This window comes from Saccostrea echinata, unplaced genomic scaffold (genome assembly GCF_033153115.1).
Source record: "Saccostrea echinata isolate AGI-Se365-2 ecotype Australia unplaced genomic scaffold, CSIRO_AGI_Sech_v1 ptg000007l, whole genome shotgun sequence".
In the NCBI taxonomy this organism is placed as follows: Eukaryota; Metazoa; Mollusca; class Bivalvia; order Ostreida; family Ostreidae; genus Saccostrea; species Saccostrea echinata.
In genome coordinates, this window is record NW_026889756.1 from 1,573,510 (window position 1) to 1,645,598 (window position 72,089).

At 32.6% G+C, this 72,089-nt stretch overlaps 4 protein-coding genes across 4 annotated transcripts in view; 2 read left to right on the plus strand and 2 right to left on the minus strand.

The window, feature by feature from the left end:
- Window positions 1–21,138: 21,138 nt before the first annotated feature.
- LOC133180825 (oncoprotein-induced transcript 3 protein-like) lies at window positions 21,139–23,570 on the plus strand. The gene is made up of 7 exons (XM_061315283.1): window positions 21,139–21,194; window positions 21,277–21,306; window positions 22,045–22,230; window positions 22,326–22,490; window positions 22,637–22,711; window positions 22,995–23,091; window positions 23,226–23,570. The coding sequence occupies exons 1-7, from the start codon at window positions 21,146–21,148 to the stop codon at window positions 23,380–23,382; spliced, it is 759 nt and encodes a 252-aa protein (XP_061171267.1). The 5' UTR covers window positions 21,139–21,145; the 3' UTR covers window positions 23,383–23,570.
- A 15,543-nt stretch (window positions 23,571–39,113) lies between these two features.
- On the plus strand, window positions 39,114–51,146 carry LOC133180597 (von Willebrand factor D and EGF domain-containing protein-like). Its single transcript, XM_061315074.1, has 19 exons — window positions 39,114–39,240; window positions 42,686–42,847; window positions 43,039–43,053; window positions 45,145–45,422; window positions 45,506–45,592; window positions 45,695–46,096; window positions 46,788–46,873; window positions 47,023–47,101; window positions 47,409–47,585; window positions 47,729–47,964; window positions 48,130–48,397; window positions 48,528–48,674; window positions 48,787–48,955; window positions 49,061–49,251; window positions 49,394–49,633; window positions 49,712–49,820; window positions 49,970–50,535; window positions 50,628–50,722; window positions 50,897–51,146. Exons 1-19 carry the CDS (start codon window positions 39,114–39,116, stop codon window positions 51,141–51,143), a joined length of 3,681 nt encoding a protein of 1,226 aa, XP_061171058.1. The 3' UTR covers window positions 51,144–51,146.
- A 16,536-nt stretch (window positions 51,147–67,682) lies between these two features.
- On the minus strand, window positions 67,683–70,235 carry LOC133180826 (mucin-2-like). The gene is made up of 4 exons (XM_061315284.1): window positions 70,053–70,235; window positions 68,807–68,838; window positions 68,205–68,722; window positions 67,683–68,031 (listed from the first exon to the last, which is right to left on the minus strand). The coding sequence occupies exons 1-4, from the start codon at window positions 70,099–70,101 to the stop codon at window positions 67,962–67,964; spliced, it is 669 nt and encodes a 222-aa protein (XP_061171268.1). The 5' UTR covers window positions 70,102–70,235; the 3' UTR covers window positions 67,683–67,961.
- A 296-nt stretch (window positions 70,236–70,531) lies between these two features.
- Window positions 70,532–72,089, minus strand: part of LOC133180714 (von Willebrand factor D and EGF domain-containing protein-like) — an 8,547-nt gene continuing 6,989 nt past the window's right edge. Inside the window, exons 13-16 of the mRNA XM_061315185.1 lie at window positions 71,984–72,089; window positions 71,621–71,789; window positions 71,033–71,223; window positions 70,532–70,846 (exon numbers count right to left, since the gene is read on the minus strand). The exon at window positions 71,984–72,089 is cut by the window's right edge and continues 44 nt beyond it. Of these exons, the coding sequence (XP_061171169.1) occupies window positions 70,550–70,846; window positions 71,033–71,223; window positions 71,621–71,789; window positions 71,984–72,089 (763 nt within the window). The 3' untranslated portion in view covers window positions 70,532–70,549. The remainder of the gene's footprint in view (window positions 70,847–71,032; window positions 71,224–71,620; window positions 71,790–71,983) is intronic.

A 72,089-nucleotide genomic window follows, 5' to 3' on the forward strand; every position in this document is an offset into this window, starting at 1 on the left:
TTTGGGTTCGCTCTGGTGTTAGGTTGTGTTCGGTCGGTACTGTACGTCTTACTGTTTACGAAATGAAGAAAATGTTTGTTTTCATCCACACACCCAGAAGAAAATTCCTCGCTTGTCAATCAAATACCAGGAAGTCGATGTTTCAAATGAATGCACTGCGTTGGGGTTTAATAAACATTTAAATTATTCATGCAAGCTCTCGGTAAACCGATTTTTGTTTACCCGATGTCTTCACATGAATGCTTGAATAAATATATAAACATTTGTTGTTCATTGTTATTGAGAATTGTTTTTATTTTATTTTTTTTTTAAATATGGGTGTATGGTTAGGCTCAATCCACGCAAATTTTATCATAAAATTAAGTGTCCGATTTCTTCGTTAATTAGATGAATATTTTTTTTTTTATCTTCCCTTATCTCCAAGAGACGATTTAAAGGACAACAAAGAATGATTTCCATCTGTCTGTCCATCTAAGCTGGAGTTCCATAATTATTATGCATTTGATGATTATTATTTTGACTAGTCAAACACTGAATTCCCATATAACATGCAGCACGCTAATCTGAAGTTTTATCTTACCGATTACAAATGTGTCACTAAATCCCATTTTGGGATTTTATATCGATTATTAAGGAGGCTTACATGTAACATGTAAAGTTATTCTTAACAAGGCCCAGTCTAGCTGGAAATTACGAAAACGGACCGGCAAATATTTTTGAGTTTTAGATATATATTTGTATGTAAAATGCTTAGAAAAATAAGATTGAAATTTTATAACATTGCCTTGATTGTAGTGGAATGGGGGCAATTCGCAATAGTGGAAAATATAGAATGTACGAAAGATAACTCAGCCATACATAATTGTAATAACATACACAAGGCAAGTATTTAATGAATTGTCTTCCATAACATACCCATTACATGAAATTATTAAAGAAAATGGTAAAAGATATTTACTGTGGAATCATTTTAACTCTGTGCTCAGTTAACGGCAACGACTTTCGTAAAATGGGTCAATCAACATGAAACACGAATTTAACAATTGACAATCGAACTCGATTTTATACTCATGAATATAAAGACACACATCAAATCTGTTCATTGTCTACAGGCACAGAAAGGGTCCGGGGGACAAATAATTTACATAACACACAAAAAGGAGTAACACTATATGCCGAGGTCTTTTAATACGGTGGCATAAAAACACTGACATAAAAAAAGAAGTCTGTGTTATTTGTGCAGTACAAAATCTTTAACAATTTATATTCACATATATGAACATTGTTGATCCTTACTTACGATCAGGACAATATAAATTTCCTTAAGATATTCTGTAAAATCTCTTCTTTTCGAGGGTTTAATTTCAGTGGGTTGAAGAAGAATTTCTAGTTGACGGGTTTTTTGATATCGTGGTTTAAGGAGAAACATCCTAAAGCAATATGAAATTTGACTATATTTTGTTGGTGATATGAATTGGTCAATTCATACCTTCAAAACAACGAAAATTAAACCCTCACGAAAAATTCTGATTTTATAGAATTTGAAGTTTTAAGACAACTTGAAGGTAAGAAGGAAATAGAGTTAGTGAATAATCTCCACTTTAGTCAATCATGGAAATTAAAGAAAGAACGTGAGCAGCGTGAAAAAAATATGTAGATTTTTCTTAAAGGGGAGGGAAAAATTTATGAATTTCTCAATTCTCAATTCCGACCGGGTGAGAAGAAATAAAAATAAACATAATCAAATATGTTTCAACAGTGATGTTAATTGGTCAAAACATGTTTTAAATAGTTGTCTATTTCCTATGAAATTCATCAAAATTGATATAGATAAAGGCAATAAAATGGTCTGGAAAATGTGTCCGAAACGTTAAATCTCCAGCATTATATATATACATCATTTAGATCATCAATCTTCACAGCTCTGTTAAGGCTGCATAAAGGGGGCGGGGCCTAATTTATACGGGAAAAGTTTACTGTGACATCACACAAATATAGCAATTCCTCACAATAACAGAAAATGAAATAATTTGCGAATATAAACTGCATAAGAGTAATGAACTACATCAAAACTTACCACTGCATTCATTTTTGTCGCTAGTTAAATCCCACACAGCAAGATATAAACAAGTCACTGATCGCAATGCACTTGTCGACATGACGTCATCATGGTAAAGCTTGACGCATTTTATGTGCAGTGAGAGGCGGATCAAGTAATTTTTTCACAGTGAAAAATGCATTTTATTATTAAACTGAATATTATTTGCAAATCTTAGGTAGACCATTAATACAAATCTGAAATGTTTGTTTAGTGCCATTATTTAAAAAATATCGATAAAATGTATTGAATTAATTCTACCGTGTTTTTGTCTACGGGGTGTGCATGTTTCACGCCGAGGTGCCTCATTAAATCGCCTTTTCGCAAGGGCATACACTTAATAGATCTTGACCATTTTTTTAAATACACATAACGGACGTATTCCTTAACTTGAAAAGTGCTGCTGCTTTCCTGAAATCGATAGCATGATTTAATAAATACATAAAATACTTGGTAAAGGTCACACATATTTCAACATTAACCAGATAACTTGAAATTTAAACTAATATAATGCGAATTCTATTTAAAGCAGCAGCACTTTCCATAAACTACAAGTTATGTAGAAACAATCTATTACTTTAATTTTTAATTTTAACTAGGGTATGCCCTTGCGATATTGAAATTTGTTTGTGACCTACATACAGTACACATTACATGCATATATCACGTGACTATCAAATAACGTGACCAAACCAAATTCAGTACAGAGCGGGGTATACAATGTTATTTCAAAGAATGTTAAAGTCATAAGATAATATAGTACCTTTACAAAAATAAATTCAGTTTAAAAAGGTATGTATTTATGCACGTTTATATTCTGTTGATTTCTTTGAAGTACGCCTTAACAGTGCTGCGTTTCACAAACGAAATGATCCTTAGATGTATGGCAATATTCATCATCCCACGAGTAGCCGACATTCCTAGACAGGACCAGACAATAATCACTAACATCAGAGTCCGGCTTGTTAGGACCCCAGTCAGTATACTTGAGTGACTGAAATGTGGTTGACCATATCCATCTGCTTGGTATGATTGCTTCTGTTCCTCCAATAGATACAAATCCTTTGAAATTAAAAAAAGAACAAATCATTTTTGTGAAGTTTTTTGTAATATTACAGTTTATAAGTTACCTGAAAGAGAAAAATAACTTAAAATGTTTGAAAAATTTTCCTTAATAGTTATTACTCATTTTTTATATACAATATGGCACATATTCAAGCAACGTATAAAAATATGACATTCTATTTCAAGGATAGACTATTGTTAATGTTGCACATGTACTTCCCTTCCCGTAACAATCCGGGTTGCGCATACTCAATATTTGGAACTCGAACATCACTACATAAATCTAGATCTGAAACGCAATTTTCTCTTTTGTATTTACCCCTTTGTATATTAATAGCACAAAATTCTTTTCGTCTTGCTTTTATCTCAATACAATTTCTTTTAGAGACAAATTCTTGAAATGTAGATCAAGGTCGTAGGAACCGGAAGGCACGGGGGGGGGGGGGGGCCTTCCCCCCAATAATTTTGCCGATATATAGAATACTATAGAAAACATAGCTATATGCATAAACTATATGCTTGTCCCCCCTCTATAAAAACGTCCGATGACCTTTTTTTTTTTTTTGGTTCAAGAGATTTTTGATAGTTGAAAACTGAAAATGTATGGCTGTGCCCCACCCCAACCCCCCAAACTGAAATTGCTTCCTATGGGCCTGTAGATTCAATTAATTCTTTGATTTATGCTAGCATTGATCCAGCAGATTTCAAAATTAAGTAAAAAAAATACACTTTAAATGAGGCCAAAAAATACATTTTGGCAAGTGTGTTACCCTTACGAAATTTTGAGGCAGAATAGGCACAGCTTGGGCACGGTTAAGGCACGGAATCCGCACGGGTTTTGAAAAAAAAAAACGTACGGGTTCTGCATGCTCAGGACACGGACACAGAATCTGATTCTGAGAGTAAGGTATCCTCGCATACAAAAACCCGTGTGGAGGCACGGAATCCGTGTCCAGGGAGACGGTTTTTAAGGAGGCATTTTTTGATGACGTAGTACACAGAAAAATAAACTTCCATTGTTTCATTCGTTTTTTCCTGGGGACGAATTGTACAGGTTTGCATTGCTGATGATCTAAATCTTTAAAACGCTCTAAGAATAGACAACATGAGATGTCTGTTGTAAACAATGAGAACAAGGTAACCGATTCATTGTAAATCACAAACGAAGAAGAGTTTTTTTTTAAGTATAGACCAAAGAGAATGACAGTCAAATCTTCGCTACCCAAGTTTTGTACAATGTTATAGCGAAAGCCGCAAGTTCTACCACTGACAACATGTACGTATAGAGGAAATTCAAGTTGAAATCTACAACCTCCTTGCAATAAATTGTACTTTGATTTGCGCTTTTAGAGTACTGTACTGTTGTTGATTGGTGTGCTTTGTTGTGCTTGTCTATTTCTTTGAAAAATGTATATTTATTCTAGAAATTTTAGTCTTATTCTGAATCTGAATCAAATATGTTTTGAGTCAGGGGGATTTAGGAAAGATAACTCTTGCAAGTGGACTTTTTATTCCAATTATTTTTTTTCTTTAATTGGAATTTTCATTCCCTTGAAACATTTTTCATTCAATTTGTCACTTTTTATTCATAAATATACATTCATTGTCTATTTAAAACTGATTTTCCAAATTATTCATGCAAAGATTAAGAAGAAAATCACATTCTTTTTAGGAGAAATTTTTTTTTTTCATATATGGAAAATGACACGGGTCTACGAATCCGTAAGTCCATATAAGTAGACTAGCAAGGCTTTTTGACACGGATTTTGTTAAACATACTTTAAATAGGAGCACCATATTGTTACTTTACAAATGAAGAAGCCTTTGACTGACTTTCACGGATTTTAAGGTCGGCCTGGGCTGAAATTTTGTCATAGTCCCTAATAGATAAGCCCGATTTAGTTTTCCAGTAAGAAAAACCATTATGCGTTTGACCAGAATTAGTTTGTTTATTTCATGTTCCCCAATTTCATAAATGTGGTTCAAAATGATTATGTTGGTCAGTCAAATTCCTCCGTGGGTAATGAATCACTTTATTCAGACAATTTTATTTTTAAAGAAATGGAGACATAACTCATTGCCAATTGCAAATTATAGTTTTAACTTCGGAAACAGAGACAATAAAACTGCAAATTCAAAAGATGAATCGTAGAAATTTCTCAAATCTTAGAGTATCATATTCAAAGAAGAAAAGTCATATTAGCATCCCTTCAGATCATAGTAAGGCAAAATAATTTCTTTCGCAATGCCATTCCGGGTACCCATGCATTTACCAGGTATTAGCATTTCTTTATTGTTAAGATCATTACCACTACAAATTTAATCATGTTTTGCTAATGTTGCTGAAATCTCCAGTAAACTACTGTGGGGTTTTATATTTCTTAGATGCTGACTGGAGCTCTTATGAAACCTCTTAGTTCTTCTATACAGCTATATAATGCATTGGACCTGATTTATGAGGATATAAGCTTCTTTTGTAGAGAGCGGTACAATTAGCGTATTTCCTGATACCGAAAAAATATCATGCAGCTTTCAGAAATGGAATAATTGTAAATTAAAAAAAAAAGTTTTAAAGTGAACAGGTTTTTATTTGCTATGGCGAAATCTGTGATATTTTGATTTACTTGGTTAATCTTAGTTTACAATGGTTAATTATAGTATTATTTCGTTAAGGGTATTTAAAATACTACTTTTGGTAGATAGCTGACATAAAAGAAAATGTGGTATATACAACACTATAAAAAAAAATAACGTGTTCTTTGACTTTTCTGTCCCTGTTGGTGGCATGGATGAAAATATTACTTTGTTGCAAATATTTACCAGCTTTTCTTTGACTTGCTATGTTCTTAAGAAAGGTGTTTTCCTCCTCCGTTTCTATTTCTGCTAATTTCGCACCAACTTCGTGGCATTCAATCTGAAAGTGTTGTTTTTTCTCTCTTAATACATAGGAACATGCTTTAGTTTCGTACTTCTTTGTAAACCTCTCTTGTCTTGCATATTTATTTGTCTTTAAATTTACTCCTTGCGAAAACAAAGGAAATTTCACTATCAATGTATATCTGGGTAAATTTTAAAGGAAGTTTAACTAAGATCAACCTATCATTAAATGTGATCAGTTTCATTATATTTCTCAATTTTCTCAAAAGAAAATTAATACAGCCTTTAGTCAGTAGTCGACTTTTACATCTCATTTCCTGAATTTTCAAATAGACATAAATAACATGAAGAGCAATATTTATATTCTGAATAGTATGCAATTATTTTTTTTTATATAAAGATCTAAGAATAAATATTGATGATATGCACTTTGTAGTTACGTTTACCTGAGCGTCCAGCCATGTCACCGATCTTTTAATAAACAAGTACTCTGAGTTCCCAAAGACAACCCAATCGGAAGATACTGCAAGGCAATAATAATTAATTCAAGATGTAAAATAGAGAAAATTCTATTGCTTGTTATAAAGAAATTGGTTCTTTGGTGAATGTACTTCACAAAATATAAATACAACATTTACACTACGGTAGCAATCAATATTGATAACAAAATAGTGTTTTGAAACATGTTTCTTGATTCCGATATACAGTCTCTTCCTCTCTCTCTCTCTCTCTCTCTCTCTCTCTCTCTCTGGATTAAAGATACTGACATTGGCATCAGAAACTCGGAATCCGATTCCTCTTTGAATTTATAAGCACCCTTATAAATATTTCTCTATGATCTGTTGAATAGATATTGGAAAAAAGGAAGATAAAATCGCAGAATGCATATTTCATTCTATGGATTGATGATGGTTTTTTTTTTTTTTTTTAAATATCAATATACTTCTTTGGCTTAACTTCATAGCGACAATTGTCAATTTTTTTTCTCTTGCATGTCACTACAGTATTATATATTCCTTGAATTCTACTTATACCATGATATCAGTTAATATATAGTTGCATATAATTTATAATCACCGAATGAAAAAGGATATTTACAGATTTTTGTATTACCCATAGACGAGAGACGATAAGTTTGGGATGCGTTGAAGTTGATTTTTGCGGATGTTTGAATAGACATTGGGCTTTTCCTATTTTGTCATGTACAGACGTTTTTTGGTACACTGTATTAAATTTCTGATTGCCAGTTTCATTATTTCATATCTTACAATCGCATAACAAGTATTTAGTTTAGTTTTCTACAGTTTTAGCCATCATATCACATTCAAAGAAAATACGTTCATGACGTTGAATTTAGTTCCAATATACTTTAAATACGTATGCTTCAGGATACATAAGTCTTAAACGTGACAAAAAATATTAAACATATTAATGTATTTAAAAAATACTAACCTGTAGTAGAAAAATGAATGTATCCAAGGTTGGGTTGAAGTGTACCCTGGCTAATAGAGCTTGTACACACACATATCTTCGATCCAGAATTATAGAAAAAAGAAGAACAGTTGGCGCGTTTTCTGCAGATAGCACTGCAGCTGGACAAACTGAAGACTTGAAGAATTTCTGAGAGGATATTTGTAGTCGTCAATTTATTGTCATTAGCATATACGCGGGAAAATTCGGCAAATTGTTTTATAGAAAATATACCAAAAGGAAAGTGTAAAGGAATAACAAAAACACGTAATGAAACACTCATTGTGATTTGCGTTTAAGTATGTAGTCAACCAAATTACACATTCAAAATGGTAACTAAGATCAATATCGATAGAAAAGTGCATTCATATATTAGTTATGACGTAATAGGCTCTATAGATTGTATTGAAGTAAAAAATAGAGCAAAAAATAATTATGATTCTACATACAAGTACTTTGAGGTTGATATTAAAATGATGATGGTGTTCGTCATAGATAAAATCTATGTAGTTTTCTGAGACGAGGTTCTCCAACAATCTGTTGGAAATCCGATGGGCGCTAATTATGCTCCTTTTTAAGCCGACCTGTTTTATTTTTTTTATAAAACAGAATTAATTGTAAAACTGCTAAAAGAGAAATATAACACACTGGTTGTAGCCATCAATTCGACATCTAGATATATCGACAAATATTCATAAATTTACAATTATACATGTAGTTACATGTACTTTCATTCACATGTTCGACTCGATATAAAAGACAGAGTATGCAAAATCTATTTCATACTTAATTAAATGTTTTGCTGAAGACGTTAAAGGAAACTAACAATTAAACCAAATGAGAAACAGATTGACTTCAGCTTTTCCATCCTCAACTAAACCCCCCCCCCCTCTTTCTCCATAATTTACGTTTCTCAAAGCGTGTTTCAGACTCTTCAAATACACATTAAAAAAATCCAAGCTTAACAATATCTTTCGCTTCTAAAATGTTATTTACATCATTATATTTTATCACAAACTCAAAACTTTACAGTGCATTTCAATGTAGATGTATAGGCAAATTCTGAAATTTCAAGCCCCCCCCTTTCGGCCCCTCTCCTTTCTTCTTTCAAACGCAGGCCATACGAGCTTGATGAAACATCTGTTACATCTCCATATATTTTAAGTCTATTGAGCCCTTCATGTACAAATTCGTTCATTCATCTGTACAGATTATATATTTACTACTTATAGTCATTTTTGTATTCAGAAAAATTCATTTTCTAAGGATTTTATGTCCATTGCCCTGTTTACAGTCCATATACGTATACATTTTTCCATATCTGTATACTAGTATGAATTCAACTTGCGTTAATTTTTTTTTTTTAAGTAAGCGCACAGTAGTGTATGTACAACTCTCCTCTGCTGTTAATGGATTATATGGATAGTTTCTTAATTATTTCAAACAAGACAAGTGGTGTATCCCCCTCTCCTCCCGATATTACATGCCTTCTTTTGTTTCTTCTATAAATAAAATGGAAATGTCGTTTTTGTTCATATTAATTTCAATGTATCAATCTGTAAATTCTTCAAAACATATATTTCATAATTAATCATGTGCTTGAACAATCATGCACAGTAGGTATCAAGCGTTTAGAAGAAAGAGATGGACCGTCAACACTTGTCAAAATCTTCCTGTAATAGATATAAATTGATATCATTGTCGTTTCTATTACTGATGCATCAAATATCCCCAACAAAATAGTGTCTCATTTGCATGTTTGTTAAGCGGTTTTTTTTTTTCATTGACATTCAAAGAATTATTTATATATTTTTACGATTGTCCCAGAAATCGCGCGAGATTTGTACTTTTTCTGACTTTTTCACAAAAGAGTGCACGAAGAACTATAACCCTTCCATGGCGGAAATAGAGAGTTTTAAGATGACCATATATTTTTTTTAAAAGTAAGATTGTGCACAAACATGAATGAACTGAACGCTAGTGGAAAAACAAAATGTTTGGTTATTTAAATTCAGAGATTTTCTTCCGGATTTTGGATTTGTGTGATATTCAGGGCTGTGAATAGGCAGTATGTACTCTGAATTGTGATATTTATACTCCCGAGGGGTTAAATCACGGGCAAAAATATCGTATTTCTCCATCACGAATCCTGCCAATGTTCATAATTAAATGAAAGTTGGATTACCTCTAAAAAAATGAACAAATGTTTATCAGTACATAAAACGTGATTTAGATAATGATATTTGTTAAGGTTAACTAGAAAAGCAATTATTAAATAAATATCAAAATGCAGACCCTACAAAGTTAGATAAATAAAACGGAGGAAATTTTGAATTTAAAATGAACAGCAGACGCTACTTTAAGGTCAGTCAGCGTAATGCCAGCGTGAATATATAATTTATTGAAACAACAAACAATGTATTTAAACATGCAAAAATTGACATATTGTAAACCTATTGGGTTTAGAACGAACATTCAATTTAAATATTTTTAACTTGGAAAATATTCAAAACAGAATCATTATTGTTATTTATAGTGAACCTATTAGTGACAGTAAAATAAAAATGAAAGTTTATATAACAAGCATGGATTGATTGATTGATTGTATATTGTTTTACGTCCCATTCGAGAATTTTTCACTCATATAGAGACGTCACCATATACCGGTGAAGGGCTTCAAATTTTGACCTTTACTCGGCACTCAGGGCCATTGAGCAGTGAGGGATCTTTATCGTGCCAACGCCTACCGTGACACGGGGCCTCGGTTTTTAAGGTCTCATCCGAAGGACCCGCAACTTTCACTTCAAAGTGCCGAGCGCATGGCGAAGGAACAGTTGCTACCTATTTTTTATCGACTTAGGTCTGTCGCGGCCGAGATTCGTACTTACGACCTCCCGATCACGAAGCATGGAAAAAGATTCGATGTTTTGTGTTTTGTTGAGCCAGGACTTATGATTCTGATAAAATAAACGTTCCAAGATATTCTACTTTTCTTAAAAACAGAAGTAAACTAAAACACGATCAGGTGGGATAGGGCTTCTAGTTAGGGACACATATATGTAAAATACATAAATATTAAAATAACAGATTGTAAATATACGTTCTTTGGTTTAAAATGAGTAAGTTGTTAATTAATTCTAATGAAGATGTCTACTTTGGAATTGTGTATATAGTACGCGAAAACAGCAAATATTCGTCTCCTGATTGTTTTTTTTTTTTGTTTTTTTTTTTTTTGTTTTTTTTTTTTTTTTGCATGAAATAACTAAAGATAGCATTTATGTTTGTTTATTAGGAGATTTTCATGCCAGGGTTGGAGAACTAAAAGACTTTGTTATAAATGACGATTGTTTAGCAAATGTCCAGAACTGTAATAATGTTACTCAGTATTTGTAAATAAAGATGTTAATTTATTAGAAACTTTTGGTATTCCACTGGTCAGAACAGTCAAAGATGTACGCAGCACAGTTAAGGCTGCAGTAAGGAGGCGGGGCCTAATTTTTACGGGAAATGCTTACTATGACATCACACAAATGTACATGTTCTTCAAATTACCACAAAATGAAATGATTTGCCATTTTAAACTGTTGGATAGCTTTAAACTACATCAATACTTACTATTGCATGTATTTTTGTCGTTGGTTTAATCCCACAGAGCAATATATAAACAATTCACTGATCGCAATGCACTTGTCGATGTGACGTTATATCGCAAAATTTGACGCAGTTTGTATGCAGTGAGAGGCGGATCAAGTTATATTTTATACAATGAAAAATGTATTTTGTAAGTAAATCAAATATATTTGCAGATATATAAGAGGCCATTAACTTGGATGCCATGTATATTTTATGATTTTAATCATATACATTCCGTACATTTCCTAGACAAGCGATACTGCCGTATATTTGTATGCAGATTCATTGAAGGGTAATAGAAGGGTCGTAATAAATCGATATATTGCAAGGGCATACCCTAAATGAATTATGACAAGCTTTTACACATAAACTCAAGAGGTATGAAGATATTTGAAAAGTGCTGCGAACCTGATGAAATCTTGCAAATGAATTAATTATATCTATATTTAATGTACTTGACCAGCAAAATATTCAGCATACGGTCTAACAAACGTTATTTTAGCAGTCATATAGTAGAATCTAAATAGGTTCGCAGCACTTTTCACAAACTACAAAGAGTGTTGAAAATAATTATATATTAAACTTAGATTTTCAACGTGGTTATGCCCTTGCAATATTGGAATTTATAGATGACCTCAATACTGCAGGTATATTTGCTAAAATCACGTGACTGCCACATTACGTCACAAGTCAAGGTAAGAAATCTAATCGTCCCCAACATGTAGTTTTCAACCACATTACATTTGTCTGGTAATAGTAAAGTCCTAATAAGAATCGCCCATCCTTGTAAAGAATGTATTTTCTATATAAAAAATTCGCCGATATTTCTATTTGTCACCTTAACTGTACTGCGTAACAAGCAATAATTCTGGTTACAAAATAGTAGATGTATGTGTCAACAACAGTCTATTTATTCTAAACGGTCGACACGGAAGTGACAAATATACAGGTTCTCTTACATGCAAGAATAGAAGTACTGTTGAAATCTAGCGTACTGTTATTTAATTTATTAAGCAAATTTAATGTTGTAGATTTTTGTAACTTACGCACACAATCCCCTGTGATTCAGGGTAGCGGTATCTTAATGTGTTCCCTGTAACGAAACTCAAGTTCGATTAATTAAGTGTGAAGTTATGGTGTGAAAACAAAGCAGACAATTTTTGTGCAAATATAGACCGATATTATTCTTATATATTTTTATTATATATTAACAAACAATAATTACAAGCATTTAAAACAGTGGATTTTAAGCGGGTTGAAGTACACTCCCCCCCCCCCCTTTTCAATTTTTTTTTTCTTTTTAAATATGGGGTCGAGTCACCTTTTTCCTATATTTGTGTTCTAATATGCACTACATGTTATCGATAATGTAACCCTTTTGTCTCTATAAGCTGTTTTTAAATATCTCGTTTTCGACCGATACATAAAAAGAGAGAAAGCTTGCAACTCTTTTCTCGTCGTCTGCCTCACCTCGCTTAAACTTCGCCTGATTATTTATCTAAAGCATAAGAAAACATGGAATATGTATATGTCAATAAATTTGTTACACATTCTTCTTTCTTTTCATATTTCCATTTAATTTTTATGTGCCCCCGATTTGTAAATATTTCGATTAAATCACCCACATCTAGGGTAAATTTTGTTGATGTGCACCAGCTGGGACGGAAGTGCAATAACGGTAACTCTAACTTTACAAATGTTCTGCATTTAAAAAAAATTCCAGGCTTTGTAATAACAATATTGTGAAATTTGGTTGTCTAGGTCGTATGTTAAATATTAATCTTTATCCACCAGAATCTGCTAGTTACAGTTATCTTGTTATACACAGAACTTACCGTTATATGTAAGATGAAGAGAAAATTCGGGATTTATTCCCTCTTTGATTTGATGTTCCGAATGACATTACACTTAATGATGACGCCCGAAAATACCGGGCACTTCCGTCCCAGCTGGTGCACATCATCAAAATTTACCCTAGATGCGGGTGATTTAATCGAAATATTTACAAATCGGGGGCACATAAAAATTAAATGGAAATATGAAAAGAAAGAAGAATGTGTAACAAATTTATTGACATATACATATTCCATGTTTTCTTATGCTTTTAAATTAGATAAATAATCAGGCGAAGTTTAAGCGAGGTGAGGCAGACGACGAGAAAAGAGTTGCAAGCCTTCTCTCTTTTTATGTATCAGTCGAAAACGAGATATTTAAAAACAGCTTATAGAGACAAAAGGGTTACATTATCGATAACATGTAGTGCATATTAGAACACAAATATAGGAAAAAGGTGACTCGACCCCATATTTAAAAAGAAAAAAAAATGGAAAAGGGGGGGTGTCCAGACCCCAAGTGCCTGTGAGTGGGTTAACCGTCGCCCGATCAACGTTTGCTAGGCCGCACCGTCGTTCGACGTTTACGAAATTCAAAGTCCTAAATGTCGACCGACCAACGACCGACTTTAAAAACTGTCTGCCGATTGTCGGATGATGATCGAAGACTGATCGACGGTCTATTTAACAATTGCTTCAAATGAAGGAATCGGCCAATGACGCAGAAAAAAAAAACTTGGCCCGACTGACACAAAATTGGTCGACCGACGAAAAAAGAGGTCAAAATCGGGCAAGACAGCGGCCGATGAACTGTCGACCGTCGCCCGAAGAATCCTATTTTTGCCTAAAAACCGTCGGCCGTCGATGGGTTTTGGAATTGTGACTGGGGTTTAAAAAACAAAACATAAAGAAAAATCACCGAAAAAACCGTAATTTAATCCTTCTGTAGAACGGCAGAAAAAAATGTCACTTACCTTAACGTTTGCATTATAGAATTAAAACCCAAGATTCTAGAGAAAATTTCAAACTAGCTAGCAAAGATTATGAAAAAAAAGTAATGGATTCATCAATAAAAGATAACAGACAAGACCTCTCTCATAAACCTAAAGAATTGCAAACAAACAACACAAAGGAATACTGGAAAATATTAAAGAACAAAAATAAAAATACCAAATGTACAGCTGATTTAAACGATCTGTATACCTTTTTCGAAAATATTAATGAAGTCGATTTAGAGGAAGCTGATTCAATCAACATCACTGAACAAAGTAATTTTAATGAAATACTTGATTGTCCAATTACGCAAGATGAACAACAAATCTCCCGGAAGCGCCGTATTCTTTATGAACCACCAGTACCACCGTTTCACTTTTCTTGTCTCTATACGAGAAATTGTTTAATCTCATTTTTGACTCTGGGATAGTACCGGAAGAATGGCTTATGGGCATTGTAGAACATTTTTATAACTAGAGTGTTCCAAGGAACGCATGTGCCGCCTGCTTTGTAGCTTCATTAAAGATGCAAATAAATCTAAGTGAAGTTAGGTATTTAATTACTACTAGCATGATAGTTCACGAATGCACAAAAAAGCATCCACACATAGTATAAGACTGCGATATAGTCTGAAAATCAAAGAAAATATGATTCCCAACCCTCAAATGATCAATTAAGTTGAAATTATTATAAATAATAGTTTATCATTTTATATGTGTTAATACCTGTTTCAAAATCTTTTCACCAATTCTACACGATCCATTGTGGGATACCGATCCCGATGTATTTTCATATTTAAATTTCAGTTTGTGTGGTAACTGGATATCATACAAAAGTACAGTATTATGAGCTCATAAACATGTATAAACGCTAATTATTTACACTTAACCTCTCAAAATTCAAAAGTCTTAGGTTAAATTAAGTTGCCCAGGGTATTTTTTGCAAAGTAGGTCAAAGGTCAAGTGAATTGTAAAGGAAAGAATTTTTGTTACAGAAATAATATATGCATCCAAATATTATAAAATTCTGTAGTTTAATGACAAATACTGATCCAGCATTCTTAAGAAAATTGTGTATACTTATTACCAAAATTTTTGACATTGGCTGTCCTCCTGTAATCTCTGCTCGTCCATAATTATTGTAAGTATGTATATAGGTACCTCTTGTACCATTCATATGTGTTTTTGAGAAAGAATAAATGTTTGAAATGAATGAATGGTTCATATGTCAACGGACAGACATACGGAGCAAGCGTAGGTAGCAAGGCATGGTAAGACAGCCCAAAAAATCCGGGACCAGGCTACTCTTTGAGCATTAAATACCCTGTTTTCCGGGGAAAAGGCATGAAATATATGGAGATAAAGAACAGTATTCAAGCTCAAAAGTCCATTAAACAATACAAAATAGGAGCAGAGCAAACACGGACCTCCAAAACATCAGAGGTGGGATCAGGTGCCATGGAGGAGTGAGCATCCCCTGCCGACCGGCCACACCCACCTTGTGCTCCTTGTCATGATCGGGAAATAACGGAAAAATCAGTTTACAATTCAGTGTGTAAATAATGGCCTAACAATTAGCATGAAAAACGTCAGTCAGCATTTTACTCAAAGATAAATTGTATTTGCTGACAACGTCATTCTATCGACCATAGAACTTACGAAATGATGATTTTAAACGAGACTGCTGATATTCTTGTTTCATCAACTTGTTTGTCAATAATTTACTTCGTATTAGAGCATGCTCTTGCATATCAAATCAACTGAGAGATGTCTCGTATGCAGGTGATGAAGGTATATTGCTGCTTAAGAAAGGGAAGTTGACGATTGAAAAGTTAAAGTCATCACGTTTATCAAAATGCTTGGTTGTTAGGTTACCTTTAACGTCTTTTTCAAGTAAAATATCCAAATATGAAACAGATGTTTCAGACTCTGTGGTATATTTTATCTCAAACTCACCGGGATATATCGTATCGACATAGGAATGGAAATAACCATTGTTAATTGACAATATGTCGTCGATATATCTAAATGTCGAATTGAAGGTCACAGCAAGTGTTTTCTTCTTTTCAAGTATAAGATTTTGGACAAATTCTGCTTCATATGAATACATATACGGTCAGCTAATAACAGGGCGCAATTGGTACCCATGGGAATTCCAATAGATTGTTGGAAGACCTGGTCTCTAAAAACCACATAGATATTGTCAATCAGAAACTCAAGTATCTTTTTTTTTAATGTCAACTTCAGAGTACTTGTGTGTACAATCAGAATGTTTTTACCAAAATAATTTTGCAAATGACCAATGACAAGGTAAGTAAATTTACGAGTTCCGTTTTTGTTAAAAAAGCAGCTGTCAATGATATCAAAAAGCTTATACTTTAATTTATCGAGGGTAATGTTGTGTATTAAGTTGAAAAGTCGTAAGTTTTTAAGCTGTTGATTTTGGTAAATTCTTGTAATTTCAAATTTTCTAATAGTTCCTCGGAATTTTTAAGTATCCACATCTGATTTTCACCACTTCTCGAATATATTGTTGCACAGTACTCTTGAAGTTTCTCCTTCACTACTGTTAATATCTTAGTGAGGAGTAAAGAAAGAGGCTTGGTTGAACATTTACTGGAACCCGCTATGTATCTTTGTTTTTAAGGATTTTTATGAAGTTTTGGAATCCAGTAAAGATATGGAAATTCAAATTCATTTTGGTTGTTTGGAATATTAAAAATATTCAAAACTGACATATGATATTGAAGAATTTCTTCCTTAGAAAGGGAACTATGAGTATAAGTTGGATTACCACTTGTAGAATTAAATCCAAGTTTCTCTAAAATACATTTAATATAATAAGCCTTACAAACAAAGATAATGTTGTTACCTGCTTTGTCAGCAGGGACCAGTACGTACTGATCATGTAATTTATCTAATTCTTTTTTCACTTATTGATTATTGAATACAGAAGGATAGATGGTTCTCATATTGCCCCTCAATCATTTAATGCGAGATTTTAACATACATCTAATGCATTTAATCCATTCTGACAAAGTGTCAAGGTATTCTTTTTCATGTCTTGCCCATGGCCTGGCGTAATCATATACAGAATCCATAATATTTATGAAATTCCAACGCCAGTTAATGATCGGGGTTTCGTATATTTAGGACCTTTTAACATTAATGATCTAATGTCTTCATTATTAACTATATTTACGTCACCAGTAATGACGTGTCCAGCAGGACTATAGTTATAGGGTGAAGAAGAACATAAACACGATGGAGGATTATGTTTCAGATATTGGATATCAAGGCCCTGTAAAGTTTTCTTGCAATTAAAATGTTTGGAAGCAATATACGATGTATATTTGTAGGAAATACAAGGTGTAGTCTTTAACTAGAAATATAGTGGAATACAAGACTGGACCTTTATGTGATTAAGAATATTATTTATATTAACCGCGTCAATACCTTTGTTGGCATATTGAAGTTTAAGGCAAAAAAACGGATTGGTTTAGCTGCATTTTCTTCAGTAAAACGTGGGGGTTTAAAAAGCCTATTATTTGCAATATCCATAATCACAAATCCGAGCCTATATTCTGGTGTCGAGAAATCAAAAAATGGACTTTCCTTGACCTTTTCAAGAAAACTGTTTAAAAGTTTCAAAGGGACATAGTAAAGTTTGCTGCGAATATGATGTAGACTTAACTGTTGATTTACCTAAGGTAGTAATGAATCAAAAGAGGCATCGTGTATTAAAGGTTTATTGTAAGACCGATGTCCATGAATACGCTTACGTCTCTGTGTATGGTTAAAAAGCCCAATCACATTTACATTGTTACACTGTGGACTGGAAAGATTACCAACACTATCGACATTGTCGACACTGTCCTTAGTTTTCTAATCCAAAATTCTCCACGTTGTCTACGGAATGGTGCACTCAGTGATGAACTGTTTGTGTGGTGGTAAATCTTTTCTAGAATTCTACCTTTCATTGACAAAATAGAATGATCAGGTAAAATAAAATGCTTGTATAAAAGCTGCTGACCCCATTATTTATATGAAATCTATGACCTGATATTCTTTTATGAAGTGATCCCTTGGTTTCACCAACATAAACAAGTCCACAAAGATTACATTCTATTCCGTAGAGAACATTAGGAGATTTGCAGTTTAGATTTTCCCAAGTTTTGGTATAGAAGCTCTGTCCAGTAAGATTACTGGTGAAAGAAGTGTTAGTTATCAAAATGCCACAGGTTTTACAGTTTTTCGCAGAACATTTTGAAATAGAAGACATGAGATCGGAAAAGGAATCTTCAAATATATATGTAATTGAAACTTTACATTCTTTTATTTTTTGTGTGAACTATTGGTTTTATACCAAAACTGGGAATCTGAAGATTGCGCATATATATATTTTGACTACTGGAATCACTTTTTTTTACTCTTATCTTTCGGTCTTTTCTTTTATTACCTTTGGGTTCTAGTTCTTAGCTCTTCGTGACTATTTTGGATTAATCTTTTTTTTTTCTTTTCTTTTCTTTTCTTTTATAAGTGCGTTGGTCTATTTTGATTACATTCTAGAAATTATATTAGATATCTATACGATCACGGTGTCCTAATAAACTTTTGAAAAAGATACAAACATCTTTGTTATTAGTTCCCATGTGAACTTTACTGTGAAGTTTTTTTCAAGCACATCATTCATTCTTGTAAAAGTCTAGAATTTGTTAAACTCTCAGAAACTGTGGCCGATAACAGTATCAGTGGTAAGTTGTGGTGGCTTTGTTGGTCATTGTAATTAAGCGACAGTCAACAGATCGTTATTTACAGTAGCTATGCTGAGAAGAGCAAAAATCTGACAAATGCTGAGATCAGTTTCTAGGTCTTGTGAAGGAGGCTCTATGGTAAATACGAACAAAAATTAAAAGCAAACCCATGCCAATATTTTCATATAAATTGTGTTTCTATTAAAGTAAATCAAATTACAAAAACAGTCAATCTTTTTTTACATGTATGGTGGAATGCTGACTGGAGTTTTGTTATGCCATTTTTACACATAAAGCAGGGGATGCTTACTTCGCCTAATCCTAACTCTAATATTTTAGAGATCCTCGTATCTAGACGGAATGATAATAACTTGAATTTCTTGTTTAGATGTTTATCTAGATTTATATAAACTTGCCTTCTTTGTCCTGTATCACGTTCTTCGAAGATTTTACAGATTAACTCATATGAGAATATTCATGCAGCTAATCAACTGAAAAATCAGACCGGAATGATCCATAACAATAAAACCCCCTTTTTTGTTGATCGTTGCATTTAATAAAATATAGTTATTTTTAAATGGGATTTAAGCACATTGATCTTGGTTAAAAATCAATGGAGAACCAGCATACATGATTTAAATGTTAGTTTCAACCACAAGGCAGTGTATTGATTTGAGAGACCTACTTCCTGGTTTTTCAATACGATTCCAAAACATATTCGTGTAAATTCGGCATTTCCTTCATTCTGTAAATGGTAAGATTTATTCTATTTCAGAGTTAAGAATTGTATTAATTTGAAAATACCGAAAGCCTTAAATTTATTACTTGAACATTTCTTGGGAAAAAAAAGCAGGTATGTTTTAAATTTATTTTTCAATTCATTTATTTTGTTGCCTCAGTGCTCACAATATCTGTTTAGATTTTTTTTTCATTGGCGGATTTTATTATATTCAGTGAGTTTATCTGGCATAACATTACCTTAAAAAGTCAGCAATAATCGTTAGTATTATATCAATAATAAGAATGAAAAAAAAAAAAAGTAAGGTCGATTAAGCTCTTAAAAATTGCTTCAAACACAACAATAGCGATACAATTTTTGCGTTTTGATTCAGGTTCTATTAAAGTGCATCATTTTATTCAAAGTAAACCTGGTTAAATTCACCATGACTGAAAATATAACCATGACATGTTGCATAATATAGAGACTTTTGAGTCATACTTGTATACATGCAGCGCTTTATTGAATCTCATTTAAAAGAAACACCGTCTTTTTAAAAGTAATTTATTTGAATCCATTACAAGTCTAACGTTAAGAAAAAATTCATCCTGGGTACTTATATAAATCTGTATGGTACTATAGTTATAGATTTATTTTTGTTAGTCAACAAATTCGATAAATTATATTTGATATTATTTCTATGTTTCAATCATTTTTGTCAGGTTTTCGGCTAATAAGTTTGTATTGTTTACTAAACCTTTTTGCAAATCTGACATTTCAATTTATATCGCTGAAGTCTAAATTATTGAAATTTGGTTTCATATACTTACTTAAGGACAGATGATACAAACAGAAAAAAATTGGATGCCTAGATTGGTACATATCTTTGGATCTATGTTGATTCTAAATGTTGAAAATAACAAGTTTCTAAAGTATTGATAATTTTTCAACTTTCTATGATGATTAAAATTCAACCTATTTGCAATCACCCTTATAAATCTATTTAAAAAAAATATCTCTTTATATGACATAACTGTGAAATGTAGAATACTCGGAAAAACTAATTCATGTTTTTATATAAACATGTTCAAAAACTGTTATTTTCATTGTTTTTTTTTTTTTTTTTTTTTTTTTTTTTTTTTTTTTTTTTTTGTTTGTTTTTGTTTGTTTGTTTTGTTTTGTTTTTATTTAAAAAAAGGGTTTTGTATCATCTGTCCTTAAGCCACGTCATTTTAATTACGAATGCGTAATTTGTCTGGTACATGTAAGCTGAATTTTGCATTATTCCATTTTGTTTATTAATTTAAAAGCAAACACTCTGTCATACTCGAAACAAAATAGCATTCTCCGAACTTTGATTTGAATTTCCATTTAATAATGCGTGTATAGCATTTTACAGAAATAAAGAATTCTGAAAAGTTAATATTAAAATACAATTAGTTTGATCGATTATGTGGTTCTAAATTTCTTTATTATTATTATTATTATTATTATTATTATTATAATTATTATTATTTCTGATGACAGCATTATTTTAGCTGGAGAGAAAAAAAGCTTAAGTTTTTGTCCTGGTTACATATTTTACTTCGAGTGTTAAAAATCTTAAATGGTAATCGGTTTAATATTTTTTTTTCAATATAGAAGATATTTTGTTAAATCTAATTATATATGATAAAATAATTTTGTTTTTTCAGAGAGTATTTAGAATGAACATTGTGTTTATGACTTTATCTGCAATACTTCTAAATATTGCAGGTACGTACTAAAATTGCATATTTGCAATAATTTAGTGTGTCCCAATAGATTCTCAAACTCACGTTAACAACTGATTTTTCAGATTCAACCTTTTACTGCAATACCTCTCCTGGTAAGTGATTATTACAAATGTACCATGAAATAAAACCAAATTAATCTAAGTCATGTATCAAATTTATGAAAGCTTTACACCAATAGTAGATCGGAATCTTCAGTGATGGATATGTTTACTTATGCCATCCGATATAAACCTGCCTTTCTCACTACATTCGACTAGAATTTCATTAGATAAAATGATGATGATGATGATGATGATGATGAAGATGATGATAAATGACAATTTAAAAAAAAACTGAGGTTAAATAAATGATCTTTGAATTTATAATAGATAAATAATAACTTTTTCTCAATTCCGCGAATTAGAGACCATTTTTGCTGGATGACTTATACAAAATGTTTTAATCCTTTGGTAAGTGATTCACTATTAAAACCACGAAATAAAAAAAAAATGAAATATAAGTGATAATGTATTTATAAGAAATTTTTCAATATAAAAATTTTGATAAATGTTGTACTTTTTTCCCGAAAAAGTTAGTTTTTCCTTGTATGGACCGTTCATTTACTTAGAATATTAAACATTTTTTTCACAAAATTTAGTATTCTGGCATTTTTCAATATAAATTTTGATAAGAACAGCTTTTTTTTTTTTTTTTTTTTTTCATCCGTAAGCAATACAAGAAAACTTTTTGGAAGTCAAATTTTATTTGAACTAAACTTTTTATGTACTGATTCATTAAATTGAAAGTGAAAAATGATTAATGTTAAAGGAAACTCTGCTGTATATCTGTAGATCCCTGTTCATCTTCAACATCATTATTTGAGCCCTTCGCCAGAACAAGGAATTGTCCATATGAAACTAAATACTCTCCCTGTGACAGATACATTACACCAGGATGGTACAAATCAGATGATCCAATACTGGATCAATGCCCTACACTGAACACCTGCGGGGCAATTTATCCTGTCTGGATGAATGGTACTTATTATATAACATATTTACGACAAAATTGTACGTTTAATTTTTAACGAAATAACATTTGCATATAAAATATGGCTTCTTACTCCGTATAGATTCTTTACCTAATATTGGGGATCTTGTAATTACAAAGAAACTATGCAAAACAGGATTTTCTGACTGCTGCAGCAAAGAATATGATATCCAAATAAAAAACTGTGGATCGTTTTACGTTTATTGTATTCCTGCTTTAGACGCCTGTCCAGAAAGAATTTGTTTTGGTAGGAATTTAAAATTATTATGTATCGAATTTTGTTTAAAATCCTTATAAGTTCGTTTTAAATGCTCGCCGACAAAATTAATATATTCATTTTTTTCTTAATGAGTGAATAAGTTACCTAGTATCCTACCTGTTTATTTTCGACAGGAACAAATGGATCATGCGAATACCCAGTTACCGCTACGCCTCAGAGTGATGAAAAACAGTCAAAGGAATACAAACGTGTGTGTCATCTCTTGTTTGCATATATATATATATATATATATATATATATATATATATATATATATATATATATATATATATATATATATATATATATATATGAAAAGAAACAGACTATTCTTTATTATTTGCATTTTTAACAGACAAATACGTAAATTTACTTCGATTCCCTTTACGTGTTATAATTGATACATTGTACTTATATTCAATTTGTTTAACTTTATTTAAAAAGGTGCATTAACCTTAAATTCTTTTATGATGTCTTCCACATACATTTCAGAACTAGAAGCAAAATATATCGGTGCAATATCAGCAGTGATTGTCCTTGTTTGTCTTTTGTCCCTAGTTTCCGTATCCATCTTTTACTACATAATGAAGTAAATTTTAATGTTACTATCAAATCTTAAAGTAAAATATTGATTTTCAAAAATTAGTTATCTTAAGTTTGAAAATTACTCATACCCTTTGTTAAATATATTTATATATACGTCTGAAATCTTATCCTTTTCAGAAAAAGGAAGAGAGAATGTGAAGTCAAAGAAAGTGTTCATGAGCCATGCAAAAAACATGATGACAACATTGCGGGATTTACTACTGATGCACCAAACAGGAATTGTAAAAATGTCCCAGACGTCAATTTTCAAATAATTCATGTTTCAAGTCAATAAATAAGGAACCCGATATAAACTTAAGTCGTTAGTCAATAAATTCCAACTATCGATTCATTCTGTGCATTGTGTATTTTTGAAATACATGTAGTAGAAAATAAGATAAATGATAATATTTCCTGTTTCTCTCTGTTGTATGAAGCTTCTATATTATCAGTGGAAGTTTCTATTCCACTGATAATATTTGCTTGCAGACAATGTAAATTATGGTAAGCTTTTAAATTCTGACGCTTAAAACATAATTAAGATTCAGCACTAAACTCAATTCAGATACTAAAATACTAGTAGTTTTATTAAATACAATATTTTATGAGAATGAAACACTTTCTGAATATTTTTATTTTAATTTTAATGTCTTATTTTATTTTCAATAATAAGAAAAGACCTGTAGTATCCATAGCTGGAGTAAAAGTAGATTTCTTGGATAATTGTATTTAAGGGCTTCATCTGCAGTGTAGGTTTGTTTCTTTTGGACGTATACGGTTAATGTTAAATTAGGTTAGGGAAGTAAGCTTTGGTCAGATTTTTTAAGTACATGCAATTTCCATGTGCATTGTGCACCATATTTGAAGCCAAATACTAGATATATATTGCTAAAATGTGTCTTTGTAAAATGGGAAATGTACTTAATGCATTCATTACGCAAGAGAGACAAAAACATTAATCTACAATGCAAACTAAATATGTATAAACACTGTGGGACGTGGAGACCAGTCCTTCGGATGAGACCGTATAAACAGAGGTCCCGTGTCGCAGTAGGAGCTGGCACGAAAAAGATCCCTCACTGCTCAATGGCCCTAAGTGCCGAGTATAGGTCAAAATTTGCAGCTCTCCACCGGCAAGTGGTTGCGTCTCCATATGAGTGAAAAATTCTCCAGAGGGACGTTAAACAACAAACCAACAAAATCATATGTATAAAACAAATTAGTTAGAAGTCCCCGTCTTTCACTACAAGTTGATTCTGTATTCACCACTAACATAAATCATGATACAGTTAAATATACAATTTATTGTTCATGTTCTGAAGGAAATAACGCATCAAAATTGATTGAAACATACAATTGTTATTTCAAAGATGTGAAGACATTTTCTTTATAATATCTATTCTTTTAAAAACAAGCAAGAATATACGTCGGTAATTTTATATTTTATAAATGGTTCAATTGATTGATTAATTAAATGATTGACTGTATGTTGTTTAATGTTCCATTTAAGAATTTTCACTCAGAGAAGTCACGATACACCGATGAAGGGCCTCAAATGTAGATCTCTAGTTGGCACTCAGGACCATCGAGCAGTTAAGGATCTTTATCGTGCCAACGCCTATCGTGACACGGGCCCTCGGTGTTTAAGATCTCGTCCGAGAGACAATTGACTTTCACTTTTTGTTCCGGGCAAATGACAAAGGAATAGTCACTACCTTTGTTTACGTCTAATGTCTGACGCACGAAAGGGCATCGAACTCGAGGCTCCTTAATACAATGCGACCTCGCTAACAGTAGGCTATCGTGATATCCTGGTATAAATGATTCAAAAATAAAAACAACGATATAACAGTAATGATAAGTAACATCAGGTAAGATGTTAAAAACTTTTTGTGATTAATTCTTTGTCCATTTAATCTTTTTTTTTTTTTTTTTTTTTTTTTTTTTTTTTTTTTTTTTGAAGTTTGATAAGAAACTCGTCAAGACTCAGTATTATTTGCTTTATGCACTGTTAAAATTATTTGAACATTTGTATTGAAATGCTAGAATGGATTCAATTACGATACGTACTCTTTAACTTCATTAATTTCCTCGGACGTTTAACCTTCTTTTTAGAAGCCAAAATATATTTTTGTTTCTATACCATCCTCAAATAACTTGAAAATAAACCTGCTGAAGTGACCATCCGAATAAATTTACTTACACATATAAATTTGATACTTATCTGCAGATGATTTTTATAACAAACAAATCTTGATTTCGATACATGCATGTGTTGTTAGCGTGATTTAACTTTATAACTTTATAAATAAACGTCCTCAGCTTGTGCTTTTCATTTAAAAGCTTTTATTTAAAAAATAGGCCTGTTTCATTGCTAATAGTTTTATTGTACAGTGTTAAAAGTATATTTTTAGCTTTCGTAGTAAGGAAGTTTAAATATTTATGGATTTTACAATCACTCTTTTGCGTAGATGTAAATTGGACCTTTAAACGTACAAGCCTGATATATTGCTTTGTTTATGGATAATAGCAAAAGTTAGATTTCAATTGATTTAAAAACAGATACCAGTCTACACTACAAAGTCAACATTCAGATTTAAAAATCCTTTCAAATCTAAGTGTTTTGGTATTTCGAGTAGATTTAAGACCTTATTTGAAATTTTACGCGGCGCTGTATTGTTTCAGATTGCATTTAATTACATTCACATAGAGAAGATGGAATATGAAGTTAACAAACAGTAATCAAGCTCAAGAATCCATTGAAACAATACTCATTGGGAGCAGAGAAAAAACATTACAGGTGGGACCAGGTGCCATGGAGAAGTAAGCATCCCCTGTCGACCATGGAGAAGTAGGCATCCCCTGTCGACCGACCACACCGGCCGTGTGCTCATTGTCATTATAGGGCAAACGATAAAATCCGTAAACAATATTAGTTCAGTGTTGCATAGTTAAGGCGTTTGCTCTAGAGTCGCGGAGTTAGGAGGATGAATTGTGCGGAGATAACGAACAGTATTCAAGCTCAAAAGTTCATTAAATAATGCAAATTTTGGAGCAGAGCAAACACGGATCTCTAAAACATTAGAGGTGCGATCAGGTTCCATAGAGGAGTGAGCATCCCCTGCTGACCGGTCACACCCGCCGTGTGATCCTTGTTATGATAGGGAAATAAGGGAAAAATCCGTCGAAAATCAGTCTGTAAATAATGGCCTAACATCTAGTATGAAAAACGTCAGTCAGCATTTGATTTAATGAGAAATTGTATTTGCTAACAATGTCATTGTATCGACCATAGAACTAACGAAATGACGAGACTACTGATATTCTTGTTTTATCAACTTGTTTGTCAATAACTTGCCTCGTTTTAGAAATTGTTCATACGTATAGCATGCTCTAGCGTATCGAATCAACTGAAAGATATAATCCCCGTATGCAGGTGATAAGGATATATTGCTGCATAAGTAAGGGAAGTTGACGACGGAGAAGTTAAAGTCATCAAGTTTATCATAAAGCTTGGTTGTTAGATTATCATTAACGTCTGTTTCGAGTTAAATATCCAAATATGAAACAGATGTGTCAGACTCTGTGGTATCTTTTATACCAAGCTCACTGGGATATACTGTATAGATATAAGAATGAAAATAACCACTGGTAATTGACAATACGTCGTCGGTATATCAAAATGTCGAGTTTAAGGCCAAAGCAAGTGGTTTCTTCTTTTCACGTATAAGGTTTTGAAAACATTCTGCTTCATATGAACGCAGCTTTGTTAAGGAGGCTGGGGGGTCAACAAATTAACCACAAATTAACCACCAGATTTAATTTAATTTTTTAGATATGATATCTTAAGCTGTCAACTATCATTTGGCAAAGAAAAATTTCAAAAATTTTAGTTTTAAAATTTGATCATTTTCTATATCTTCATATGGAGCTCTTCTTCTAAAGGAGATCAATATAGTCTAAAAATGGCCACAACCCCCCAGCCTCTTTAAGGCTGTCCGAAGGCTTAATATGCATTAAAATATACCTTTTATTTTGAGCTAAATTTTTATTTCAATTTGTAATCTATGTATGAATTTGCAGTCAACTTGTGATGAGAGTGTAATCAAGTATTGAAATGATGCATTTTTGTGATGTCACATGACTTTGTTGATCACGTGACGGAGATTTATAAATTCCTAAAGTTGCACAAAAATCGAATCAGCACAAGTGCAAAACAACATTATTGAGAGATAATTGTCACATAGGTCAATTCATCGACATCTTTGGTTCATATAAAGTGTCAGCAGGGACCAGTATATACTGATCGTGTAATCTATTTATTTCTTTTTTTTTTACTTCTGAATTATTGAACACAGAAGGATAGTTGGTTTTCATTATGCCCCTCAATCTCTTTATGCGAGATTTTAACATACATCCTATACATTTAATTTATTCTGACAACGTGTCAAGGTCTTCTTTTTTCATCTCTGACCAATCTTCTGGCGTAATCTTCCAGAGTTGATCCTTACGTCGCGGGTCACATGGAAACTGATCCTTCGCTTGAGACCATATAAACCGAGGTTCCGTGCCGCAAAAGGTGCTGTCATGAAAACGATTACTTACTTCTCAATAATCCTGAGTATATGTCTAAATTTGAAGACGTCCACCGGCAAGTGGTTGCATCTCCATATGAATGAAGAATTCTTGAAAGGGACGTTAAACAACAAACAAACACACAATTTAATGGTCTGCTATTAGTATGAAAAAGGTAAGTTAACATTCGATTTTATGATAGATTGTATTTGCTGATAAGGTCATTGTTTCGACCATACATCTTGCGAATTGTTGACTTTAAACAAAATTGTTGATATCCTTTTTTTATCATCTTGTTTGTAAATAGCTTTCCTTGCTTTAGAAATTGGTCGTACGTGGAGCACGCTTTTGCGTACTGAATCAACTGGGAAACATAAACCCCATATGTAGGTGATAATGTTATATTGCTACAAAATAAAGGGAATTGAAGTCATTACGTTTATCATAAAGGTTTGTTTTAAGGTTACCAATAGCGTCTTTTCTGGTAAAATATCAAAATATGAAACAAATGTGTCAGACTCTATGTTATCTTTTATTTCACGTTCACTGGTATGTATCTGAGTCGACATATGAGTGGAAGTAACTATTGATAATTGGTGATACGTCGTCGAAATATCTTAATTGATCTGAAGGCCACATCAAGTGTCATTCTTCTCATAAGAAAGATTTATTTAACAAATTCTGCTTCATTTTAATACAATAACAGGTTTGCTTATAACGGGCGCAACTATTACCTATGGGAATTATGACGAATTGTTGGAAGACTTGGTCTCCAAAAACTACACAGATATTGTCAATCAAAAACTCATCTTTTTCACTTTTACTTAAGAGCACTTCAGAGTCTACAATCAGAATGTTTTTAAACAAAATAATTTTGCAAATGACCAATGACAAGGCAAATAAATTTACGAGTTCCACTTTTATTTAAAGAGCAGCTGTCTACATGTATAATGTCAAAAACCTGGAAAAATTAATGTATCGTGGAGGATTGTTTTATAAAGTGTTGAAAAGTCGTACGTTTTGATGTTAATTATTTTTTGTAAAACTGTGATTTCAAATTTTCTAAAAGTCCCTTGGAGTTTTCAAGTATCCACATCTAATTTACAACACTCCTCAAAAATATCGTTTTGCAGTACTCCTGTATAATCTCTTTGTTAAGCCATTATCTATGTTGTACTCCATATGATTCATGAAACCATTGATTTACTATCAACGCGAGACTCTAATTCTGAGAGGTGAAAGAAAAAAGTATTTGCAATATACATGTAGCAGGGGGATTTTAGATAACAAAATCTCCCTGACGACACCTATGAAAGTATGATCAAAACGTTTACACGTTCTTGATTTGGATGTTTGCAAAGCAGTGATGTACATGTCAACAAATATTTTTATTGTTTTTAAAATAAATAAGGAAAATATGAACTCAAAGTCCAAATGATTCAAACATTTGAGGAAAAAATGCATACTTTAATTTATATCATTTGTCATATCGGCCCAAGAGGCCTTGAACTGTTATGCAAAAGAAATGGATTATAGTTTGTAGTTAACCTATTTAAATATTTTCAATTTTAATATAATACTTATTTTTTTCCTAGGCAGCTGATCCCATATCTGTTCTATGGCATATTTGTTTTATTTGTTGATCTTTTTCAGATTCATCTCAATTCTTTATCTTCAAATAGTTCATTTCAAATCAGGAACCAAAGATATTCATCAAATGTATTTCTTGGAAAATTACTCAGAACAGGACTTTGCGCATTGAGTTATAAAATATAACAGAAATATCTTAATCACTCTCTTTGGAAAAAAAACAGTACCTAAGAAAAAAAAATTCAATTAATAAACAGCATGGAAAATTTCATTTATAATCTAGAGGCTTTCATCTGGGAGCTGTGTAGCACTGTTTTCATGAATAATTTTTATGTGTCAAGTTGTCAATACTCATATTTATACTTTTACTGTAGTAGTTATTTCTCCAGTTTCGGTTTAGTATTTATTATTAAATGGTTATTATTATCTATATTGTAGCATTTGCAACTTTAGTCTTTTGAAGAACTAACTTCCTGTTTGAGAGCAACATTCAGACGTATCGATGTTTGGTGTTTCAATACTATTTAAAAATATGAATGGTGTAGTGTCATTCAATCCGACTTCATGAACAATAACACTTTTGAAAATCGTTATTAGTGTAAATAAACCAATGTGCAATTTCTCAGCAGGAGAGAGATATATCGCCAATGACACTTCTATCTAGTCAATTTAGTCCGTTTTTTTCTATGTGAATAAAATATTAAGTGCTTTAAGTTTTTCTTAAATTATGACCTTTAGATATATTGCATTACAGTGCCCCTCCCTTTTTTTTAATTGATTATGGAAAAAAAGAACTAATAACAAATTCTATACGGACAGCACTCTGATTTACTTAATTTTTCAACATTATATTATGCAGGCGATTTTTTTTTTTCGATTTCGGAAACAACGAATTTAAAATTTTCAATTAAAAAAATCTTATCATAATATAAACCAAGCTTGCTTTAAAAAAAACCTTTGAGTAAATCATCAATAATGAATTTCTATCATGGATACTGTTTCAAAAAAATTTAATGTAATTTTTATTTTAGATAATTAACGAATGTAATTTGTTTTCAGTTCTACAACATTTTTAGGCATGCAATTTTATTATATACCAACAGAAATGACGCAAACGGGGCATATATATTTTATGAAAAGGATCAGTCATAATTTGAAATTGTCTTTTTTTTATAATTTTTTGATCTTATAATCTCATGCTATTCCAGTTAGTAACCATTTTTACATTATTCAACATACTCAAAGCAAAATTTATGTACACAAACTTTTCAACATCGTCTCGGCATTTTCTTTTTTTATCCGAACGTCATCAAAAAAAAAACTGAAATGGGCCTCAAGGGTTCGAAAATGGGAAAAAAAAGCATGAATCTTCAAGTTCAGGGCATAGTTATTCTCTGAAATGAGCTCATAAAACATGCTGCTCGGAAGGAAGCCTCCGTAAAACATTTACATTAAAATGTCAAAAGACATATAGAATTATAGAAAGGACATGCCATGACCGGCAAAACCATTTCGAATAACTGCTAAGCAGCCAACATAAACAGTTAGCTCATAATCATTAAGAGAATATGACCAACAAATTTTTTTTTCCAGACCATGATATGCAAGCATATAAGGAACAACTAAAGCTCATTTTATTCCCTGTAATGAAACATTCTTAAAGGATCAAAAAGTTTTCTTAACAATCGAAAGGAAGATACATGTAGTTACATCTGATCCTTTAATTTCATATTTCCTTTTATTTTTTCATGGTTTGTTTGTCATTGATTTTTGAATACTACTCCTTGTCTTCATTTTTATTTATGTTAGAGAACAAAGGTATTTCTCTTTTTCCTTTGCTGATAAACAAAAGATGATTCAGCTTTGTAGACTCATGTACATTTTCTTTTAGAAAGAAACAGTTTATAATTAATTTGAGACAGTCCTGAATTTTGAAGCATGAAAATTAATTATTCTTTTTCTTTCTCTTTTATTTCTTCAGATAAAATTTTCCTCTAAATGTTTCTGTTTAAATGTATGCAAAAGGACGGACTTTTTTCACGGTCAATGGGTTGAAAACATTTTGCAGTAAGTAATTAGAATGAAATCTAAACCAAAAATGTTGGCGAAAATATTTGTAAATTTCCACTGAAGGGGAATCCCGGCCGGGGTTTAAAGGTCCACTTTTACCATTGAAATTACGTCAGTCTATATGGAACATGAATATTTAATGCATTTCTTGTAGGTCACGTATTATTTCCAATAATTTTACTTCCTGCTCTTGAATTGCGAAAAAGCAAATAAAACTTTTTTGTACAAATGTTTACCATATATATTTTTTCAAGAATCCTAAAGGAAAATAAATGATCAATTACTCAATGAATTTATAATTTTTATGAATAATTGTCTTTGAAATATTTGTGAAATCCATTTTTTGTAATTATTTCTTTTTAATCCTGACCATTTTTCTTTATTGACATAAATTGATTTTTCTTTTTCGTTTCCATAGTATTTCTGGTATGCTAGTTAAACGATATTAATCATTCCTTTAAAAGAAATGCTTGTTTTCAACTGCAAAGAAGCGGCTGCAATGGACGCTATATTTCTTATTCATATTCCCTGCCTAATGCCCTTTTCACTATTTGTATTGTTTATAGATTTCTGAGATAGATCACTGTTCGTATATCTTCACCTTTTATATTGTATTAGTAATACTGTAAAGAGGATAGTACAAAAACATGATTAATATAAAAAGTTTCTCTCTCTCTCTCTCTCTCTCTCTCTCTCTCTCTCTCTCTCTTCAAAACCCCACAAAATATTCTTCAAAACAATATATTGACGACATAAAGTGCAAATGTTCACAATACACACGGTCGTCGCCGACAACAATATCTGCTTTGATGTGTGACTGAACATTTTGTCGTCGTCCAAGGAAGGTTTGTCTCAGCATATATTGTCGCCAGTGACAATATGTACCGATGGATGACAATGCGTACTGTTATCGTAGGTACAAATATTCACCAGCGACAATATATACAAAACATCAATATATGCCGTCACAGGGCCCCCATCTTGGTGTTAATTTTGGAAAAGTTTTCTTTCTGCATTCCTTTGATTAATTAAGAAATAAGGTATCATTTTTAAACATCTATCGGGATATAAATCCAGGTTGGTACGAGATCAAATTTACCATAAAGCTCTTCGGGCTTTATGAAAATTTGATCTCGTGACCAACCCGTATTTATATCCCGATAGATGTTTAAAAATGATAATACCGTATTACATGTACTTATTTTTACATTTGTGACTTATTCATATTTTATATGTGCCTGATTATAATTTTCAACGTATAAAGTAATTTATTTTTCAAACTTAACGGCTCCTGTTTAATCCACTGATTGCGCGTCGACCCTTTATGACGTCATTGAGAAATTATGTCGAACGTTTATGACGTGAGGAACACGTGGTTATACGGACATAGATACACATTGCTTCCAATGGTGTTATATAAAGGAAAGAATTTTCAAATGTAAATATTCTTTAATATAGCTATCAATAATATCAAGCATTGCACTCGCAAATGATGATTAAGGAAAACTGAAACAACAATAATAATTAAACATAATCAAGGTTGTAATATTAGTACATGTATATGAATATACACCCAAAAATCGAAATTACGGACACCGGGTAGCATCAATCACATGTTTCCTTATTAGATGTTCAGATGGAAGGAGTGTCAATCTCTCGATTGAGGATACTGAACTGATCTGTAGACCCTTAAACTTCTAGATACCCAAATTCATTTCAGAGACTTAAGGGATTAAGGGATCAAATCTGGTATAACTGGTCAACAGGTGATATATATACAAAATACATGGTTACTGTCTTGAAATATAAGCGATATTTGGGCGAGGGTAAGAAAACGAGATAGAGAGCGAGGCTTGCCGAGCCCTCTATCATGTTTTCGACCCGAGCCCAAATATCGCTTATATTTCAAGACAGTATCGATGTATTTTGTTTATCCTGCAACATATTTTTACATGACCTTCGAAACGAGCTATTTTCAATCGATTTAGGTACATCTCTGCAGTTGAATCTAAGACGCCATGGCGTAAACATTGCAATATTCATGACGTCACAATGCTTTTAGAACGTCGGAATACATCCACGAGGCTTTCTTAGGGCATTGACCGAATAAAGCTGTGGTTTATTACGTTACCTTTATTAGGTCAATGCAAGGGGTAGTTGCAGGATAAAAACATCTCCTAGTCACCTGAGCTGATATCTGTTGTTTCTGTTGTTCTGTTGTTATTCTAAAGGGATGTCATGAAACTGTGAAATAAAAGACAAAAAGGCTAAAAACATCATTTAACATGTTGGTATATTCTATCATTTTTCTCTGCCTTTTTCCATTGCAGTATTGATTATTGCTCTCTCTAGCTTCCTAGGAGGTACGCCAATGACGAGGAAATAAAATTACAGAATAATAAGTCTCGAGTAGGTATTCAACCTAAAATTATTCATTTGAATTTGAACAGAAGTCAATGCCTCTAAAGTATGTAATTTAAATTTCGTCTTCAGATTTCGACTTCTTGTCAATATTTGAAACTCTGTGATTGGTGTTCAATACTGTAAAAAAGGTATTTAAAGAACATATTAGCACCAGGACTAAATTTAATACGATGTGTAGTGAGAAGCATCTTCGCAGCTATGTTAAGGCTGTCCGAAGGCTTAATACGCATTAGATATACTTTATTTTATTTTCAGCTATGTGTTGATTTTAATTTGTAATCTATGCAAACATACACAGTTAGGTTGTAAAGAGAGTTGAATATGGTATTATAAAAAGCATTTTTGGGATGTCACATGACTGTGTTGATCACGTGACGGACACTTATAAAGTTTCTTAAATGTTGCACAAAAATCGCATCAGCACAAGTGAAAAACAAAATTTTTGTGAACGGCTTGTTACATAAATCAATTAAACGTATTCTTGGGTATATATAAAGTGCTGGGGGCAAGTCTGAATTTTATTTCGTAAGAAAATATTTCACGAGAAATTCAACTTACCCACATACAAGGGGTCATTTTCCACTCTTCATCGCAATTTATACAAAATGGGATAAATAACATACAATCCCCCAGCAACATTCAGTTAGAGGACATATTTCTCCAGTAGATTCACACAGAATATCTTCAATTAATCCTTATTATTCACTTGTGCCAGTCTAATATATATAAGATTTGTAAATTCTAACTCTGTCTACGGACGTGTAAGGGGGAGCATTTCACATTCGTTTTTGTAATTATTTGAATACGTACATGTTAGACAAGAAAAGGGAATAACGACATTATACTGCTAATATTCACCACCATAACAGCCTTAAAACAACAATCTAGACACATGTTTTAAACATCAACGTTAAAAAATCCTACATGTGATGTGAAAGGAATGTAAAAGTTATGACACTTTCCCCATCATGTCTGCTCAAATTTGCAGTGACTTGACGTCATATGCCATTATGACGTCATATCTAGGTAGTTCAGAGAAGTTACTACGGCTGGTACACTTGATACACTATGACATTCTTCGGACAGCCTTATCCTAGCCGCGTTTAAGCATAAGTAGAAAAATACTTTTTTATTACTTTAATGAACACACAAGAGCAAATCTAAAAAGAGGTATGTCTTTTTTAAATAAAGATTATTTATGTTAATTATCATGCTAAGAAATAATATGATAGAATTGTTTATGCAAACCTGTGCAAGAATGTCCGTGTTTGAAAGTCCTATTAATTATTATCATTAATTATTTAAATCAAATAAATATTTTAACTCATTGAAATCATTTATTTATTGTAATGTAGCTTATCTCTACGTTTCTTTATATTTTGGTTGTTTGATAACAATAAAAGAAAAAGAAAAAGAAAGTTATTACTTAAAGTTCATACATAAACTTTTTTAATTTGCCGCACTTCATTTTATGCGTGTGTGTGTGCGTATGTGTGTGTGTGTGTGGGGGGGGGGGGGGGGTATTATAACGAGCGAAATATTTCAGTGTTTCAATATATATGCATTTTTGGGTTAGAATCATCAAATTATTTTATCACATCTTAGCCTGAATGAAATTTGTCATAGTCTCTGAAGGCACTACAATTCCAGACTATATGTACCATCTGGGAACAACATGTTCGGTAATTTTATGTCAGTCAATACCTACAGGTATAATTGTAATATTCATTTTTAGGACGTAAACATAAATAAGATGACTTTTTTCTTTATAGATTCAAAAAGAAAGTTTTTGACAAATATTTCAAGGCTATAGATATAAATGTTAGTATTAATTGATTGAAAACACTACTCCTACAGTGCCTTGTTAATTGTTTCATAGTAAGAAAAGTAGAAATGAGAGTATTTTAATAATCGCTACCGAGCTTATTATAATGTTCTTTTAAATAAACATTGTACCACAAGTATAGCATGTTCAACCATACTATATTTTGTTATTTATAAATAAAAGTTACCATGTTTTGTATACTTACGAAATGTTTATAAATGTTTTCACCATATGTTCTGATATGCCTGGTAAATTATGGTAAAAGGGGGTATAGAAACTAATTATTCTCTTTTCTTCGTTTACCAACAAGCGTTTTAAATGTCCTGCACTTTAGAGTATATGCAATTTAGGATTAGTGTTTCATGCTTTATTTTAGCAGTAATCAAAAAAGCACAGCGTTTTAAATGTAATATTCAGAGCTTAGATAAAAAACTTGGAGGGTATTTAATTCATTGTGTCTATGGGGAGGATGAAGCATGTTATCTGCTTCAATTTTCAGTGTATTTAAAGGAATTATGTACCAAAATCATTGAGAGAAGAAGTAATAAAAAGATAATGTTAAAAATAAATGAAATCTATTTTATTATTTCGGTAGGCATGATATTGCATACATTTATTTAAAATGAAATATATGGAGACAACGAACAGCATTCAAGCTCAAAAGTCCATTAAACAATACAAAATAGGAGCAGAGCAAACACGGACCTCCAAACATCAGACGTGGGATCAGGTGCCATGGAGGAGTGAGCATCCCCTGCCGACCGGTCACACCCGCCGTGTGCTCATTGTCATGATCGGGAAATAACGGAAAAATCCGTCGATATTTCAGCGTGCAAACAATGGCCCAACAACTAGTATGAAAAACACCAGTCAGCATTTGACTCAGTGATAAATTGTATTTGCTGACAAGGTCACTGCATCGACCATAGAACTTACGAAATGATGACTTTAAACGAGACAGCTGATATTCTTGTTTCATCAACTTGTTTGTCAATAATTTACCTCGTTTAAGAAATTGTTCACACGTAGATCATGCTCTTGCGTATCGAATCAACTCAGATATATATAAAATAAAAAGATTAAATATTGGTAATTATGGTGGCATATCTCTGCCCTCTACATGCAAGATATCATAAATTATGTTAACATGCAATATGATTATATAGACATACGACTTATTTATGTCAACATGCAAAATAATCATGTTGACATGCAAGTTACTAATCTCTCTAGAGCGTAATTTTAATGTCGGTAGACTTACTATATTACATCATACAATAAGATACAACAATACTATGTTGACATGCGACTTATTAACATTAACCTGCTACATAATTATGTAGACATGCAACTTATTTATATCAATGTGCAAGATGCAGTACCCCCCCCCCCTCCCCCGAAAAAGTTACTATATATATACGTCACGGTCCATACATATCAAAACCAAGAGAAAAAAGTTATTACTTAGAAAAAAAAGTTTCAAGTACAAAAGTTGTAGCTTAAAAACAAAACTTTCAATCCATACATATTAAGGTCAATATCTAGAAAATGAGTTAGACTGTCTTTTAACTGTTACATCCTTTATGACGCCAAAAATTTCTCAGTACTTATGGAAATAATAGTATCTTTCAATAGAATTCGTTTTCAAAATTTTAAAAAATCTGTATTAACCGATTTGGATCTTAAACCTAAGAAAAAAAAAATGTCATTCATGTGTTCAAACAAAGGTCCCAGTCCGTACATGTTAAACCTTTCAGAAACACTTCAGTATCACTACCTCCACGTGGAAACATACTAGAAACACGGGATGAAACTATTCCATTTAGATAACTGAAAAGATACTGAAAGGTGACCAAAAGAACGTTCTCTACTATAAAGTCACCGTTTCAGACCTTTAAGTCAACTTTCTGTTGACTCAATGGCCCAGTTTCAAACCAAAAAAGTATTGCATAATGTCATAACATATATTGGAAGCAGTTAAAACGGAACTGACACGATTAGATGAATCTTGTTCTAAAAATCAATTTAAATTAAAATTCAGATTTTCTTGTAAACTAAAAGAAAAATATTCTGATTACCAGAAACAGCATATTTGTAATTATTGCAGATTCCCTATTATTCAAACAAACAACAGATATTATTTTGCTTGTTTAATTTGGCGCTTCTGGCCGCGGTGATCAATTTGCTGGGGCTACCACAGGGCTGCCCCACAATCAACAATCAATACAAAAAATGTGACGACCCAAATCGGGCGGATCATGCACTGGGTAGGTCACAAGTGCATGAACGTCACCAATTCAATTATCAATCAAGTTCAATCAATAAATCATCAATCAATCAAGTTCAATCAATCAATCAATTCAATATCAATCAAGTCAACTGCTTGTCAATTACAAGCCAGTGCACAAATTCAAATCTTGAATTTCAATTTACATGTGCAATAGGATAAACAATGGAATGAGCGTAAGAATATGTGTTGCACTCCTCCAGTTGCGTTGAGGTGCGACGGAATACGCAAACACATAGAATTACCACCGCGACATCGGTTGAAGTGGACGCTGTATTCAGCAGGCAGTCATCACGGAATACGTTAACACACAGAATTCACCACCTTGACATGGGCTGATGTGGACGCTGGACCAATCAGGCTGTATTTACGGAATGCGCAAACACACAAAATTCACCATCGGCACATAGGCTGATGTAGGTTCTGGACCAAGCAAGCTGTCCCTACGGAATATGCGAACACGCCTAATCCACCACCGCGACATAGGCTGTTGTGGAAGCTGGGCGAAGCAGGCAGTCTTCAGCTACAATGACATAACAAAAGCAGCAGTATTTGTTCTAAAAACAAGAGGAGGGTGGGTGGGTAAAATTTAAATCATTGCCACAATTTAACTTCCAAAAATTTTCCATGACCTTACCGTTTAATCGATTCTTCGAGAAAGGATGTAGAAAAGAACTTATTATTAGACTATATACAAATGGACCTAAATTATCCGGAATGATAGCTTGTAACTAAGGGTGAAAATTTATATTTATCCGAATGTACGTAACTTATCCGGAATAGATAAATATTACTAGAGTTACTGAAATAAACTCACTTATCCGAGACCAGGCTCGTATAAGTGGTAATATGTTTTGTTTTATGTTTCAGTTTAGGCAGGTTATGAATGAGATATTGTCCTGCTGATATATATGCCCATGCATGTTGAATATGCCGTAACGAGAAAATGTCCACAAAAATATTATGGATTTTTATTATCTTTATACAGTCATCGCGTACGTATTTTGATTTCACAATTATGCTTTAATACATTTTTTTTAAATTCAAATACGTATCTTTTAATAATACTTTACAATAATAATATTGAGTAAGAGCAAGCTGCTAAAATAATCTCAGTTCTTCCAAACAACATTGCTTTCACTTATTCATTTTACGATTTTTCTATGTTAAAACTTCGAAAGTTTGTCAAGATCCTTGCTTAGACGGGAATGTGTTTGAACTGGGAGACTTGTCGAAGCGATCGCCCTCATACGCCATGGATTCCACTCCTCTGTGTGATAGATATCTGGCAGAGGGGTGGTATAGAGCTAAAACTTCTGTGATGTCTACGTCAGCACCAAGCCTCGGGTACTGTGGAACACTTTATCCATTTTGGAAACAAGGTACAGTCCCTGAAACGTTCTACTTTCCCATTTTTCCGTTCGCTCACCGTTCGTTCACCGTTCGTTCAGCGTGCGTTCACCGTTCGTTCAGCGTGCGTTCACCGTTCGCTCTCCGTTCACAGTTTTGCGTTCACCGTTCACCGTGCGCTCGCGTTCACCGTTCACAAAGCGTTCAGCGTTCGCTCTTCGTTCCGTTCACTTTGCGTTCACCTTGCGTTCAGCGTTCACCTATCGTTCAGTTGTCATTGCCATTCGGAACTCCCAAGTGAAAGGACTTATCTTTTTGTAGGTAAAGAGTTACAGATTTTTTAATTTAATACTAACAAATCGTGTTTGAAGAATCATTATTTCATGGGGGAAAATATCTAAGATATATATTTTTATTATTCTAACTTAGCTATTAGGTTATTTATTAAATTACTCTGGAAAAAAAATGTTGTTATAAGCACATCCTGTACCTATGTAGAACGATGCTGATATATTAAATTTAACTAAGGCCAATGTGCAAATACTTCAAGCACTGCAACATTTTGATGTTTTGTTAAAGACGACAAATCGTTAATGGAGATATAATTATCCAAGTCAAATAATTACGCAGCAAAATTACGAAAATATTTATTTCTAACGCGTTTTTTTATTCAATTACTACAGAAAATATGATAGAACTAGTTCTGAGACTTATACATAGTACTGCGGATATCCTCTTTGGAGCGAATTAAATTGATAGTGTGTTTAAAGGAAATATTTATTTAAAATGTAATGCACTACAGAATATTCGCTACTATAATACATGTATGTAAAGGCTATAGTTATAGAGAAAAAATCTTTCTTCACCGTAACTTTATATGATTGCTATTCGATATGATTAATACCCCCCCCCCCCTTTTCCCCTAAATCGGTTACGTAGTCAGTACTGTATTTCCAGAAAATTTTAATTAACCTGTTAAAAAAAAGTTGAGGTCTTTTTTAGAACAAAAATTTCAGTCTCAAAACAAACATGCATCTAAAAAAGTCACAAAACAATAGTAGTTCAAAATGTACACGTGTCGGCGGTGGTATTTGAAATTGGCAGAGAGTATGTTTCAAATTCAAGTGTTAATGCCCAACATATTTTATTCACTAATTATTCAAATGTTGGTATCAAATCTAGAAATGATAAAAATAAATGTTATAACTTGTTGGAAATACTCGCACTTCGTCTTCGATGTGACGAAACTTTCACACCTGCACAGTGTCGAATGATTTTGATTGACAGGAGAAGCACGTGGACTTCGAGTGAACTTGAAGCAGGAAAATAAAAACGAGTAATACTGTCAAACAGATGGATAAGATTTGTTGATAAAAAAAAAGTTACTTTCACTGTCTAATATATTTAGAAAAAAATATCAGAGTTATTGTTTGATATAGGTGCAAACATTTAGTGAAGCCTGAAAGGAAGGGGGGGGGGGGGGGCTAAAACGGAATATCTCTCTCTCTCTCTCATTTGTCTGTTTGATAAAAATTATAACAGCATATTACTTAAATATCAAGTTCTGAAAATTGATGTATCTTTGTATTATCTTGTCTGAGTATAATCACGGCCATCTACAGATACATGTAGAAGTCTGCTCAATAAATCATCATGAAAAATAGAAATGACATATAATATATTATTGTATTAAAAATTTAAAATACGAGCGTATAAATGCAAAACGTCCACTGACCTTTGTAATTAATTTTTTTTTTATTACTTTACATGAAATCGCCTTGACACGGAGATACATATATGAATGGATGTTACAATCGCTTTAATTCATTCTATAAGTCAGAAGTTTTCTCTGATTTGTTATCAAATAAGAATAAACATTTTTATTTTCCAACTAAAAAAATATCTTTTATACTTCAGCGTTCGGTAACAATTGCAATGTTTTAATGCGTTAAAAATCGTGTGATTAAAAACGTAATGTGCATGAATCGTCTTTCTTAGGACAATTTTGGAGAATTTATTTTATTTACTTATTTATTCATTCATTTATTGGTTTACTTATTTTTTTTTTTTTTTTAATTTTGGCACCTGACATTATAATACAATAAAATAGTTTCAATGCAAGGAAAAGATCAGAGGCATTCCGAATATATCGTTCATCTTGCGTTCACCGTTCGTTCACCGTTCACTTTGCGTTCGCGTTTGCGCTCCGTTCGCGTTCTGCGTTCGCTCACCGTTCACCGTTCACACATCGTTCACCAAGTTGCGTTCAGCGTTCACACATCGTTCACTCACCGTTCGCTCTGCGTTCGTTCACCGTTCGTTCAGCGTTCGTTCAGCGTTCGCTCACCGTTCAAGTGGGAAAGTAGAACGTTTCAGGGACTGTACTAAAACTGTCCTTTGAGTTTGCATATTTTATTAATTTAAATAGTAGAGCCTTACATACCTCAAATGAGGTATTTGAATAAAACATTCATTTTAAATATACGTTCATCTGCCCCAAAGACTTTTCCGATTTCTTTCTTATATTAACGCCACCTTTCTTTACAACCCTGACAAACAATACTATTAGTAAAATATACATGTACTTTACATTTATTGGTATTAAAGGTATTACTATTTTAAATCAAGCATTTTAACATGAGTTTCAAATCACTATGCATTCTTCTCTTCAATTGCTAACTTTTTATTGAAAGAAAAGTTATACATATTTTTTTTTTTTATTAAAAGAAATTTTTTAATAATATAGTAGTCTCAGATTATTTCCAATAATTGCATCATTGAAATGTGAAAGGTAAAGATAACGGACAGTGATCGATCTCAAAAATCCATTAAAAAAAAACAAATATGTGAAAAAGGCATAAAACACGGACCCATGGAATTTCCAGAGGTGAGATAAGGTGCCTTGGAGGAATAAGCATCCCCTGTTGACCGATCACACCCGCCGTGAGCCCTATATATTGACCAGGTACTACGAAACTATCCGTAGTCAAATTCAGTATAAAAGCAAAGACATAAGACGTCACCCATACATGAGGAAGGCTGGGTCTTTAAATCGCAAAGGAATGTTTTTAACTTGAGCTTCCTATTAGATCAAAGCGATAAAGTATTTACTATGGTTACTTTCATACTGATAAACTGCTATACCTTTGTAGTAAGAATTCAGATGTGTTCAAAGTATCAATTCCTTTGATAAGAATAGGGCCAATGTTATTTTTAATAATAATACCTATGCAATTTGAGGGCAGTTATTATGATTTACAAAGCTAGAATTATAAACATTTTCACAACTTTTTCAATAAGTAAATCTTGGAATTAATGTTAAACACGGTAGTGATTTTTTTTTCTTCTTAGCTCAAGTGTGCAAGGTGGCCTTCAGTTTGAACTTTAATAAATTATGATCAAGTTTCGATTTGTCAAATGTTCAATTATTTAAATTTTTTGATTTTAAATTAATGATTCAATTAATATTCTTTTTAGATCCAGTACCAGCAGACGGTGTAATACAAACTATGACAGCCTGTGAAGTGGGACTTTCCGATAACTGTGAAAAGCAATATTCAATTGATGTCAAAAACTATACTACATTCCTAGTTTATAAACTGAAATCTCTGGATGCTTGTAATTCTGCCTACTGTTTTGGTATTTCTTAATTAAATTCATTTAAATTTGATCTATATTCATTTATAATTAGATTGACATGTAAAGCATATTCATTTATTATATATAAATTTCCCTCGAATTATCTAATAAGAACTATTCATATCACATTTCAAAGTGAGTTTAAAAAAAGAAATCCTTTGTAAATATTTTTAATATTCTTGTTATTTCAGAGCTTGACAGTGACTGTAAGTTATGATCAATTTTTACCAGTATTTTTTTAAGTAGATTGGAAAATTGATATTTTATGATAAGTGATATTGTGAGAAAGTCAACTGTTTACTTAATATTTTGAATATTTTTCTTGCACAAAACTAGATTAATACATTAGAAATCACTTTCCACAAATCTTCATGTTCTAGATCTGTTTGTTTCTAAGCACTTTTCAGGGCATATTCATTATCCAAATGGCCGTATTATAAATGAATATGAAGGTAACCAACAGTAATCAAGCTCAAAAGTCTGTTGAAACAATACAAAATGGAGCAGAGCAAACATGGACCTCTGAAACATCAGAAGTTGGATCAGGTGCTACGGAGGAATAGGCATCTCTTTCCAACCAGTCACACCCACCGTGTACTCCTTGTCTTGGCAAAGAAAAACTCGTTTACAATTCAGTGTTTAAATAATGGCCTAACAATTTGTAATAAAAAACGTCAGTCAACATTTTACTTAATCATGAACTGTTTTTGCTGACAAGGTCATTGTATAGACCATAGAATTTAGAAATAATGTCTTTAAACGTGATTTTTGATATTGTTGTTTCATTAACTTATATGTCAACAGCTAGCCTCGTTTTCGAAATTGTTCGTACGTGGAGCGGGCCCCCTTCGCATTGAAACAACCTGAAAACACAAACCTCACTAACGTCACACTCAGGGAAGAAATGGTATATTGCTACATAAATAAGGGAAGTTAACAAAAGAACACAACATACCAAGCCACATTTTGAATTCAAACAATTATCTGTATTAGATTGTTGAGTGGTTGTATTTTGTTTAACGTCCCGCTCGAGAATTTTTCACTCATATGGAGACGCCACCACTTGCCGGTGGAAAGCTGCAAATTTTGTCCTATACTCGATGTACCAAATTAAAGAGATCAAATATAAAGCGTTGGGAAAAAAAAACTAAGTGCAGATAAAAACATTTTTCATTCTTCTAATACTATTCTCGTGGGCGAAGAGATTACCTTAATGATTATTGAGAATATTGTCTGTTAATTCATTGTTGGTATCTTTTAAATAATACCAATCACTCTGTTTATAAGAAACCAACTCGGAAATGAAAAACGAACTTAAATAAATGAGTTTTATATCGTATCTATTCTAAATCTACAAATTCCTTTACATTATAGATTAAATTTGTGAAATTATTGTAAAAAGAAATTTTGTTGAATTTTTGTTTAAAAGGGTTTGAATTACTGTAGAATCATCATTGTTCTTGGGGGATCAACGTTCTTAGATTTTATTGGAAATCCTTACACAAGAATTATCGTACGAACGAAACGCACATACCTGTAGCGCAGTTGATTTATCTATCTAAATAAAATATGCAAGTTACCAACGAAATTACGTCCCAACGAACCGGTAGAATTTTGGTTATCCATAAACATTGACCTCAAGGAACAATAATGATTCCATAGTAATGCAAGTCAATCAAAATACCTGCCACATTAATCAGACTATATAAAAACGATCAATTTTAGTTAACTATGGTACAAGTGACTAAACACATTATAATACGCAATACCTATATATAAGCAAATCAAAATTTTCACGATGTTTTGATTGTTAATTCAAATTTACGCTTTACAAATGTATAATGTCGTGAGCAGATGGTCTTGCATGATAACTAAACTCAAAGTTTCCTCAAATATATTGTGATTAACAGTATAACGCAAAGCTCAAGGTTTGAATTAATCATAAGGAAGATATCATTATCTAGAATACATGATTACACTATCATATTATTGTTTTTTTTTTTTTTTGTTTTTTTTTACAATTGTATTAGGGACATTCACATTAAACTATATTTTAATCTCTAAGCTGAGATTGAATACAAATTGGTTCTTAAATGTACCATCTGAATTGAACCCTTTTCTTCATGCTTTATACAATGACAGTACATGTATATCTGATCTAAAGGTGCAAATTTAAGACGAATTATCTTAATGTTTATTTATTTATGATTTTGCTTTGAAATTCCTTAATTGTAGTGAATTTGTAGAATTCCCTGATTTCATTGATATAAGTAAAAGAGACAAGTTTCTTTATGTAGGTGTTAATGTTTCTGTGGGAAACGTTCAGGTTTCTTATCACAATATCTCATGGAAGGAGGAAGACCACGAAACGATACCAGGTTTAAAGCGATACGACCCTTTTGTAAATTTGAAGTGTTCATTTACCCCTGCTGATGAAGAGATGTTCTACTATATAAACTGGTACGCTGACAACGAAACTATTCTCACTGGTCAAATTGTGGATAAGGCATCTGTAGAGAATGCAATCCTATCAGCAGAACACCTGAACAGTGCTACCATAAAGATTGGAGTCTGGGTAGGTCACTTTTGAATTCAGAGGTAGCTGTATTTTTTAAAATGATTATATTTACGTTCTTTTTTTTTTTTTTTTTGCTGCAGATACACTGTGTTGTCGGAGCTATAAAAACAGAAAACAAACAACCATGTTCCTCAACATCTAGTGGCTTATTTTATGCTGGAATAGAGGTACATTTTAGGGGTTTTTTTTTTACTGTGGAAATAGTTTAGATATTCCTTTACACTTTTCGATATTTTCTAAATGACACCGATTAAACACTTTCGTTTCAGATTTTAACTCACACTCTTACAATTGAAAGACAGGGTAAAGCCACCGTAATGCTTCGTCCGACTATTCCATTTGCTTCTCAAACAATTCAAACTCCAGACGGTGTGCAGAGTACCTCAAAATTAGTAATAAGGATGTCATTTCCAGGAAACTCCGAGGCTAAATGTAAAGCTAGAGGTGATCTGGTTGATTGCTCAAAGACAATAGATGCTTACACTTTTAATGAAAAGGACAAATATGAAGATTCTACAAACTGGAAAAAAGTATACACCATAGATGTTTTTAATTCTGACGAGGAGAATTATTATTTAAATGACCATCGACTTGTCTTGCGACTGGAAACAAACAGTCCTGCAGGGAACGGTGCTAAGATATTTTCTGACATTGTCTTCCCAGATGTTCACGTACGCTTTCCATATATATATATATATATATATATATATATATATATATATATATATATATATATATATATATATATATATATATATATATATATATATATATATATATATATATAGTTTCTTTTACTTTTATGAAAGAATTTATCTCTCAAGCAGTCAAACTTGATCATACGGTTATGCTTATTAAGGTCAAGATCTAGTAAATGAAAGGTGCCTACAGATTTCTCAAATTTGCGAAATAAATTCCTTTAATGATGCTTTATAACTTTAGCTTGGTCAAATAAGGTGTTTCCGGGCATAATTTGTAGATGGACAAGACGAAAAATCAAACTGTCATTTTCAATGAAAAATTAAGAAAACCAGTCATGAATACGGGAGTTTTTTTATCAGACAAAGGAAATGTGTCCAGATTGCCTACAGTCTCTCAGAAAAAGATAATTTGTATGTTCTTGGCCTCTTCTTTAAAATAATATGAAATTGAATATAGGTATCGGGATTACTTTTCACATGATTTCAAATTGAATTCCATGAAAATACTTTATTTTCTACACAATTCTATTAGAACCGTGAAGTACGGGAAAAAGAAAGTTAAAATTGATTATGACGTCATAGTGGATCTAGCACCAAAAAGTTAGTCTAAGGTCATTTACTAGATCCTGACCTTAAGGGTTTTTTTTTTTGGCATTATTAGGTCAACATAATAGAATCAAAGAACGAATGGAAAGGAAAGCGTTGCAGTTCTTATGCTGATCCACATCAAACAACCTTTGACGGATAGTAAGCCTTAAATGTTAAACGATATCAGCAAACACTTGTTTTAGATATATTACTTGTAATATACTTAAGTGTTCTCTATATATCTAAGAGAGACATTTTATTCATTTAATTCATTTTGTATCTGATACAATCTTGTAATACGATTTTAGTGCCTATGAGTGCCAGGATACAGGATGTATAACTGGAAAGACGTATATATTTTATAGAAATGAAAACCATCTGCAAGAAGTGAGTGATATTAAGAGTACTTAAAAAGATAAATACCCTTCATATTTTATTTAAGAAAAAGGCCAGTTTCTTTTAAACTAGAGAAAAGTTACAATAATTGTCATATGCTTAGAATTATTGATATTATCTGTCTGTCTGTCTAACTTTCTGTCTGTCGTTCTGTCCATCCACCAATCCATCTAGTAAACTTATTTTCTTTCTTTTTGTTAGTCAGAATAATTTGTTGGTTCAGATAAACAAGATATTGATATTTACATTGAACAGTTTAATTCTTTTATAATAATCACTTCTCGGTATGCCATTTTAGGTTCAGGTGCGTCATGAGAATTGCTGGGGTAGACCAAGATGCGTGTGTGCTGTTGCAGCTCGATCAGGACAGGATGTTTTTACAATAGATGCATGTTACAAGAGACAATACATCAATTTTCCTATCTGTAATGACAACTCTTTAAAGGTTATCAAGGAAACAGATAAGAGTTATAAGGTTTGTTTACTCATGATATATTTAAAAATAAAACAGTGTAATTAAAATTAGTAATTTTTTTTTTATTTTACTCTATCTTTACTTATCATCTCAAATGGAATAAAGAATAAACGTATCAGAAAACATATATTATTTTGTTTCAGATCATATTTCCAACGGGAACGAGTGCTAGGATTTGGCTTTACAACTATGGAAGTTCATTCTGGTACATAAACGTAGAAATATATCCAACAATCGCTGACGTAGGAAGTACTTCTGGGCTGTGTGGGATGTTGGACAATGACTACACTAATGATCTTAAGCGACGAAATGGGGTCCAGGATAATGTTAACTCGTACAGCTATTGGTCACCACCTGATGATTTCTCTAATTCGTGGAGGTTACAATAAGATTTATTTTCCATAGTGTTGGACATCAAGTCTTTGCGATGTTTTTAACCTAAATTTCATTCAGCCTTAGCTTTTTCATTCTGATAAAACTAGCTTATTGCTACATTTAAAAAAAAATCTATTTCTTGTAATAATCTAATTATTTTGCATTCAAGACTACCAGATGGAAGCACGGAAGACATCCTGTCCAATAGAGAGAGTGTTTTCGACAACCTTGCTCCGCTTTCTACTTACTTCCACAAACTCTGTACATGTGACAGAGGCAATACGTATTGTAGTTACAGACAGTACTCGGAATGCAAGACAGGAATTAGAGGAAAGGAATACCACTGTGTTCTACACAGCAGTCCACGACGAAAAAGAGATATCTCCTTTCTTTCGAAATATACACGAAATATACAACAGTCTAAAAATATCCTACAAGTAATTATCTATAATCATAAGCTGCTTATTTGATTGATTCTTTATTTTGATGAAAGTTTTCGGTTTAAAAAATATTATATTTTATGATTATGAAACATACGCTTAAATGGATGTCTTTCATGTTTTCCAGAGAGAAAAAAGACAAGTAATTAGTGAAAATGAAGCAATTGATATCTGTCAAGAAGCCTTCCAAAAGTCTTCGCACTATGACGCATGTCTTCAAGTTGTTCCCAATTTCAGCAATGAGAGCTTGGTGAACTGCATAAATGATTTATCTGTAAGTTTTCATGCGCATTATTTCATTAATGACAGTTCAAAAATCATTCCCTAATTATTTCAATGATTAAAAAATGTGCTGTGATAGAACTGATACGTATTTATTTATAAAGATGACTGGGAACGAGAATCTGACCACGTTACATGTGGACACAGCTCTTGGACAATGTCAGGCTTATATCTTGTTAAACTCAACGCTGGAGAAAGAGCAACCTGAGGTGACCATAAATATTGTAAATTTATGCCAGAACAATTGCAGCAATAGAGGCATTTGTTCAAGAGGTAAATGGACTCCTATACACACGAGCATAAAAATAAAGTAGAACATATCAATATTGGCAATATATAAAGTACTAAAATCCTATGAAAACTTACAATTGTTTACAGGAAACTGTACCTGTGATTATGGTTTTGGCGGCAGTGACTGTTCGTTTGATACCTTGTCACCACCAACAATAACTAGAATTTCTGACGACGGTTTATGCGATAAATCAGAGGAATCCTGTGAGGATATCACGTTGTACGGCCAATATTTTCTTGAAAACATGAGGACCACTTGTTACATGAGCAGACGAGAGGTTAAATTAAATCGTGAAATTCGCATAATCATCTCTCTCTCTCTCTCTCTCTCTCTCTCTCTCTCTCTCTCTCGGGTCTGAAGTTAATCAATAATTAGCTTTTAAATGTTTTATCTTTAAACCCTGCATGTTTGTATTTTAGCTGTCCGAAACAAATACTGTTTCAGCTCAGGAGAAGTACACTGTTAACCTTGAGGAAAGAACTTTGTATGAGGGATATTGTAAGCTTGAGTATGCAACTACACCTTCTTGGGTCACATTTTTTACATTCAACATATCAAATGATGGAAATCAATTCTCCAATTCGTTTGAGGTTTATGTTTATCAGTCCAAGTGTCAGATATTCAACAACGATACTGGAAGTGTCAACTTCACTTTGCAGGTCAGTACAAACGCTGTACAGTTTTCTTCCTTTCATGTGATTTAATTTATATTTATATGTTTATTGTGTCTAATTTAGGATGGATATTGTTTCATCAATGGAAGCTGTATTCAGAGAGGAGAATTCCAAAGCAATGATTCATGTTTACAATGTGACCCATCAGAAGACAAATTTGGTTGGACATTGGGTATATCTAATTTTACTTCCGGACATAAAATCATTTCATATTGTACATAGTGTAAATTTTTATGTTCTAATATAAACATATCTTATATCTAAAAAGTGTAGTATCAGTTGCATCAAGAATAAATGCACTTTAAAAATTCATCTTTGCAGATTGCGAACGAAATGTTTCAACATCAACAGCAATAGTCAGAACATCTGCAACAACAATTTCTTCAACAGAACAAACAATTTTTACATCAACTTTTAGCATTTCGTCCACATCAACAGCTAAACAGACCACAGATTCGAATACGATCATGACTTCTACATCGACGATACAACCAATCCCTTTAACTACGCCAATCCAACATGGAACATCTCAGTCTTTCGTAACATTATCTTCCGAAAACACCATGGGTTCCATAATGACAACCGAGAGAGATCGTAACACAACAAACGAAGTACAGACATCATCAACGGCAACATCAACCACTAGAGAAACGAAATCGTCCACTTCAGTGACAAATCCCACAACATCCCCTTCTACAGTAACAGATCCCACAACATCCCCTTCTACAGTGACAAATCCCACAACATCCCCTTCTACAGTGACAAATCCCACAACATCCCCTTCTACAGTGACAAATCCCACAACATCCCCTTCTATAGTGACAAATCCCACAACATCCCCTTCTACATCACCAACAACACCTGCAGCCATTACTACTGACAATTTCGTAAATCCTTCAAATACAAGGGATACGCCCATTAATCCTCCAGGAAGTAAAGAAAACCAAAATATAAGTCAGGATAAAGAATTTTCGGATGAAACCATTGTATTGATAGCAGCAGTTGGAATCGTTGCAATAAAATAATAGCCATCGCAGGATATATGGTGAAATCCAAATGTCAGAAAAATACAAGGTAATAAAATCAAAATAATCAGATTTCAATTTTTTTTTTTTTTTTTTTTTTTGGGGGGGGGGGGGTGAAATTATTTTATTCATTGAGCAAAAAGAAAATTTACCGGAGAAAAAACTTAATATACAAGGTTTAAGGCATTATTATAGATCAAGGCTTAAATTCAACTTATTACAGGGGAGATGGCCATGTGTCAACGTCTAATCTCCAAACTGATGATGAGGTTAACATCTACCCAGACAACAAGGGTGTGGCATCACGAATGAACTTCCAATCCGATAACCTATTTCAGTTTGAATCCAAGGAAGAAATGTATTCCAGGCCACCTTCTGCTACTTCCATGAGAAGGGATCCACCTACTAATAATCTGAGTAGTATATACAACCAGCAGCACCTCGATAAACTATTCAGTGTCAATCAATAAAGTGTGCATATAGAGTTGTAAAAAGGCAAACTCACTCTTTCTTATTTAATCTCCTAATTATAATCTATAAAGTTAACATAAAATGTATGTACTGTCTTGTGTAAATCATAAAGGCTCTCGAAAAAGTTATTTCGTTTTCAAATCTGTATTTATTTAGTATTTTCAATATTGTCTCTTTACTTTTACTCATTCTTTTGTGTTCATATTTCTAACTAAATGAAGTGTGGTTTGTAAATATGTTCATGTTATTTACGTCAGAGACCAGGTAATTATTTTATTTTCTGTAAATTTTAATCAAATTAATATGAAAGTGTTTTTTTTCCCTTTTCTCTTCTTTTTTGAATGGAAGTGTCTATCGGCACGACGGTCGTGCCGATTATTTTCGTTATTCGCACGACGGTCGTGCTAATTACAGTTCTTATCCGCACGATACAAGAGAGATAACTGTATAGTACATTATATACACTTTTCACCAAAAGTTTAATACAAAGTAAAAGAGATGCACCTAATACACACATGTAGAACTAATTATAACATTCGGTTAAGTAAAATTTGCTTACGGTGAATTTTCTTCGTGAATCGTCGTGACACAGTATAATAAGACTTATTTTTTTATTCGTCCTTTATATCATCTCTTGAGTACATGTAACGTACTTCAGACGTTGATTGGAAATATAAAAAAAAATATAGCTATCTATTTTCAATAATTTTCTTTCGTTTTTATGGTGTTTATATTCTCTTTCCATAATTTTCCATTTTTCTGGATGGTCTTAATAATCTCTCTCTCTCCCTCTCTCCTTCCATACAACCTTCAACCTTCCAGTATACTGTAGACGTATTTTTTTTAAGGGGATTAATTAATAACGCTATATGTGAAAATTTATCACAGCGTACAAATTTAAAAATCTTTAAGAGTGCAAAGGCAATCAAAAATTCAGATAATTTTATATCCGCGAATTGAACAGAGTTTGCGATTCCATGGAATTGTGACCCGTGGAAAAAATAACGTTTACATTACTTCACATAGCTATTATAAAATGATTAAAATATTCTGTAGTATTTCCCCTATTTATTTTATTTTAAAATAAATTTTATGTTAAACAGTAGATCAATTAATTTCTAATATATTCATAGAGGGTTTTTTTTAAAGATATATGCATTATTATATACTTTGATAGTGAACATATATAGTTTCATCTAAACGTTTTCTTATTTAAGTACGTTGATCAAACTTGTTTGGAGTTTTTCAAATATACAGGAACATTTAAATTCATTCAAAAATTCTTTAAAATTAATATGATACGATATAATCCATGTACATAAAAGAAAAGATTGGTTTTAATTTCAGAGTAGTAAATATAAATATTTAAAAAAAGCACGGGATATATTCACATCTAGTCTACTTTATTGCAATACCGAGACCGTGATCTTGATTCCGATATAATAATTCACGTGTACATGTACATGTATCAGGCGCGGATCATTTTTTTCCAAGGGGGGGGGGGGGGGAGGGGTTCCACCCCAGTCAAAAAAAAATTCAAACCCAGAAATTTCTTGACAAGAGAAAATTAAAAAAAAAAACGTAAACTCCTTTCCCAAACGTGAAAAACCTATTTCGGGGGGGGGGGAGGGGGGTAGTCATTGACGTCTAAAGCTTCATACCTATGTCTTTTCAGACCAACTAGGGGGTCCATGGTCACTTTTAGTTGGTTTAGTATATACATTTTATAACTCTGCAAATTCCAGGGGGGGGGGGGGGGGGGGGCTCTAGATCCGCACATGTGTATCATAGGACGCAGACTACCAATTATTTTGCTATAGTGTACTCCTTTATAACAAAAAAATTAAAGAATTTCACTGCCTCAACTCACCTGGAAAATCAGGAAAATTCGTAGTGTACAAGCCATGCTGTGACACTTCAAATAACCCCTACACTGCACGTATTTCAAATTCCCTTAAAATTTGAGAAGCAGATAAAAAAGTCTTTTTTTTATACCCTTCCTGAAAGAAAAGATTCCAAGACTGTAATTTAAAAAAAAATTCTAGACATTTTTTTTTCCTATCTAAAATCAACCCATTCCACCCCAAACACATTCCAGAGGATTTTAAAGGAAGAAAACCCTGTATTTTTTTAAAAGGCACCACTTGCGCAAAATGGGGCAAATTAACCATCAGTGTCGGACTGTCCAGAAGCTTTTTTTTTAATATATAAAACTGAAATTTGAATGTCGTATTTCGAAAAAAGGCCGTTGTTTTCCTTTTGAAAATTCATAATCTTAATTATGCCGCGGCAAACACTCTAGCACTTGAATGAACTAGGGATTTCTGAAGAGTTAGGGATAAGTTCACTTTTTGTGTCCGTCTAATATGTTAAATTCGCTTTGAGTTTCTACACACAATAGCAAAACACCGAGTAAAAATTTATTTATATAAATAAAGTATATGCAAATAAAGTTATAAAGTTATAAACAAAAAAATTATAAATAAAGTATATGCAAATATAAATGGTATAAAGTTATAAAGAAAAGGAATTATAAAATTGTTTCAAAGTTTGTCGCGCGGATAGCCTCCGTAATCGGCACGACCGTCGTGCGGATAACAACAGTAATCGGCACGACCATCGTGCGGATAACACCGTTAATTAGCACGACCGTCGTGCGGATAGCCTCGGCCTTTTTGAATATGCAAAGGTTTCAAATTCGTAGTGACATATAATTTTTTTTTTTATTTTTTAATGTTTTATTTTGCCCCCATCGGTTATCAAGTAATACAAATGAATCATTAGCACATTGCATTATGCTCAGTTCATCTTTTGATTGTTTTTTTAGCTCATCAGAGCTGAAATATATCAATTGACTAAGGAGCAGATCGTGCATCAAAGGACATTCATTGAAATTTATAAAATTAAAATAGATATATAAATCATTTGACCCTAAAATCTTGACATTTTAATTCAAAGATACCAAAAAAGCTATTGTAAGTTTTATGAGTTCTGTTTGTATTAATGCATTGGGTTATGTCAGGGATATCAAGTATCTACTCATGATACATAACTCAAAATTGCGAAGAAAACATGGGTCAGCATTTTCTCACTTAGCAACGGTAATTGAACTTGACATTTTGTCACTTCAGATTTAATTATAATTTAATCAATTTAACTTCTTTCATATTTTTCCTGAGGTAACGATGGCATTAAAAATAATCTTATAGAATGCAAAGGGATTTGAATATATATATATATATATATATATATATATATATATATATATATATATATATATATATATATATATATATATATATATATATATATTATTTTATTCACTTTGAATTTGCAAATTAATGTGCGTTAATTATTCCTGGACCTTCATGCACTAATGAAATATTGTATCTGGTGTATTAACAATCTAAATAGACAGAATCTGATTTTCTTCAATCAAACGTTTCAACCAAGAGGTCTGATCGGTTAACATTAGCACAAATATTCAAAAGAGGAAATAAAGTGTTGAGCCCAGTTATTTAAAAAAAAAAAAGAGAGAAATATTTAATTTTCAGGTTTAACACAAAATAAATAGTTGAAATATGTTCTAAAAATATTACTTAAAACTTATAATAAATATTCCTAATTTAAATATAAAAATATATCTCTAAGTGAAGATTTGAAGGGCCCACGTTTCAAGATAGTGATTAAAACAAATGCATGGATTTGTAGAATAATTTCTAAATATCCCTCTAATCTCCAGTGAAACTTATTGTCAATTTTCCAGCAGATTTTTTAAAAGAAATATCACTTTTTTTATTTTTAGCTCAAATATTTTATAAAGATTAAATTAATTTTGATATTTATGAAATGGGTTCTGACTTAATGTTTTGTCAAATGCTGACATATGATATACCTTAATATGTTTTAAAACGTTTTCCTATTGCTATGTAACTTGCAAACATATTTGTACATAAAATTTGTTGAAATTACATATACATATATGTATGCTTTTTTGTTGATCAATATATAAGCCCAGACTTGTCTTTTATAGCTCTTGCGTTGTTAAATATCAATAAAAATATTCCATTCTCCATTATTTGATGAAAGCAATGTGAAAAACCATTCGACATATAGTAGATGTGCATTGCCCTCATTTAACTACACACACTATTATTAAAAAAATTGTCAAAATCAAACAAATTGTTGTTGGAAACTTATAAAACTGTCGTTCGATGTGAATATTTCATCTTTCAACCACTCCACGACATCAATAAGAAATTACATCAAAGCTTTTCTTCATTGGCATTTCTTCAATAAGGATAGCATGTTCATGGATAAATTGTTAATTGGCTTATTAATCCATGATAATTACTGTTATCTTTTTAGGTCACCTGAGTCACTCAGGTGATCTATTGCCGTTGGCGTCGTCCGTCGGTCGTAAACTTTTGAACATTTTCAGCTTCTTCTCTTGAACCACTGAACCAATTTCAACCAATTTTTGCATATAGCATCAATGGGTAAAGGGGTACAAAATTGTGAATTTCATGGTCCCTGCCCCCCTGGGGCCTGAGGGATGGGGCTAAAACCATCAAAATTAGTGCTGTCTTAAAAAATTTTCTTTTTTACTCCTGGACATCAAGCAGTCAAACTGTTGGCATGATTGTAATAAGCATTGAGCCCTCTACCAAACTTTTGAAATTCATGGCCCCAGGGTCAGGGGTTTTGGTGCTAGGGCGGGACTATATAGATCATATAGTGAAAGTGCATTATTTCTTTGAAAACCTTCTCTACTCCTGGGTATTATTTAAACAAATTAAATACATAGTTCTGATAAGCAAGAATGCCTCTTCCAAAATTGTGAAATTCATGACCCAAGGATCAGGGGTTCTGGTGTTAGGGTGGGGCTATATAGATCCTATAGTGAAGGTGAATTACTTCTTTGAAAATCTTCTTCTCTGCCCCTGGGTATTATTTAAACAAATTAAGTACATTGTTATGATACGCAAGGATGCCTTTTCCAAAATTGTGAATTTCATGGCCCCAGGGTCAAGGGTTCTCGTGAAAAAAAGGGGGGGGGGGGCTCTATTGATTATATAGTGAAAAGGCAAAATTTCTTTGAAAGTATTCTTTTCTGCTCCTGGTTAAAAAGCAAAGAAGCTAAGTGTATAGTTATGAAGAGCAAGAGTGCTTCTTCCAGAGTAGTGAATTGCATGACCCCTGGGTCAGATGTCCTGGTGTAAGGGTGAGGATCTTGATAATATAGTGAAAATGCATTAATTCTATTAAATAATCCTGTCTGCTCTTAATGTTAAGCAGATAAACAAAGTGATTACTTATGATGAGCAAACTTCTGGTCCCAGGGTGAGAGGCTCTCGTGTTTCTCGCTGCTCAGCTATGTTAAGGAAGAAAATGGAAAATGCGATCTAAGTACCTTCTTAAAATGTATTATTTTTAAAAATCTTTATAACACGTAACTGTTTACATGTAGGAAAGGTAATATAGATATCCATAATGGATAGGTTTGGGTCCGCACACAGTACCATTTAGCTGTGTGTCACGTGACTGGTATAAAAATAGAATTGATAAGCGGAATGTAGAAAATGACGCTAGTGCAAGGGAATACGCATGTTTTTGGAGAGAAAATTTGTTACACATTAAAAAAGATTTACATCGGCTACCCGAAAAGTGTTGGGAGCTAGTCTGAACTGCTTCGGAAATGCTCGTAATGCTTACAATAGCTAAAAATTCCTACTTTGCTTTAATTCTCTCATGAATAAAAATAATGCTACGCCGACCATAATCAGCTCCCAGCACTTTTTAAAGTATACATGATATAAGCAATTGATGTTCCGTATTTCAGCTCAAACAGTGTAGTCTATGCCCTTGCACTTTTGAGATAAATTAGGAATATAATTATCGTGTTAGCGATATTCTTTACATTCTCTGTCATTCTGCAGCTTCATAGCACCTAGATAAAATAATAATCTACATATGTGTTTTAAATAAATTATTGACTTTCAATTTTATTGATTAGATTTAAACATTTGCAATGGTTGTATATTTATTTAAGCATTTTTGTAATTATTAAACCAATGGATCCACTCCTCTGGATCACTTGTACTGCGTCAAGTCAAGGCTAGTGACGTCATTTCTGACATAAGATTTGCTTCTAATTACTCGGCAGTATTGTTATCAAATATTGTGATTTTACATTCTTTTATAAATGATTGATAAAATAAATGAATGCAAGTTTTCATTTACGCATTATTATGAAGTTAAATACGTTTTAGTCGCGTGTGAAATTTTTAATGACGTCACAATACGCAATACACGTAGCTGAGTGGGGAAGGGGGGCTCTTTTGATAATATAGTGAATCTGTAATAAAAATGCCTTATTTCTTTAAAAATTTTCTCTGCACCTGGGCATATCGGAGGCAAAAAGAGTAAAAGATTTAATAAGGAAGAGTATATTTACCAGATTTTTGAACATCTGGACCATTTGGTCAAGTGTTCTGGTCCTGGCCAGTGCTCTATTAATTTGTATTCTACTGAGAGGAGTTATTCCCCTTTGCCATTTACTTTTGATAATTAATCACCGTAAATAATGTACAGTTTATCAAATTTCTCATAACTTTGCATGAGCTTTTTTTTGTCTGTTGAAATCAGCACTTTAAATTTTACTCATTAGTCAAATTTACTCATTCTTTTTCTTACCTGGTTACGGCAAAAAAAAAATGCAACACAAAAGCACCTAAAACAAAACATTCCGAATAAGTCATTCATTTCGTGCTAATCGATCTTTCACCATTCACTTTGCGCTCGTGTTCGCTCACCATTTATTGCTTACTAACCGTTCAGCAAACTGTTAAGTATTATCATGAGTGCGAATTCATTCAACATTTTTTCTGCGTTTGTTCAGCGTTCGCTCACCGTTCAAATGGGAAAGAGGAAAGTTTCACGCAATTAAATACATTCTTCTTTGGGTACAGATATCTATTTGCATGAAGTTATCTGAGTTCAAATTCTGCTGTGAAATTTTCAGACAGCATTTGTCTTATTATGTGCATAGATCGTATCAAGAAATTACAACTGGTCAGACAGTTATAAAACGATGATGGTTTAGTTGATGATTTTTCATTTCTGATGAAATGTCTTCAGCTTGAAGTCAATACCGATTAAAATTGTCATTACAGAACAGTGTATTATCATTAGTTTTTTGGTATAAAAACCTTATGGATGATACTGTGAGTTTACCTCGTACCCGTCCTGTAATTTTTTCTACAATGCATTATCACTGCATTCATTTTGAAATTATATTAAAAGTAATCTGGATACCCGTATTTAATTCAATTTTATGTTAAAGGACACATAATTACCTTTCTGATAGACCGTAAGCAATCTGAATACACATCATTTGTCTTATGATAAAGATAACGAACAGTGATCGATTTCCAATAATCTACAATCAATACAAATATCTAAATAGGGCATACAACACGCACCCCCGAAATTTCCAGAGGTGAGATCTGGTGCCTAGATCAGAAGTAAGCATTTGATGTTGACCAGTCACACTTGCCATGAACCCTGTGTATTGATCAGGATGACTGAATATTCCGTATTCAAATTTAGTTTAAAAAGCAGAAGCCTAAAATTTGGTATGAAATATGTCAATCAAAATATGACCTCACGATAGGTTGCATTTGGTAACAACGTCATTGTAACGATTATAGAATTTACGGACTACTTATATTAAACGGGGTTGTTGAAATCCTTTTAACATAATCTAATTTGCCAGTAGCTTGCCTTGTTTTAAATATGAATAAAACTCCTATATTTTTAATTAATTATGTCAAAACACGATTTTTCTGTGCGTTTACCTCAATATTATGCACAGATGTACCTAATTTGACAAATCTACACTTAGTAAGCATAATATCAGGAATCCATTTAACGAAATTGATAAATCTGTGCAAGCACCTTTCATTCACTACACGTTTATTCTAAGTAAATGCTTATGCATTCTGAATACACAGAATTTTGATCGAGCTACGTGCAAAGCATATTTGAACCATTTTTTTTTTCTTTTTAAGAATTTCGATGGGAACGTATTGTGCTCCTTTGTTAGCTGTCCTGTTTTAATATTCCTAAGAAGCAGAATTTATTTTTTTAAAAAACCATCTACACTAGCGGAAATATCTTGCCGTAGTCCTTAACTCGACATTAAGATATATCGACGACGTTTTATCAATAAAAATAATTACCTTCATTCATATGTCGGCTTGATATATTCCAGTGATTTCCAAGAAAAAAAGAAAAGAAAAACATCACAGAGTTTTCCACAAGTGTTTGGAATTTTTAATTCAGTAAGGAAAAGTCTCTATATTCTCTAGATATAGAAAAAGTCAACATAAATGAAATGAAAATGCTGTTTTTTAATTTCTTTTTGTTATTCATATAACAAAACAATTATTGACTGAGTTTTCAGACAAAATTTTTAATGTTAGCCCCCTTGGGACGAAAATATTACCCTACGCTCGAGCTCCGCGTCGGGCAATATTGCATCCCTTGGACGCTAACAAAATCAATGTTCCCTTCAACCCCAAGTCAATATTTGTACACTGTATATTCTTATTAATATAGATAACTGCAAACTAACAACTTAAATGTAAACAGAAAGGTTGACTTCAACTTATCCATTGTCAAAAATTCTTATTAGGTCACCTGAGTATTGCTATCTGCTTTCGTCCGTCGTTCTGCGTCGTGCTTTAACATTTGAGCATTTTCAACTTCTTCTCTGGAATCTCTGAACCAATTTCAAAAAAAATTGCAATTTGCAATTTTGGTGTTAAAGAGGAACAAACATTATGAATTTCATGGTCCCTGCTTCTCTTGGTCTGAGGGGTGGGGTCAAAATCCTAAAAAAAAATGCAATCTTCAAAAAAAAATTTCTTTACTCCTGGACATCTAGCAGTCAAAGTGTTGGCATGATTATAATAAGCATTGAGCCTTCTACCAAAATTGTGAAATTCATGAACCCTGGGCTCAGGGTTCCGAAAATAGGGTGGAGCTAAGTTGATTGTATGTTGAAAATGCATAATATGTTATAAGATCTACCTCTTAAATCCCGGATTTCAAGGAGGTAAAATGTTTTTATGATTATGTTGAGCCATGAACCCTCTCAATATTTATGAAATCTATGGCCCCTGGGGTCGGAGTTCAGGTCCCAGGGTGGGGCTAACTGTATTGAGGACATATATTGAAAATGTTTTTTAAAGAAAATATGGTCTTTTTTTGCTACATTGTGATTTAAGCAGTTAAGCTGGCATGATTATAATAAGCATTGAGTCCTTAACACTGTAGAATGCATAACCCCTGGGTTTTAAGGTTCAGGTCCCAGGGTGAGGATAAGTTGCACAATTATATAAAACTATTGAAAACAACACTTTATTGTAAAATTACATGTAAGAAATATTTTTGTGATGTTGATGTTTTTATTCCGTGTATGAAAGTTATTCATCCGAAAAGAAAAACAGATGTAATTAAAAAAAAATAACAAAAACGTTTTCTGGGAATATATTTGCTTGCTGTAGAACACCAACGCATGCCCACAACAAGAGTCACTCGGAAGAAGAATATCGTCTGATAGACAATTTGAGTGTTGCGATTTTTAAGGTTACAAAACTTTAAATTATTACGTGATTTTGCGAATACATCGTATTCTCATTGGTAATTAATAGATTCGTATTAGTTTTGTTCAAAAGCGAAGAAATGGATTGTCATGGAGGAGCTACAAAGAAAATGCTGGTTAAAACATTGTTGCCTGCATTGTACATGAAATAATAAATTATATACACTGGGTGTTAAATATGCGTTTTTGCTTTTTTTATTAGCTCATATGAGCCAAAGGCTCAAGTGAGCTTTTCTGGTCAAAATTTGTCCGTTTTCTTTCTTTGTAGTCGTTGATCGTCGGCGTCGTCGTTAACTTTTAACGATTCCATCTTCTTCTCCAGAACTAATTTCAACCAAACTTAGCACAGAGTATCCTTGGGTAAAGAGTATTCAAGTTGTTCAAATGAAGGGCCACATCTTCTTTCAAGGGGAGATAATTAAGAAATAGTAAAAATTTGGTGGGGTCATTTAAAAATCTTTTTCTCCCGAACCACTTGGCCAGAAATGATGAAATTTATACGAAAGCTTCCTGACAAAGTGTACATTCAAATTTGTTCAAATCAAACCCCGAGGGGTAGGGTGGGGCCACTATCAGTGAACAAAGTTTTACATGGGTATATAGAGGAAAAAATCTTTAAAAAAATCTTCTTCTTAAGAACAGCAAATCCATGATCAGTCATTTTTATGAAAGCATTCTCAAATAGTGTAGATTCAGTTTTGTTCAAATCATGGCCCCCGGGGATAGGATGGGGCCACTATTGGCAAACAAAGAGTTACATGGATATATATAGGAAAAATCTTTAAAAATCTTCTGGGGAACAGCAAAACTTTGATAAGTTATATTTAATAAAAACATTCTTAGGTTGTGTAGATTCATTTCTTTTAATTATGAAATATAAGAAGATAACGAACAGTATTCAGGCTCAAAAGTCCATCAAGCAATACAAAATAGGAGCAGAGCAAACACGGACCTCCAAACATCAGAGGTGGGATCAAGTGCCATGGAGGAGTGAGCATCCCCTGCCGACCGGTCACACCCGCCATGTGCTTCTTGTCATGATCTGGAAATAACGGAAAAATCTGTCGACAATTCAGTGTGTGAATAATGGCCCAACAATTTGTATGAAAAACGTCAGTCAACATTTGACTCAATGATAAATTGTATTTGCTGACAAGGTCATTGTATCGACCATAGAACTTACGAAATGATGACTTTAAACGAGACAGCTGATTTTCTTGTTTCATCAACTTGTTTGTCAATAATTTACCTCGTTTTAGAAATAGTACATACGTAGAGCATGCTCTTGCGTATCGAATCAACTGAGAGATATATACCCCGTATGCAGGTGATGAAGGTATATTGCTGCATAAGGAAGGGAAGTTGACGATTGAAAAGTTAAAGTCATCACGTTTATCATAAAGCTTGGTTGTTAGATTACCATTAACGTCTTTTTCAAGTAAAATATCCAAATATGAAACAGATCTGTCAGACTCTGTGGTATCTTTTATCTCAAGCTCACCAGGATATATCGTATCGACAGAAGAATGGAAATAGCCATTGTTAATTGACAATACGTCGTCGATATATCTTAATGTCGAGTTGATGGCCACAGCAAGTGTTTTCTTCTTTTCACGTACAAGATTTTGGACAAATTCTGCTTCATATGAATACAAAATAATAAGGGAGCGCAATTGGTACCCATGGGAATTCCAATAGATTGTTGGAAGACCTGGTCTCCAAAAACCACATAGATATTGTCAATCAGAAACTCAAGCATCTTTTTAATGTCAACTTCAGAGTACTTCTGTGTACAATCAGAATGTTTGTTAACAATATAATTTTGCAAATGACCAATGACAAGGTAAGTAAATTGACGAGTTCCGTTTTTATTGAAAAATCAGCTGTCAATGATATCAAAAAGCCTGGACTTTAATTTATCGTGGGGAATGGTTGTGTATAAAGTTGAAAAGTCGTAAGTTTTAAAGCTGTTGATTTGGTAAAATCTTGTGATTTCAAATTTTTCAAAACTTTCTTGGAATTTTTAAGTATCCACATCTGATTTACACCACTTCTCGAATATATTGTTGCACAGTACTCTTGAAGTTTCTCCTTCACTACTGATAATATCTTAGTAAGGAGTAAAGAAAGAGGCTTGGTTGAACATTTACTGGAACCCGCTATGTATCTTTGTTTGTAAGGATTTTTATGAAGTGTCGGAATCCAGTACAAATATGGTAATTCAAATTCATTTTGGTTGTCATGAAACCTGGGGGGGGGGGGGGGATGGGATCAAAATAGGCAAAGTTTTACTTAAAGAAACAAAGGACAAATCTTTAAAAATCTTTTACAATCCAAAGAACAGCAAATTTATGATTAGAGTACATATGAGGGTTGTCCGGTAAAATAGTGGACAAGTTGTCTAGATTGAAAAATAATTACCACTGCGTTCTGAAACTTTCATAACTTTTTAGTACATTTTTCATCAATATTCATAGCAAATTTCAAATAGATATCTGCTCAAAAAAACAAAATATGAAACTTAATGCTATGTGTGGCATCGCCTTACGGCGCAGGGATGATAACTTCAAAGTGTCTAAAGCAGCGTCACGTGTCCTCTGTGCTAAATAAAAGTTGGATAAACCCCACTTAAATTCGGTAATTTCATTGATGCACATACTTGATTTTCAATTTATTCCTCCATAAACAGTTGAGGAACCAATCGCACACACATAGTACCTTCTGAAGATTTATTTAGTAAGTTATGGACAGTGCTCTCACTTTCATTCAACTAAATAGGCTATCTTATATCGATGGTCTTCAGTGACAGCGTCTTTTGCTATTGCCAGTAGCTGTTTGGCCACATGTTTTGTTCTACCCATGGACCCGATCAAAAAGCTTCCGCTTAGAAAACTCCCATTTCACTTGTATACTAAAGATCTAGTGATATTTTCTTTATTTTTTTCTTCTGTAGTTATTTAAAATTTCTTAGGGCATCATTTCTTACATCTAAAATCTAAATCAAACTGAACTGCTCTCCGGTGCGCCGTATCGTCACCAAATGTCGCCATTTTTCGTGTGTTGCGTTTACCACTTTCCCATTTCAAATTTCAAATGCTCGGGGAACTGCCAAAAATTATGCAAACGCCTTGATATTTTAAAAAAAGACGAAATAGTAGATAATAATTAAAAATAGGATAATTTTTACTCCAACCTTATCTAGTTAATACTTTTATTCGAAATAATACTCGTGTATTCGCTAATGAGACCCTGGTTTTTTTTTTATCGTGCGCCATAGGACCGTACCCTGTGCACATTCAAGCATAATTTTTTTTTTATTTTTGTCTATATTTTATAAAAAAAATATTAAGATGCACTTAAATTTGACGAATAAACATTTGCTGAAAATTTCAGCTTAGTGCGCCCATTATTTTTCGTGGAAAACGCTTTGTCCACGATTTTACCGGACAACCCTCGTATTTATGGAAACATCTCAGGTACCGTAGATTTAAGTTTGTTCACATCATCATCCCGTCTCCCCTTTCTGGGGACAGGGTGAGGCCAATATGAACAAAAAGGTTTCCCGTCTCCCCTTTCTGGGGACAGGGTGAGGCCAATATGAACAAAAAGGTTTTCCAAAGGAATATAAAAGAAAAATCTTTTAAAATCTTGTTCCCAAGAACAGCAAGGCCATGATCAGTCATATTTAAACAGAAACATCCTGAGGTAGTGTAGATTCCAGCTTGTTCAAATCATGACTACCGGGGCATGGTGGGGCCAAAATAGGCAATCAAAGTATTACACAAGAAAAAATAGGAGAAATCTTGAAAAATATTTTTTCCAAGGAACAGCAAAGTCATGATTAGTCATATTTTTATGGAACATCCTAAGGCACTGTATGTTCAAGTTTGGTAAAATCTTGCTCCCCCCACCCCCACTTGAGATAAGGTGGGTCAACTAAGGTTTTCCATAGGTATATACAAGAAGGATTTTTAAGTCTTTTTCTCAAGAACAGCAAAGCCATGATCAATCATATATAAATAGAAACATCCTCATATAGTGTTAATCCAAATTTGTTCAAAACGTGACCCTTAGGGTTCGGTGAAGGGTTGGTCCAGAATGAGCAATCAAAGTTTTACATAGGAAAACAAAGGAAAAATCTTGAAAAATGATTTTCCAAGGAACAGCATATTCATGATTAGTCATCATATGGAGGCATTCTTAGGTTTTGTTTGTTTCTTTGTATGTTGTTTAACGTCCCTCTCGAGAATTTTTCACTCATATGAAGACGCCGGTGGAGAGCTGCAAATTTTTGTCCTATACTCGGCACTTACGGCCATTGAGCAGTGAGGGATCTTTTTCGTGCCAGCACCTACTGCGACATGGGACCTCGGTTTATACGGTCTCATCTGAAGGACCAGTCTCCACGTCCCACAGTGGGATTCGAACCCGCGACGTAAGGATCAACTCCTTACTCCGCGACTCTAGAGCAGACGCTCTAACCACTGCGCCTGCATTCTTAGGTAGTGTAGATCCAAGTTTGTTCAAATTATGACCCTCGGGGGTAGGGTTAGGGTGGGGCGACAATGGACAATTGGAATACATATGAAAATTCCTAAAAAATCTTTTCAATAAAAGGAGAGCCTTTATTAGTCATATTTATATGGAAGCATTCACAGGTAGTGTACATTCAAATCATGACACCCGGGGATAGGGTGGGGCTACAACGGGGATCAAAGTTTTACATAGGAATGTATCTATTAGGAAGAAGAATCTGCTGATGAGGAACAAGAAGGGTCATAATTACTTAGGTGAGCATTGTAGCCCATGGGCCTCTTGTTAATATAGTTATTATCTAATATCACCCGCATACATTTGCTAATGTTCCCCAAACGTATTTGACACGCAAGAGAATGGTGTGCATGCGATCAATTTTCAAAACGAGACAACCTACAGACATTACAGAAATTTAAAACCCTGCTTAAGGTCAAAAACTTGAAAATTCATTAATCGTTATAATGACTTTATTTCCAGATCATCCTATCACTAGTCGTATTTTGATTGACATGTTTTTGACAAGTTGTTATGTCATTTTAATTTATTCTAAATTTGATTAGAGATCATTGCATCTTCCTGATCAATACATAGGGCTCACATTGGGTGTGAGCGGCCGACAGTGGTTCCTATTCCTCCTAGGCGCCTTATTCTACATCTGGTGTTTCTATGGGTCATTGTTTTATGTTCTGTTTATTAATCTGCGTTGTTTTTAATAATTTTGAATGTTAAGGAGGGATTCTTGTCTGGTTTCTGACTAGATGAAATATTCAAAGTATATTTGCTTATATGTTTTGTATATTTAGATGTAAGAGATTTAAAAGATCATATTTTTCTTTCCTCATCACAATTGTACAACTTTTAATAGAAATGGTAAACTGAGTTTGAAATCTAGCAGGGACTATATTTTTGGCGGAATGGCGGCGTATGAAAATATTTTCTTTTCTGCCTCTCAAAATAATTATAGAACAATGAATTTAGTTATAATTTTTACACAATCAAAGACTTGGAGAAAATTTTTAAATGTAAGTGAAATTAATAATAAGGGACTAAAGTTTTAAAATATATCAAATGAATATGATTTTCCAAGCAAACTACAATTATGTTAGCTTTTAAAAGCTTCCAATCTAAGTTCAGATTTGAGACAAAAATTCGTAAAAAGTGTTTTTTCTCTCTTACTAAACGGTCAAAACTTTTTGTTTTTATATCATTTTGTACCTATATGTGAAAATAAGAAACATTTAAATATAGGAAGCATATAAAAATAACTAAAATATCTTGAAAAAAAAAAAAAAAAAAAAAAAAAAAAAAATAGAGAAAATTCGGATTAGCCAATATCCATTTTAGTTAAATTATTTATGTCAATTTGGTAATATCATCTTATAGACCCTATATGGTAATATCTCTTTATGCAAAAAGAAAAACATATAATTTATTGAAGTAGAAGTAGGCATCGCATGATTGGCAACAGTATTTTTTATTCTTAATGTCCAGGGAAAAGGTACTGACCTTGACCCGACCTTGCCTCTAATATAAAACGGTCAAATTTAATCCAAATGATACCATCACTTAGTGATATTGTCTTCTTGATTCTTTGAAAATTTAATTGTTTTCATCTTTTCGTTATTCACATCATCATACGACTAACTTTTATTTATTGCAAGAATAAATGTGCTTGCTTTCATAAAGTGTTTAATGTCTTTCTATAAAGCGAGAATAAATTTTCATTATTTCCTCACACAATAAGCATGAACTTTTATTTTTTTTTTTTTTTTTCTAGTAGTAAATTTGACTCCTTTATTTTCATAATTTAGATTTTTCTATTTCTCAAGTCCTTAATTTCTATTTATGTATCTAAACAAAATCACAGAGAATTTTAAGGAAGAATTAAAGGTATTGTTTTTAGCGAGTTTTGCAGACATTTACTACATGTATGTACTTTTTAAAGGTTTCAGGACCATGGGTACTTTTTTAAGATTATCAATCAAAAGTGCACGTGTCTCATCTTCCGATATTAATTGTCACCCATAGAAAGACGATTCTAGTTACTTCTTGAGTGCTTTTTGGATTTCTTGATATAAATAACCACACAGACAAGACTTCTCAAATCGTATATTTGTTTTCTGGTTATAAGCTCTTTACTTTTGAGTAAATGTACATATATAAATGGTATACCTCATATTTGTTCCATTAATCTCATGAAATAGTTCGTTTATGTTTGTACAAATTTTAATTTGAAATTGTAAAATAATTTCGGGTTTGAAAGAAAAAGCATGCCCTATTTGTCTAATGCAAGAAGCTCTAGCATATGTATAAATTGCTTAAAAAATAACAATTTCACTGTTCATAAAAAATTGATATCTTTAATAAGCTGGCTTTAAAGAGTGTCCGAGTAATTTAAAACATATTAAACAAAGCAATAAAGATCATAAATATATTCTAGTAAATTTTATAATTGAGTTCTTATCCATCTTCAATATTTTCTCCTCCATTGCTATTATGATATACCTATTTTGACTAATTGGAGACCATAATGTTGTATGTTTTAAATAATTATATGAAATATTCGGATAAACTATTATCTTGTCTGTGATTCTGACAATGGCGGCATTAGCTAATCAAACGATCTGTATCTCATTTCATGGCCAGTCCCTCTAACTCCAAAGGATCCAGCATTCCATTTCCTAAAATTAAAATCGTATGTACGATTATTATATGAAATCAAAGATCAATTTCTGTAATCTCTTGAAGTCATCAATGCATTTTAACGAAATGTTTGACAAGGACAATCCTTTTTAACAACTGGCATGTAATACCGATCGAAAAGGTTGTACATGACCAATGACCCAGTACCCACCTCTTGGCTTGGACACCAACAAACACCCCTATTACTATCAGGAATATGATTGCTAGAACGATCAGAACAATAGCGGCTTTTGAGATCTCCAGTGGGATCGGAACAATGACAGTATCAGTACTGTTCATCTTTTCTGTTGTATGCATGACTGCTGACATCGTAGGAGGTGTCATTTTCGTGGTTGGGAGCTGCTTTTTAGTAGGTTGTTCTGTTGTCTGAATAACTCCTGAAGTTATTGGTGGCGCTGTGTTGGTAGCTAAAGATGGTGGCTTAGAAAATGAACTTGTCATTTTGGACGATGTCGAAGCTGGTAGTTTAGATGTAGTTAGAACTGCTGTGGTTTTAGCTTCTGTTATTTTCTCCTTTTCTGTTGTTGGTGATAAAGAAACCATTGTTGTTTTTGAATTACTTTCTGTCGTCACCGATTTTGTTGTCTTTTCTTTAGTAGTCATCATCTGAGTAGTAACATCTGCTTTGGGTGTGGAAGTGACTCCTGAAATCGAACCACTGGTCGTGTACTGAAAGAACAGTAGTAATTAAAGAAAATAGTAAGAATTTATTTATTCAAAAATTCAATTTGTTAGTAGAAATGTTTAACTTACATCTGCTTTAGATACACCTGTTGGTGTGCTTCCTAAAATAAAAAAAGATAATTTATCTGAAATGCTATAACAATGAAACTATATGTGCTCATTGATTTGACAGGTGCTTAATGTCCATCAGATGAGTTTCTTTCTTTTCTTTTCTCAGCCAATACCCTTCTTTTTGCTTCAGAAGAAATCATCTTTTAATCATTAATGGAAGGCTGTTCAAAAATTGTTCGAACATTTACTTTTACTCCATAAGGGAAAGAGAAAAAAATCGCAAATATTAGTCAACATTTTATTAAGAGAAAAATAAGATAAATGTTCAAATTGTTTTATATAAAATCATCATCAAATAAGTCCCGGTGAAAAAAAAAAACAAAAAAAACTTGCATATGTCCACTGACCTATAACAGCATGGCAGCATTTTTAGGTCGCGTCAGCCTTAGTTTTTTTCTCATTGAAATGGCTGAGAAAGATTAACCCTTTTTTTCATGTCAAATATATGTAACATTCTAGAAATCAAACTCTTTTTTTAAACAATTCTTTAAAAAAAATAAAATGTGTGTTCTTGCCAACCCAATGTAAAATTACAAGAAGTGTCAGAAGCAGTTGGATTACAATCATGCAGTACCGACTTTTACACCGAAGGTCAATGTTATTAAGTGTGTTATGATTGATGTTTGATCGGCACCTTAGTTTTCACTCTGGTTGAATAATTTGTCAGGAAAAAAAACACCAACGAAAAACCAACCCCCGCACATTTTTTCGTATAGATATTGTTTTAGCAGCTCATTTAGTCTGGACAGCTTTTAAGTATACTATCTGCACCTCCTTGACGTCAAAATTCATTTTGCTATCGTAAACAGACTTCTATTTCATTATGAATTATTTATGATCTCCGTTTTTCTCGTCTAAATTCATTCAAATTGCAAAAATTGAAGTCAAAATAAAATTGAAAAATTACATCTATCAATTCAGTAGTATTCCAACTTAATACGGGTCCATCGGTCCTTAGTAACTAATAGTTACTGTTGTTTATTGTCTGATTTCGTGACCATGCTGAGTTACATGTAACCTAATTCAGATAACAGCGACGTATGTCATAGTCTCGAAAATTTTACAATGGTCTACAATTAATAGTTTGAAGTAATATCATTTCCCTGTTTGTCATATGATGCATCCAGGCCTTAAATCTAAGTTTATATTGAAAAAGTTCTATTCTTGTAACACCTACATTACAATAACTCATTCTAAGACAAACCTTCAACTAAAGACCACTCAAAGACATTCCGGTTAACATCACAGATCATGCTTTCGTTCTCCTTCTTTGTTTGTCCATCAACTACACATTGACCATCAATAAAGCAATAACCATTCTAAAACAATTTACAAATAAAGATTAAATTTCTCCTAACATTACGATATAGAATAGGTGAATTCGCTAACAAAAATAACTGGTTTGGTATTGAAGTCGTTTTGATTTAAATTTATTTTTAAAGTTTAACAAAATTACATAAAATGTAAATCACGTACAACAAGGTTAAATTATCTGCTTTCATGCATAACTTACTTGAATTATGCAAGACTAGATTTTATTAAAAGTAATAGCCACCATTCCCTTTGAAGATTACTTCATCGCAAATTCGTATTACTAATCACTTTATATCGTTATTCATAATCAACAAAATACATTTTTATGAATATAAAACACAAATAATAATCTTCTTAAGCAGTTATAATATTTACTTTTCGTAAAATTCATTCGTATGAATCTTTATATAATAAAGATAATGCAGTAATGAAAAAGTCACTTGCGGATAATACAAAGGTGGCCATCCCAGAGTAATTCCGTGGTATTTGACACTGGGAATTATAAACGAAAACCGACAAAGTCCTAGTGAATTTCTGACCATCATTCGAGACATTGAAAATGAACTGATGTATCCAAGATGTTGTGTTAATGTTGGGATTCGGGCAGTTTGCCTCATAAAGTGTCTGAACATCAAGGGGTTCCTCGTATGTCATCCTGCTTTCGATTTTACCAAGAAAGGAAAACTATCAAAGAACAGGTGATTTTTAAGGAAAAATAGCAGTATCTATAAAACATTTTCTAACAAAAATATACTTGAAACAATATTATGTCAACAAAATGGTAAAGATGCAAGTACATGTAATACTACCTAAATTAAATTTCAATTAAGGCATTTCTGTAACATGCAATGGATATGTAAATCTACTTACATCATTTACTTTGATATAGCATGTAGAATTGGTGTTTTCTACAAAGTATTGCCCAAAGAATGTGATAAAGCTACAGACTTCCGTAGACTTGTCGCACAATTCACCAACCAACACCTCCGTAATATTGGGAGGTTCCGATATATCGAACGAACAATCACTTCCACCGAACCCGTCATCACAAAAACAGCTTCCTGTTAAAAATGTTTACACTTTTATTCTCATTTATATAATTTTATCTAATATCGTAGTAAGATTTGCATGGGCTTGAAACGTCACCCTGAAAAGACATGTCCATAGTCGTTAGACTTTTTGAAGAATTTAAGAATCATGACATTTAAACTATATATGCAGTTTGGTGATCAAAATATAATAAGTGGACAAAACATAAAGAAAAGACAGAAAAAAAAATAGTAAAAAGACAAATGCAAATTTTTTTTACTACAATATTAGGTTCGCACGGTGTATGTTATCATCTTCAAAGGGTTTTTCTTATTTGTATTTTCAAATATGTTAAAATAGAATAAAATGAATCAATAATTGATGTTGATCCACATTGTAACTTTTATAAACTTTATATGTAATAACAACCATTTTTGCATGATCCCTGATAGCTGCAGTTATTCTGACAAATGCTAGTTATTTCCTTTGCTACTTCTGGTTCTGCCAGTTGAAGCGTTTCGTTGAGGTTGATGAAGGCTTTACATTGGTCAATGGCGCTTTCTAAGTGAAAAGTTACTAAGGAAGGATCTCCTGTTAACTGACAATTTAGAAATATACATGTTATAAAGTGAATGTATCAACGACTCAAACATTTATTATAGTATGCTTGGTAAATCATACGATGCAACAAATTCTACAGTTGTTTAATTGATAACGAGCCTGGAAGGCATCACATGTATATGGCTATCCAATACATTGAAAAAAATTATAATAAAATTCAAATGATCTCACCGACACATCCAAGATACAATCTTTTACGGAATCACTCGAAAAATCAGCGACATTATCTCGACAGGTTCTATATGCAAACGACGCTTCGAATGCGGCGCTGCATATT

Coding starts and splice junctions, on each gene's coding strand:
- LOC133180597 (XM_061315074.1), top strand. CDS start 39,114: ATGGATTCCACTCCTCTGTGTGATAGATATCTGGCAGAGGGGTGGTAT. Junction 45,593..45,694: donor TATTTTATGCTGGAATAGAG/GTACATTTTAGG, acceptor CTTTCGTTTCAG/ATTTTAACTCACACTCTTAC. Junction 48,956..49,060: donor TAGAGGCATTTGTTCAAGAG/GTAAATGGACTC, acceptor AATTGTTTACAG/GAAACTGTACCTGTGATTAT.
- LOC133180826 (XM_061315284.1), bottom strand. CDS start 70,101: ATGATCTGTGATGTTAACCGGAATGTCTTTGAGTGGTCTTTAGTTGAA. Junction 68,839..70,052: donor TGAGTGGTCTTTAGTTGAAG/GTTTGTCTTAGA, acceptor TTTTTATTTTAG/GAAGCACACCAACAGGTGTA. Junction 68,032..68,204: donor GTTGGTGTCCAAGCCAAGAG/GTGGGTACTGGG, acceptor TTTTAATTTTAG/GAAATGGAATGCTGGATCCT.
- LOC133180825 (XM_061315283.1), top strand. CDS start 21,146: ATGAACATTGTGTTTATGACTTTATCTGCAATACTTCTAAATATTGCA. Junction 22,712..22,994: donor ACAGTCAAAGGAATACAAAC/GTGTGTGTCATC, acceptor CATACATTTCAG/AACTAGAAGCAAAATATATC. Junction 23,092..23,225: donor ATCTTTTACTACATAATGAA/GTAAATTTTAAT, acceptor TATCCTTTTCAG/AAAAAGGAAGAGAGAATGTG.